Source organism: Tachypleus tridentatus, chromosome 10 (assembly GCF_004210375.1).
Source record: "Tachypleus tridentatus isolate NWPU-2018 chromosome 10, ASM421037v1, whole genome shotgun sequence".
NCBI lineage: Eukaryota > Metazoa > Arthropoda > Merostomata > Xiphosura > Limulidae > Tachypleus > Tachypleus tridentatus.
Window position 1 is genome coordinate 189,459,870 of NC_134834.1, and position 54,089 is coordinate 189,513,958.

The window sequence follows — 54,089 nt, forward strand, 5'->3', positions numbered from 1 at the left end:
ACAACTTTGAGAAACTGTGGCTTGTTATAAAAAGCTATTTTTCAACAGTAGCACTGCTCATTCCTCTTAAAGTTACTAAAATGTTTTTTACTCAAAGTTTTCCAGATGTTTGGATTAGTGCGGGAGGACTTATTAAGTGGACCTCAAATTCGCCCGATTTAACCTTCCGGGACTTTTTGGAAACTAAATCTTGCCATAACTAACCAAAAAAACTTTTAAGAACTGAGACATGTGATTCGGGAAGCTAGGTTATCCATTCATAATGTTGTGTTGGGAAATGTTTTCTCTAGTGAAAATTAAAAAAAAAAAAAAATTAAAATCTTATCTGTTGAAAAATGCAAAGAAAATACAACTTTTGTAAGTGTTCGACACTCTTATTTAAAGAATATAAACAAAACCAAAACCCAAACATACACAAAGATGATAAAGAAGGAATTGTAAAAGACGGGAGAAAATGAAGAATTTTTAAATTATTGATAAAAAACAAAGAAGGCAGCCCGGCATGACCAGGCAGTTAGAGTGCTGGACTAGCAATTTGAGCATCGCGGGTTCGAATTCCCGTAAAACAGTAGACCAAGAGTTGGCAGGTTGTGGTGATTTCTATCCTGACTTAGCTCTAGTCTTACACTTCTAAATTAGGGACGGAGAGCGCAGTTAGTCTTCTTATTGCTTTGCGCGAAATTAATAAACAAACAATGAAAAACACAAACTTTCTTTTTGCAAAATTTCTTTGATTTTCCCAAAAACACAAAACTTTGAAAAACCTTGAAGAAATTGATTTCTTAACATAATCAATTTTGCGTTTCATATAATATGTTTAGTAAAAACAAAATTACTTGTCTTAATTTTACGAATTATTATTTTCAGTCTTTCGATAATTTTGCCCTTGAGGTTTTCCTTTTCCTTTCCTTCCTTCATGAGCTCAGATTGAAGAAACTCGTGTAAATGTTTCAAAACCAGGGCGTTTAGCCAAAACTCTGTCTAAAAAGATAACGCTAGATTTATAAAAAATACATGTTTTTGAGGTAATATGTGATGATAACTTCTCTTTCGAGGGTTTACAAAATTGATAACTGAGAATATGATATTTTGAACAATAAGTTGTCCTACTAAAACTTTACAAAATAATTTAAAATGGGTAAACTTTACAAATTTAATTACAAAAGTATTGGAAATGGGAAAATTTCCATATTCCTTAACTCTAACAGTCACACGTGTATTTACAGGTAGGTTATGGACTCAATCCCCGCTGGATTACTGTGTATCACTTAAAGAGATAGTTATCTATTTATAAGAAGAGTCTTACATAGAGATAAAATAACACCATTCTAAAGTACGTAAACCTTCTTATCCGGTAATTTCATATTCTAAGAATTTTCGTGCACTGTTACATAAAGAGATATCCGTAACTTTCAATTGATACACGAGAGGATGGGTAGCTCCGCAAATACCACACGTTGTGATATTAGATTGTGGTTAAAAAATCTACTCCATGTGACGTTAAACTCAAAGTTTGTTTATCTAGTTTTTTCTTAAGGTATCATTAAATCTTATTGTGTTGAAATTGAAATTATTTAAAATAAAATTATACGTACTTAATGTACTGCCCGTTTTTAAAAAAATTCTACTTACAGTTTTATCTGGCTCGGCATGGCCAGTTTGTTAGGATTCTCGAATGTAATCTGAAGATCGCGGGTTCGAATCACCGTCCCACCAAACACGCTTGCCCTTTCAGCTGTCGAAGCGTTAAAATGTGATTGTCAAATAGTTGATAAAAGAGTAGCCCAAGAGTTGACGGTGGGTGGTGACGATTGCCTTATCTCTAGTCCTACACTGCTAAATTAGGGACGTCTAGCTCTTGTGTTGCTTTGCGCGAAATTCAAAAACAAACTCCCCTTTTTTTCATGGGGAAGGGCGAATTCAGTGTTCGTGACTCATGTGGTCCGAACTTGTGGTGCGTGGTGTGCTGTAAGACTGATGTTCAAATCCCTTCATCACGTCAGACAAGAATAATCCACGGTGAGCTGTGGATCATATTGACTAGTTGCTATCCATCTGGTCTATCATTTCGATACAAAGGACCGTTGTACGCGGATTGTGTTGTTCACCCAAATTTCTAAGAAAAATAATGGTCACTTTTACATGCATGTAATACTTACAGTGTTTTCAAAGCATACTGAAAGTTATTGTAAACTCTTATGAGTTGAAACAGCTGTAGTGAACTTAAGCCCTGAGTGTACTTGTAATAAGAGTATATGAGAGTACCTGAATCAAGAGTGAATATCAGAACCGTTTTTGAGGCATACCAGTCACAGATAGATTGGGACAAAAATATTGTAGACTCTCAGAAGCTCACTAGGGAAACTGAACTCTTGTAACACTAAAAACAGGGTTTTGATGCCCGTGGTGATGACTACACCGAAAGACCGTTGTTAACATTTATACTTAACAAAAAACAAATAATATATTATTAAAATGATATTCAAAGTAAATTAGTTTTTACTTATTTAGCTAATTTCAAGCTCATTTTCCTATTGTTATTAATATTGACTCAGTGAAAGTGCTAATAAAAAAACTGAGAGTGCAAATCTGGTGATAGGTATAATCAAAACGTTATGAACGTTTTTTATTGTTCTTTATGAATTTCATTTTTTGAGAATTTTTCCTAGTCGTCCATAATTTCGAAGTGTAAGACTAGAGGGAAGGCCAGCTAGTCATTACTACCAACCTCCGACTCTTGAGCTACTCTTTCACCAACGAATAGTGGAATTGAACGTGACGTTATAACGTCTACACGGCTGAAAGGGCGAGGATGTTTTTTGGGACGAGGATTCGAACTCGCGAACCCTCGGATTACGAGTCGAACGCCTTAACGCAGCTGGCCATGCCGATGCGAAAGGGGGGATAATATTTACCACTTATATTTTCTAAATCAGCGAACAAGTTTTGTTTATTTGTTTCTGGTATTTTTCTTAAAAAAACAGTGAACGTTTCATGTACTTACTGCTCTATGTAAACTCTTCCGTTATTAAACGATATTAATATGCTTTGCTCTGTGATATTAAGTTGCTAGCTGCCTACCTCCAGTGTATCACTCCAAAATTATGGATATATAACCCTTCTGTTGCTCTACGCTCAGTTCGACACCATCTCTAACAGCTGCTGAGGTACCGTGTGTATCTTGTATAGAAAATGGTCGACCTCATACGTTACTTTTCAGTTGTTTCTACTGTATGTTTTAAGAGATAATTGCATTCAATCGCTTAATATGTGTTTCGAGTACATGTGTGTATGTTTTAAGCAAAGCCATATCGGGCTATCTGCTTTGTCCACAGAGGGAAATCTCACCACTGATTCTAGTGTTGTAAATCTGAAGATTTACCGCTGTCCCTCAGGGGACTTGTATTTAGAACTTTGGCACAAGTTTGCTCAATTACTATCCTAATTTGGATCTTACAGACCTGAATTACTTTTGTCTGACCAAAAGGGGGAGGTAAGTAAGACCCATCCAGCGTTAACAACAATTAACGAGTATCATTCCGCAAGTAGCAGTTGTAGCATTGTTGAATCAAGTTAGGACTTTTTCAATCCTATAAAACGATACATAGATACAGATGTACGAGTTCATATTAAAAAACTGGTAGAAAGAGAAAGAGAGAAGGTACAGGGAGAAGAGAATAATAATCCAGTGAGATGAAGAATTGAAAGATAGAGTTGAAGGTTAATGTAGTTAGAATATGTTAAAAAATTCGGTTGTTAAGATATGAGAAATCAACACCTGATAGAGATGTCGGAGAACATAAAAGATAGAAATGATGAAAGAAGGACCATCCGAGTGTGTGTGTTTCTTTATAGCAGGTGGTTAAAACACCGAACTCGTAATCCGAAAGTAGCAAGTTCGAATCCCCGTCACACCAAACATGCTCGTCCTTTGAACCGTGGGGCGTCACAAATTTACAGTCAATCCCACTATTCCTTGGTAAAAAAGTAGTCCAAAAGTTGGCGGTGGGTGATTATGGCTAGCTGCTTTTCCTCTTGTTTTAGACTTCTAAGTCGCGGACTGCTAACGCAAGTCGCTCTTGTGTAGCTTTGCGCGAAATTCAAAACAAACAAACAAACAAACAAATCTGGTAAAAAAAGTAGTTTAGAGAAATGTGTTTGGAAATATAGAGATCCTCTCTTGGGAATTATAAGATTAAAAAAGAAATAGTGAATTATATTGTTAAAAATAATGTTGGAGTGAAAAACTTTGTTCGAAGTTCGAAAAACAATATTTGTTTATGTTATTTTCCAAGGTACAGTTTTAGACAGTAGAATAAAACCCCTATTATAGAGGGACTAATTATTTACCATACTTATTTTAAATGTCCAACGAGTAAAAGTCCTAATGTCTGTATTTTTAATAATATAATTATTGTTGTCGGTATGGTTGTGCGTAATGTTGCTGCGCAATATCCGGGAAATTGCGTAAACATTAACCCACGTCTATTTATACCATGTAAACGATATTGTATCAGCCAAAATACGAGCATCGAGAAGAAAGTTGGTTGTTGAGAACCTTGTTTGTTTGTATTTTGAATTTCGCGCAAAGTTACAAGAGGGCTATCTGTTCTAGCCGTCCCTAATTTAGCAGTGTAAAACTAGAGGGAAGGCAGATAGTCATCACCACACACTGCCAACTCTTGGGCTACTCTTTTGCCAACGAATAGTGGGATTGACCATTACAATATAACGCTCCAACGGCTGAAAGGGCGAGCCTGTTTGGTGAGACAGGGATGCGAACCCGCGACCCTCAGACTATGAGTCGAACGCCTTAACACGCTTGGCCATGCCAAACCTGTTGGGAAGCAACACGGTTTGTTCTTATTGGTAGTATTGAAGAGAAATCTGAAACGTGTATCTACCTAAAAATGTTTACATTTAATACTTTAAATATACAGACTTAAACGAACTGAGTATCGATAGTTTACATAAATACATATACCTACACACATTTTAACAAACTGACTGTTGATACTTCAGTTATACATACATATACTTAGGAACATTTCAACCAATTGACCATTGATAGTTTAAATAAATACACATCTATACACATCTCAACCAACTGACTATTGGTACTTACATAAATGCTCTCATCTATACACATTTCAACCAACTGGACTCCCTACTTTAGAAAAGACATCGAATTGTTGGAAAGGATACAGAGAAGGATTACTAGATTTGTGCCTGAAAAGAGGGATTGTTATACAAAGAGAGGTTGGAACATCTCAGATTGTTTTCTCTTTAAAAAAACAAGAGTGGCAGTAGATCTGATTGAGTTGTCTAAGTTTGTAAAGTGAGTTGATAGTGTTGATGTTTCATATTTTTTCATACTTAACAGTGAGAATAATTAGGACTAAATGGCACAAGTATGAATTTTGGCAGGATGAGAGCCATCTTCAGCTGAGACAGTTTTATTTTCTAATAGGGTGGTTGGTCTCTGGAATGGGTTACCTTCAGATCTGATGGAGGCAGCAAATTTTAACAAGTTTAAGAACTTCAGAAACATATAAATTACAAGAACTGGTTTCAAGCTTTCTTTTAAGTTAATTTAGTTTAGAGGATGGAAAAGCTTTGATAAAACAACAGGTCCCATGTTGTCCCTAAACGTTATATATATGTTATGCTATTATATTTTTTCAAAAGCTAGAGATAACAAATTTTTCTTAAGCAGAACAAGAACAAAGTTAAAGACGAAATAAATGTGTAAGAAATTACAATAACCTTTTAAATTTAGGAATATTGAATGAAATTGTTTTCTTTTACAAACCCCTGTATTATATTTCTTTCTCGAGAAGCAAACTAAAATCGAAGACACGTTGAATTTTTGGAATGATTTAAGTCTTAAATTTCCATGTTGAGAAAAATATTTTCATTCTAACATTAAACTTAACATAAAATATATGTTCAGATATGTGTTCATGAACACACATCAAAATACGTTAATAATTGTTGATATGTAACAACCGAACAACACGATCTGTAAAGTACCATCAAACGACAGCTCTTAGAACTAGGCTAATGACATGAGTTCTGTTACGTACAGTGATGACATCTAGTAGCTAAATCTTAATATTTTTATATACTTATGGTAGGTTTTGTTATTGTGTATTTTCTTATAGCAAAGCCACATCGGGCTATCTGCTGAGTCCCCCGAAGGAATCGAACCCCTTATTTTAGCTTTGTAAATCCGTAGACTTATTATGTGTATTACTAATGCATATCCATACGATAAAAGTTTTTATTATGTCGTTTGGATCACAAAAACAGCATTCGATGTCAACATCTGTAAAACCCCATTGTATGAAACTATTTATAATTATGCGAAAGAGACTCACTCGACGTCTTATGATAAAATTAGCTTAAAACAAATACCACTTGATGAACAGTAATGTGAAATAAAAATCTACACTTACATTAGAAGGTGACATGTAAGTAAAGTTGAATAATAAGCAAAGTTTACACTTTTAAAGTAAGTTATTTCAAGTTATCAGTAGAACACTATTTTATCTCTGTTTGATCAATTTTAATAGTATAAAATTTCCAATAAAATCACTGAAGTTAAGACATGTTTTTTTAAATTCTTTTTTGTTATTTTCGTCAAATCTAAAACTTATGATCAACATTCAGTGAATCTAAATCTTGCAATCACAGATGATTAGATATAAAACTTTTCATTAACAGTAGTTGGATTTCAAACTCATGGTTAACATTCGTTAGGCCTGAATTTCTTGATTAATATTGGTTGGATCTGAAATTTATGATCACCGGTTGTCGTATTTAAAACTCGTAATCAGTAAGACTGTAGTTTGGATTTTCTATCTTTCCCTGGTTATCGGGCCTATCTCCCTGCTGCTGTTAACATGTACAAGAATCCCTGGAAAGTATCGTAGAACATGGCGCTAGGATTTTCAGTCTGAACAGCGCCTTAGTTTTGGTTATATATTGTTGCTAAAGTTATTTCAGAACAGGTCTAAATACAACTTGGCATAATCAGTGCCCTTTTAGTCACATTTTCTTTTTATGTTTTTATTATTAGTACCCGTTGTGTACTTCTTAACCCAGAGTCCATCACTAGGTCAGCAATGAGTTTACAGTGTTATAACACAAAATTTGAGGTTTAATTCTCCATGGCAGACAGAGAACAGGTAGCATACTGTGTAGCTTTGCGCTAAAACGAAACTAATAAATGGTTATCTCGAAGCTCACATGTGTTTTTCACGTAATACGTACTTGTCCCATTTCTCACAGGCCTTATCATAGTCCTACTATACAATGCGCCACCTAGGGAAACTTAAATCTTTGTCGTGTTTCACAACGTGGACGAAATAAGCATTTAACGAATCTGAACGTACTTGGCGTGATGAAGCGAGTAAAAGAACCGTGTAAAGTTTTTCTAGCCTTATTGGTATTCGTTGGTAAGTGTCACGTGATTTAGTACTAGTTACAAGAAATTAAATAAATATTATCCAGTTTATTTAATTGAATTTTATCATGTCTAAAAAAAAATCTGTCCTTGTTTTAAAAAAGCGAACAAATTAAAATAATAATTACAAACAATAGCTGAATAACAATCAACGCTAATGCGACACAATGTCCGAGCCGTTTGCACAGAGGATTAGATAATATATTTGTCACGTCAATTCCATAGGCCTAATTATATTATTTAAAAATACACATTGTAGATGAAAATGTAACGCAGCGTGAACACTTTAAGAATTTGAATTTATGTCGTAATTGGCTTTTCTCGAGTGTTTTCCTCACGTCATTATTAAGTCACAACTGCTGAAGACTGAGATTTATTTATTGTTGTAGCGCAACATGAAGTTAAATAATTCTTTCTCGGTTAATAATGTTTCGTAAAGTAAGACTCGCTTACAAATGATGAGAGCTTTAATCACTTATGAAATAACACTTAGTTTTTAGTATAGTTAAAATCCATAATATAAGATTTCCTCGGTAATTTTTAAAATGTGGGCTTTTTTGTATGCTGGTCTCGTGCTGACGATTCCTGTCGTGAGATCTCTTAAGGATCGTAGTGGAGTTATCACAGTCCAACTGACCCTAAAACTGGAAAATACCCACCAAATTCCCAGTGTTTTTGGGATTTCTACTCGATAGATGGCATTGCCGATGATCAGGTCATGCGACCGTTTCTAAAACTATCATCAGAATTATTATATATAAATAGAATAACATTTCGTAAGTAATATAAAACTCCGTGAAAAATAAGGGAAAACTAAAGTTTACCAAATTTGGATCTTCCAATATGCGTTTGAAATTTTATCGTCCGTAAACAGACACGAGAAAAATAAAGGGCCTTCTCGCTTCAGCAAACTAACTTCTGTCAGGAGAAACATCTACCTTACCTAAAGGTAATCTGAGGGTCGCGGATTCGAATCCCTGTCACACCAAACGTGCTCGTCCTTTAAGCTGTGGGGATATTATAATGTGACTGTCAATCCCACCATTCGTTGGGAAAAGAGTAGCCCAAGAGTTGGCGGTGGGTGATGATGACTAGCTGACTTCCTCTAGTCTTACACTGCAAAATTAGGGACGGTTAGTGCAGATAGCCCTCGTGTAGCTTGGCGCGAAATTCAAAACAAACAAACCTAATATTGTTGTTAGCTCTTACTGAAAGTATAAAATGAAATATATAGACAAGAAAACTGGATAAATATTTGTTCATTTATTAGTATAGATTTCCCACTGATTAAAGATTTCTGTTTTCATTTAAAACGTTGGTGATTTAACAGAAAATAACTTAATTCACGAACGATTAAGTTTAAATTTCCATCTATATTTGTAATTTGATTAAAGTTTATGCACTTAGCTCTAAACTAGGTGATCCCACACGCCATCTTTACTTGAATCTCAGCAGCACAGCGGTATGTCTACAGATTTACACCGCTCTAAACCGGGTTTCGATGCCCGTGATGGGCGGGGCACAGCTAGCTCATTGGGTAGCTTTGTGCTTAATTCCCAAATAAACAAACTATCTTTACTTTAGGCTTATTATATCAACACTCACTACTCTTATAAGGTTTCAAGCACTATCTTCTTTTAATAGACAGGCACTAAGTGAACTATTGTACCTGAATAAATGCATTTATGACTCTTCCTTTTTCAAGAAATCAAGCGGGACGTGACGTGACACACAGGAATTTTACTGTATAAATCATTGTAAAAAATTTTATAATTGTAACGGAACAAAGCATTCAGTTTATTAACAGAACAGGCATATATATATATATATATATTTAATATTTGGTAAATTATTGGGAAATACGTAGCTTTTAAAGAAGTACTTATGACTTTAATCAGTTAATTACAACAAAAATCAAATAACAAATAAAAATAGTAAGTAATCTAACAATTTATTAGAACTCGTGTCTTCACTAGGGTTGATAGTTCTAAATATCAACAAAAGATGGCAGCAAACGGTACGATCTAATGCTTTCTCAAGCAATTCATTGGTTTGTTCTGATTTCTCGCAAAGCTACATGAGGGATATCTGCGTTAGCCATCCGTAATGTAGCAGTGTAAGACTAGAGGTATTTGGTGTCACGGGATATTTGAACCAGTGATACTCAGATTACGAGTGGATTGTGTTAACCATCTGGCCATAACGGACCCACCAGTTCATATCTCTAAGTGTAGTTAAAGAGTACTTGACTGCTGTTAAAATGATATATTTTATCGCTCAAGTACCTGGTGTGTCTAATTAAGTGTATTGTTCGAATATTTATGTATTTCTAAGTGATAAATATCTTAAATAATTTTTGTATTTTGGTATATCTACCAAAACCTTTCTTTGTGTTAAAATACTTGTTTTTTGTAATTTCCGTCAACTTGTTTACTGTTTATTTGTTTATACACGGAATTAATTTATCATGAAACAGATGTATTACTGACAATAATTTATAAAGTAAAATTTACCTGATAACAGTTAGTTAATAATATCTTACCTAATGAAATTTATTTGTTAATTTTGGTCTATCTTGAGAAACAATTATTTTAGTAACCGATAATTTACTGTCATCACGTTTAATGAGATGTTAATGAGATTATTCATTTAGTACTTTGTAATATGGAAGTTCGTTTTGAAGTAGCCTATTGGTGGGTTATTGGTAAAACATAATGGTAGTTATTAAAGTTATTGAGTTAACCCTGTTAAAAGCTGTATCATATAATTTTTATTTAATCCATAATTTATCTGAAATTGCACAAAGATTTGAAATCAATGAGGGGGATAATAAATGAAATATTTTATCTAAGAATAACGTTTCTAAGAATCCATGAATTTAATTTTTTACACTTTCCTCGCAATTTCGAAGAACATTTTTCTTTTGGAGGAATGTGAAAAACAAGCACATTACAAATAGCATGCGTGAAAAACTTACGTGTTTTGGAAAATGTCTGGCACATACAGAATGTCCCAGAAAATGTTTATACACGTTGAATGATTATAAATACAATGTTTATTAAAACATATCTAGGTTTTATTGTCCACGTTTAAGAGGACAAGTGTAGAATCTTTTGAGTTATCGCAAGTGTTCGCACTGATGACCGTTCTGATCCAGGCAATACTGATAACGCGGACAGATGGAATTGAAAACTTCACGAATTATTTCATTTGGTATTTGGGTGCATTCTCTTTCAATTCCTACTCTTAGCTCATTGATTGTTGCAGGTTTTGTGCTATAAATCTTATCTTTTGACGTATCCCCATAAAAAACTCCAGAGGTGTGAGGTCCAGTAAACGTGGGAGAAATTCAATGCTATCTCTTCACCCAATCCATTTGTTCGGGAGATTTTCGTCAAGATAGGTCCTCACATTACGATGGTAGTGGAGAGGTGCTCCATCTTGCTGGAAATAAAACTACTTATCTCCAAATTGTTCTCAATGCGTGGCACGACAGATTATTGCAGCATGTTCAGATAAACGAGACCAGTGACTGTGTTTTCAGAAAAGAATGGTACAATTAGGCCCAACGCTGATAATCCACACCACACTGTAACCCATGGTAAGTTTACATGGTGTTCAACCGTAACATGCGGGTTCTGAGGTGTCCAGTAGGTGCAGTTGTGGTGATTAACTGAGCCATTTAACTTAAAACGTGGCCTCATCGCTCCAGACAATCTTGTTTGGAAACTGTGCATCCTCTGCAGATTTTGCCAGATACCACTCACAAAAGTCAACTCTCCGGTGAGGATCATCTTTATAGAGTTCGTGGACTAATGCCGGAACAAAACATTTCCAATGAACGCGCTTCAACATGCGATGGACGCTCGATTTGGGGATTCCTGTCTCACGGGCTGTTTGCCAAACGAATTTTTTAAAGTTCGATTTGCACAACTGCTAAAAACAGTTGATTCCCACAATGGTCTTTCGATGTATTTGGTTTTGGGAGATAAGAGACTTCAATTAAATACAGTTAAAAACGAGACGTAATGACGTCTATAAATTTAATAAGGGGAAATAAAAAACACGAGTACGTTTAATTCTAGCAACTGAAAAAATATGTTTATAAAGTTGAAAGCGTACGGTGCGCCAAAAGTGAGGAAACAAGGTAGGAATAGGCATATTGTAATCAAACTTATTTCGTGTAATCTCACAAGGGGCGTGTTCCACATTCGGCCCATGCTTACTTCGTTTATTGTTTCTCTCCTATGTACAATAAACCAGGTGGACTAAACTTATGAAACTCAGTTATGTCTATCATACAATTAGTAGAGGTTCCTGTGAATCGAATTATTAGAGACAATGTATGTACTATAAAGTCTGTTTATACAACACCACAAAAATATATGACACTTGTTGGAGCCACAACTTGTATGTTGTGATTCTTTACAATTTATCTCTCCTTTTGCAAATGCATGAGAACGAAACGAGATTTCGTTCATTAGCTATTTAAGTGGATAAAATTACAATACAATAAAATCAATAAAAATTCCTAAGAAGTTTTTGTGTATTGACCTCATGGATTAGTTAGTGGAAAAATAGAAGAATGAAAGACACATTTGTAGGTACCCATAACTTGTATAATATCATTAACACAGAAGTCAGATGTTGAGCACATCTATTTTTATGTTGCACAAAAGAAATTTTATTACATCACGCCCATTCCTACCTTGTTTCCTTACTTTTTAGTGCATCCTAGCATGTGGTTTCTGTTATCGTTCTATTTGGTGCACTTATAACCAAGGTAAGTCTGTTTGTTACACAGCTAGAAACGTTAAACAACGTCAGTCAGGAAGTGAGATTGAGAAATTTGTGGTTTGTGAATTTTTTGTATCTGTTTTGCTGACTTCCTCTAATTGTTCCATGGTTTGTTTATCACCTAAGGGTGTCTCTCAGATACTTTTGAAGACTTGTTATTTGGTGGTTAAACACGTTCATGAGTAAGTAATGTGTATTGTGTATGTGTCACATTCCTACTATGCTTATAATAGTTTGTATAACACTATTTCTTCGTCCAATAAAAACTCTCAAAGTTGTAAATTAAAGAACTTTTACAGGAAAATATATTGCTATGAAATGAGTGTATTTATAGATTCAAGCCACTTTTGGGATGAGCAACACATATCAAAAACTTTATGCAATCAATATTTTTTGGGGTTGGGTGGGTGTTATAATAAATCGTGTTTCTCTGCACATTAATCTAACCGCAACTGAACTTCATTATTATCATGTTCACTCTGATCCAGTTTATTACCTTCCGATTTCTGGATCTGGAGATATAGCTGAGTGATAACTGTAATTAGGACCACGTGGAGTTAACCAATCGAATCGTACGATCTGTTCCATTGAAACGTTTCTGCGGAAATGAAATTCCGCCGTCAGTAACGGTTCCGGACAGGAAGGATCTACGGATGTACTTCTTTAGTGACGATATTTACGAATATGAGGGCTTTTATGTAGAATATAAAGTCGTCTACAATGACGGTAAGTAATCGGTAACTTTTCATCAAAAATTCCAGCAGCAACTGCAGATACGATGTAATTTATATTTTTCATTCGGCTTAATTTATTGCGACATGTACCGATTGAATACATTCAGGCCAATTTCTACAACACTCAAAGATTACACCTTGTAACAAAATTTTTACTTTTTCTTGTTCCTGGACAGAAAGTGTTATTTCCCAATTGCTTATGCTTAAAGTAAATGGAAAAGACCTATTTTTCTCTTCAATCTTTGCTTTTGTGACTTGGTAGCTATCATTATCCAGGTCACAAAAGCAAATTTTGAAGGGAATAATGGCCATTTTCTGTACTTTTACAACATAAGCAACTAAGAAATAACACATACTATCCAGAAAGAAAATTTGTGTTACATAGTATTATGAATCGCATATTGCCACAGGGTTTGGCTCCCCGCTAGTACAGCGGAAAGTCTTCTGATTTACAACGCTAAATTCAGGGATTCGATTCCCCCTCGGTAATCTCAGCAGATAGTCTGATATGGCTTTGCTATAAGAAAAGACACACCCACTGGGTCTTTGTTTTGTATACCAGCGCCTCTGTTAAGATTTCCATGATTTTTATTCATTGAGTTTTCAATCGATTTAGACCTATGAAAGAATTGACCATTTATTTCAAAGGCGTCGAATTGAAATAGGCCTAATATTAATCAATATGCGCCGATTCGTTAACAAATAAAAGCACATGTCGCAGAAACGTCGACAATGTAACCTCAGAAGTGCTTACTTATTCACAGATAGTTTTTTAATGTATTTAAACTCGCATATAAAAATAAGTTTTACGTTTATTAAGATAATATCAAAAGTATATCACATTCTTTATTTAAAAGAAATTAAAAATAGATGGACAATGTAAATCAGTATTTATAAAGTGTAATAGGATTATTTATCTGGAAACACAAGAATAGTTTTATAACGGTATTGCAGCTGACAGTCTTAAAGGTGAAATTTATGTTTTATTGATTCTCTTTATCTTCAAGTTAAGTGTCCAGAGAGAGAGTTCCAGTGTCGTAATGGTCAGTGTGTGGAAGAACACCGTGTGTGTGACACTTCGGACGACTGCGGAGATGGAACTGATAAACAACATTGCAGTGAGTTGTTTGTTTGTTTATTTTTCAATTTCGACCAAAGCTACTTCAGGGTTATCTGCGCTAGCCATCCTTAATTTAGCAGTGTAAGACCAGAGGGAAGGAAGCTAGTCATCATCACCCACTGACAACTCTTGGGCTACTCTTTTACCAACGAATAGTGGGATTGATCGTAACTATATGACGCCCCCACGGCTGAAAGGTCGAGCATGTTTAGATTGACCCTCGAAATAACCCGACTGATGATCCGAACGACCCTTTGACCATTTTCGGCCCACGCCAAGCTTGCCCAAAACATTTTACCCGCATTTGTCGCTCAGTCCACGCCCCCGCCAAAATCTGCTGTAAACGTTCTCGTTTTTCTTGTTGTTGTTTTTTGTTGTTTTTCTAAATATTCTGATTAAATAAGCCACCATGGGGTCAAAGAAGGATAATGAAAGCAGCAAACCAAAAGAAAAATTGTTAGAGCCACAATAGAGGTGAAAACAGATCTCATAGCAATGTATGAGAGTGGCGTTCGCGTGTCTGACCTTGCTGCACAGTTTGCTATGGTGAAGTCTACAGTCTGCACCAACTAAAAAATAAAGAGGCCATCAAAGGAGCTGATGTTGCAAAAGGAGTGACAGTGCTTACGAAACAAAGATCACAAACAATGGAAGAGGTAGAAAAAACTGTTGTTGATTTGAGTAAACAAAAAACAGTTAGCTGGTGATAGCATTTTTATACCATCATTTGTGAGAAAGCAAAGCAGATGCATGCTAATCTCCTGAAAAACATCCCTGGAATGAGTGCTGATAAAAGTGATGCCTTTAAGGCTAGTAGGGGGTGGTTTGAAAAATTTAGGAAGATTAATATTTCTAGAAGAAACTGGTTAGTTTACCTTCATATCCTCTCAACTAATGGTGCGTATATGTATGTGCTCTGTTTGTATTTTTTAGAGAAAATCCACATTGAGCTATCTGCCATGTCCATCACACGAAACCGAATTTCGGATTTTGGAATTCTAAGTCCGTAGAATCACCCATGTTCCATCAGAAGGCTCAAATAATATTCCCAGCAGAAGGAACTTGTCTTCATTATTTCAACTAATAATTCCAGAAGAAACGGATTATCTTATCTTAAAATAAAAAAATACCCTGCTGGACAGCGGTAAGTATAGCTATTTACAACGTTAAAATCCAAGGTTTGATTCAACGTGGTTCACACACTAAAGAGCCCACAATAATTGTATAACAGGACTTACTCTCTTTACAAACTGATGTAGTACATTTTCAGTTCTATAGTGGAAAGTATGGTGGAAACGAATGTTGTGGCTCAAAGAATATGAAAAAGCTCGAGTTCGTTAGCTTATGAGAAAAATGGACGCCATAGGTCCATTTAATCTGTATCCTACACGATACATATTATATGAAAGAAGTGCTATAAAACCCCTTTGTTTTTACCTATGACAAGTGATAAATCGAATGAGAGATTGAGCTAATGTTTATATTTTAAGACCCAGGTCACTAAAAACCTACTCCTCTAAGCGTACTGCCGTATTTTGAAATATTACGTCCAAGAGAGTGTTCATTGGTAAAATTAAACTCTAATATTCACAATCTTTTTCTTTCAGATATAAAATCCATGAAATATTAAAAATATATAGCTGAATGTAGCAGTAATGGTTTTAGAGGTCTCAGCGTTTCCATATTCTCCACAAACAAATTATACACCTTGATTTTTTCTAATCTAATTTGATTTTGACCTCTCAGGTCACTTGTCCTTCTCATTACTGTTATTTCTCCACTTTCATCATCACTTTCAATTGAAATGATTTATTTTATTCGGGTGTGAATTAAAAGATAAGCACCACATACAAACACCAGTCTCCTTTCTTTCTACCTTTACGTTCCTGACAAGATATTTTACAGATTTTACTTGTGTGTATAATTGTTCAATCAGAAGAAGAAACTTTTTTAGGTTGTATTAGAGTTACGTAGTCTGGTGCCTCCAATCAGTTTCTCAGCTCAAAAATAATTTTTCGAAATCTGGATCGTGTTTTTTGCGCCGGGGGGATTAATACCTTAAAATGTTGCCTGATAAACAATTCAGAAGCATCGATGCTACACACTTGTATAAATATAAATTCACAGTGCTTAAAATATCGCACATGTATATGAGTGCACCTTTAATCAACTAATGGCACATAATCTACACGATTTTAGGGTTGCAAAATAAGTTCCTTAGATGGATGATGGCGTTTGGTGAATGCAAAGTATCGACTTCATGGGGTCAACCTATTTACACGGTTTAAGAGTTCCAAACCCATCAGAAGGAGATAAGCTTTGGTGAATGCAAGGTTCCGACTTGATTCGATCAACAGAAGAAACTTAACTATACGATTTTAGGATTACAAAATAAACACATCAGAAGGTAGATGACCTTTGGTGAATACAAGGTTTCCGACTTGATGGGATCAACCGAAGAAACCTAACTGTATGGTTGCTTCTTCTTTAGGTCGTAATAAATTTAAAACATTCTCAATGGGACATCTTTTGCTGTATGGATAAATACAAAGAAGTACACATTCATTTCGGAAATCATCATCGGTGGATGGCGGACCCGCAAGAGGTTCTCCGGTATCCTACAGATTGGTACTTCTATAAGTGGGTGAGTTAATGATGTCTATTGTTTTATTTACACTTATAAATAAAAAAAAACAATAGTAACTTTAAGGATGGAATAAATCATACTTTTAACCAGTGAACTAACTCTTCACTAATTAAATATGGTAAATGACATATCGTTTTTAGGGTAATTTTGGTGGCGTATACATGTTAGATCTCTAGTTTTCACGGACTGTTCTTGTCACTATCTGAAGATTATTTCATTATTGAAACTGAAACTTTGACCCCTCCACAGCCTTTAATCTTTAACCAAGCAGGAGTAGACTATTGAAACCTAACTGTACTTAAATCAAATATTTCTCTTAATTGAAAAAAATGAAATTATATTAAACGATAAGTGTAAAATATTATAAATAGATATCATTGTAATTTGAAAATAAAATCACTTCCCAAAAGGAAAATAAAGGTAATATTAAATTTTGTTTATTCAACTAAAAACCAAATAATATTTCTGCAATAAAATCGTGTTGTTTTCCCATTTCTTAAACCGAACAATAAAGTTATGTTTTATTAATACGTGTAATACTAAAAGTATTTTTGAAGGAAGACACAGCATAAGTCAGACTCAATGATCCTTTGAGTTTTAATGATGTCATACAACGTGTATGCTTGCCGGAACTGGAAGAACGTGTGGAAGACGGAACTATGGGTCACGTCACAGGATGGGGAAATACGATTGTTTGTTTTTTAATTGGAAGCGAAATCATTCTTTGGTTAACATATTAATACTTTCGCAACCATGTATTTTGCTTCTATTATTTTACATTCCCATTACACTTTTCTTCTCAGTGTTCGAATTATTTTATAGAACTCTAGTGTCTGTTTCAATCAATTTGCGATCGAATCTTTTTTAGTTTGCTTGAGAGACTTTCAATTTCTGAGAGCTACTTGTACATCGAATAAATTATCTGTTGAGTAACAACCTCAGAGCAATCGAACACCTGTGAATTTCCCCTTGAACTACCGTTGGTATTTCGTGTATTAACATCCACCACGCAGTTTTCCTTTATCCTATTCTATCACCATTTCTTAACATAGTTCAGAAGAGAAAATATTCTTTCCTTGCCAGTTGATAGAAATTCTTTTCAAGAACTCACATCAGTAATAAATAAAACATTCCATCCTCCTAGTTAAGTTATGTTGTACTTTATTATTATTATTATTAATTTAGTTTGATAGAATAATTCAGGAATTGTAAATAATCAATGATATTTTGCCAGTTTAATTTATTTTTACATACAATACAAAAATTACCATATGGTTTTCAGACTTGTTCAAAGGTAATGTTATGGGGAAGGGGGTCCTTAAGGCTGACATTCAAAGTTGGACATCTCAGTTGTGTTTGGCACGGATAGTACGTAGCGCACCTTTATGTTTAATAAAAACTTTAATTTTTTTGTCGTTTTTGTTTAAGTTGTTGGATAATCTTTCCAGAAGCACGTGCCTTTTACGAATGTTTGTTTGTTTTTGAATTTCGCACAAAGCTACTCGAGGGCTATCTGTGCTAGCCGTCCCTAATTTAGCAGTGTAAGAAAGGAAGACAGTTAGTCATCATCACCCACCGCCAATTCTTGGGCTACTCTTTTACCAACGAATAGTGGATTTACCTTCACATTATAACGCCCCCACGGCTGAAAGGGCGAGCATGTTTAGTGTGACGGGGATACGAACCCACGACTCTGAGATTACGTGTCGCCCGCCTTAACACGCTTGGCCATGCCGGGCCTTTTACGAATGAAAACATAGTACAGAGTTGTCATTTTGTTTTAATCTCTGTTATTTGTTTACATTTCTGCAGTTTCGTTTCAGTTAATTCGCTTCTGTGTGCTCCCCGCTAGTACAGAGGTATGTCTCCGGATTTGCAACGATAAAAGCAGGGGTTCGATTCCCCTTGGTGGGCTCAGCAGGTAACCCTATGTGGCTTTGCTATAAGAAAACACACACACGCTTCTGCGTCAATAACAAGATTTTACTGTTAAAGAAACTAAGTAAATTTTCTCCCACTATTTTTATTTGCCAGATACCGGACACAGTACTGTTTTGAAGCAAGCAATGGTACCAATATTTAATTTTGAAGGTTGTTCCAACTACGTCACGCCGTTTTCGATAAACCCAACCAATATTTGCAGCGGAACTGACAATGGTGGAATCAATCCTTGTTTCATAAGTTTTTCTACCAACGTGAAATTCCAACAATAGAAGAGTTAAACCGTTGAAGAAGTTACGATACAGGTGGTGTCACCCCGAGAAATCACGGTTACATCGTTGATAAAAATAAATACGCTACAAGAAAAAAGTCATATTTTACGAGGGCTGTTCAAAAAATACGCGGACTGTTTGAATTGCGCGGCTACAGTTGGTTCCAGGGGAATCCCCTTGGTGTCGCTGGGTTCGCACATATCAGCTGATTACGACGCCATTTCCCGATTGCAGATATCTTCATTTGTGCATTAGCTACGCGGTTTTAAGTGAAGTGCGATTTTTCGTTTGGCGGATTTCAGAATGAATGACCTGAAGGAGCAACGACTTGCTGTGACATTTTGTGTTAAACTCAAAAAATCTGCGACTGAAACTTTTGCTATGCTTAACACGGCTTACGGCGATGTTACTATGAAGCGTACGGCATGTTTCAAGTGGCATGAACGTTTTAAGGATGGTCGACAGTCCATTGAAGATACCCGTGGTAGGCAGAGCACAGATAGCCAATTGAGTAACTTTGTGCATAATTCAAAATAACAAATAACCTTTTCCTTTCCACTGCCACAGCGATATGTTTGCGGACTTACAACGCTAGAAACCTGGTTTTGATACCCGTACTGTGTAACTATGTGTTTGAGCTACAAACAAGCAAATAATTCAGGGAAAAACAAACAACATATTAAAGATTTAAAAGTTCTTTGGTTTATCGCCAAATAGTATAAAATGAAAGTAACCAAGGGCGGTGGTAAGGGGTATTCTGCTGGGACTGTAGCTACTCCAAAAGGTACATTAGTTTTTGTTGTAGCCCTCTAACTCAAAACGATGCTCACTGTTAAATTGAAACAAAGGAATACAGTCTATGTGTCTACAAGATGTACAACTCACTCCCTCAGATTGCGGTCGAATTCGTTATAGTCCTCTTCATCGGAAAGAGGTTGGTGTCACTCCTAAAAATAAAGCCTTTCTAAATATCAACCACATGTGGTTCAACCAGCTCACAACGCTTTCCAGGATTGCTGTGCTATTTGCATATAAAACCAGTTATAATACCGGATGACCAAAACGCTTATTTTGGTTATACTGGGAAGGGGGAGCAACAAGAAATTCCCAAAGAGATAAACAAATGAGACTTATCTTACTCGAGGGCTATCTGCGCTAGCCATCCCTAATTTAGCAGTGTAAGATTAGAGGGAAGGCAGCTAGTCATCACCACCCACTGCCAACTTTTGGGCTACTATTTTATTAACGATTAGTGAGATTGACCGTCACATTATGATGCCTCTACGCTGAACGGGAAAGCATGTTTGGTGTGATGGGGATTCGAATTCGCGACTCTCAGATTACGAGTGAAGTGCTTCATGTACCTGGCCATGCCGGGCCGTGAGATTGTTAAAAGCTTAACCAAGCAGGTGTTTAAACTGGGATACAGACAAAGCCTCACCCAGATTTTATTTGTAGTCTACTTTTTTATTTTTTATTACATTTTTTGAAGACATCTTGAAAGTTTGCTTGCATGCAATTTTAGGTCTGTTTGTTTCAAAGTGAGAATCTAATTAATTAGGTAATTTGGTAATTATGGATTGCATTTTTTAAGATTAGAAATTACACATTGTTACAAAAAATGTCGGTACTTTGTTGCACATAATTTGTGTCTCATTAGAAAGAAATGGTTCTATTTTAATAAAACAATTGTCAAGCACATTTTTCAGTCGAATACAAGAATCTAAAAATCTTCAAAATATGGTTAGAAAATTCAAAAGAGAATTATACGGAAAACAAAACAATTTTGTCTGAACACTAAACAAAAATGACGTTTCAAATAATGTAAAGAAAACTTAAGAGAAATTATCCACAGGTGAAACATCGTTCAAAAGATTTCTTAAATATTTTAAAAAATGAGAGACATTTGGTGGTCGACTTCATCTGATTACCACAAAGAAGGCAACTTTGTTTTCAGGTGTGAATCAGTGATCATGGAGGTGAAACATTAACCTGAATACGTTTAAACTGCATTTAAATAACTATATACCAGATTCAATTCTTACATTTACTTGAAAAACAACATGAAATGTTAAAATATATAAACATTTTGTGTTGTGGATGATACATGATATCTGTGTTTTAAGTAAAACGTATTGATTTAAATATCAATGTATATATCTTATTATGGAGGATTTGGTGAGATAGATTGTTCTATTTCTGGAATTATTTTCTAGGGAGACAGTGGTGGACCTCTAGTGGCACCAAAAGATAATAAGTGGACTGTTTATGGGCTGGTATCGTGGGGCCCTCTAGTTTGTGGTATCAAGCAGGAGCCAACCGTCTACATGCGAGTGTCAGGATTTCGTCAATGGATGATAATAAACCATATCTTCAAACAAAAAGTCACAGAATTATACAAACCTGTTTAAAAGATTCTATACAAAACGTTTTATGATTCTTCAGGAAATACTTCAAATTCTGTTACTTTCTAGTACAAGCCAAAATAATTTAAGATTTCTGGAATTACTCAAAACTGTTTTGAATTTTCTGGAATTATTCACTTTTCCTTAAAAAATTCCGTAACTTTTCAGGTTTTTATTTCTCTAACTGTCTGAAAGTTCCTCATATTTGTTGTAACTTTCATAACCTTCCGTGAAGTCGTCGTGACTTTCAGAAATTTCCATAAAATCTTTGTAATTTTCTGAAATTTCTCAAAACTATTAGTAACTTTCGAGAACTACCTCAAACGTTTTGTAAATACTTCAAACTTATTCAAACTACTTGAAATTAGATTTAACGTCAGTGTAACGATAAATAATCCTTTTCTTACGTGACACAACAAACATTTCTTTGAGAAAATAAAAGGATTTCAGCGGTTATCTAGAAATTGTGGTTTACTTCTCATCAAAATAAGCTACCTATATAGCTCAGAACAAAAAGCTGACTCAGTAAAACTACATTTCTATATTAATAAACTGTTTTCCAGTTCAGTTTTTATTTCTCAATCTAAAACTAATCAACTTAAATGCTCATTTTCTTATTCTTAACATATAGTAAAAAGTCTATTAATATAAAATGGTAGATTAAAGTAACGACAAACAACACATTCAGGTGAACCCTTGGGAACTCTAGACAGCTCTGAACATACTAACTATTTTTACACAACAAAAACATAGTTCATGCCACAACAAGCATAATCTTGAATAATGTTTTATTCAAAATTCACTGGTTAAAATACTTAAAGCACAAAAAACTAAAAAAATACAGTATTATAGCACAACAATAATTTTTACCTAATGTGGAAATAACTTTACATATTGAGTGCTTTATTCTCAAGACACGAACAAGGATAGCAAACTTAAAGTACATACTGAGTTTGGCTCCACAGACCATACACTGTCGAGCCACTGGTAGCGTACTTTGTCAAATTCCTGTCGCCACAACATTACAACATTAAGATCTGGTCCTAATGGTGCACCTTCTCCAGATGATAAAGCATTAACAAACTCTGTCTGCTTTTCTTGAAAAATAAACATAAACCTGTGGGAGAAGACTTCCTTAAGTACCTATATTTATACACAGACAAGAAGGAAAACTGTAAAATAAAATAAATCATTTAAAGATCACTCATCAAAACAGACTGATCATCTCTTAACACATTGGCTCTTAAGCCTATTTTACCAATACTTTCCAAGATCCCTCTTGTAATTTTACAATTACTTTTTAAAGAAGAGTGTACATGTAACTGTTGTATCCCAGCCAATATGTGTGTGTTTTCTTATATCAAAGCCACATCAGGCTATCTACTGTGTTCACTGAAGGGAAATGAACCCTGATTTTAAGCATTGTAAATACAAAGATTTAAGCTGTCTAGGAATCACAGCCAATAAATGGCCCTTTAGAAAGAAGATAGAGTGTGACTCACTGGAGAGTGGTGTGGAAGCCATCTGTTAAGGATAATGGTATCCGTGTAATCTTACAGTTGAAAAAACAACAAGAATTAAAACTGTTCAAACAATGAAATGGAACAAGTGAATTTTTTGATAAGAAGATATTGCTAATACAATTGCACAATTCTAGTTAAGATAGTTCATTACACTATAAAGTATTCCAAATTATTAAAATAATGTTTGTTAAAAAAAACAAAAAACACCTACTCCACTCTCCTTTTTACAATCTCATAACTAGACACACTAATTATGTGTTATTTTTTACACACATGAAAAGTTATAATCAGTTCCATTATTAAATACTCCTGTGGAAATGTATTGTATAGGGCTTAAAATTAATGAAGAACCAGGGGTCAATGGCCCTATAAAGTGTCTGATAGACAAACTACCTGGCCTTCAGAATCAAATGAGTCATTAAAAGTTCGATTTCACACAAACTGATCTAAGTGTTTCTCAACCAAGGAGAACTTATGACAAACCATAAATGGACCTTCCCAAAATCATAAACACTCCTCAGACATGGACAATCCAGAAGCATGCCTATGAATGGCTTGTGTATTCAAAGTAAATGCACTTTCATTAATAAGAATGTCATTACTTCATTCAATTTTTAAACCATTTGTATTAGTGTAATGAAATTGATATAAAAATTTGGAATACAGAGTGATTATTGAACTTTAATAAAAATGACCACTGTATTCAATCAAAATGGTACTACTTTTGAAACTTTGTCTATATGATACCAAGCCTACATCAAGGCTCACACACTCAAGTAATTTATGTACAATTTCTTTCTTGACAACACTTTCCAAAAAGAGACAAGTAAAATTTGTAAACTTGTAAGTTGTTTGGAGAATCTATTTTATTGTATGTACATTGTTTGTAAGTGTATTCATAATAGGCCAAACACTTTTGAATTCAAAGATGGAGACTGCACTAGCCAAAAATAAAAAAAAACATAATACTACTGTTTTACCAATCATGTCACAAACAGAAACCACCAATTAATATAGTGCACAATGGGCTGATTACAATTGCATACAATCAAGTTGATAATGTCATTGTGTAGAATTCATTCTGGTTCAAACACTCAATTCAATTACTGGTAAAATGCTATAGAATATAAAATAATAACTTAAAATGAACACAAAATAATGACTTAAAAACAGGCATAATAATGCAGCTCTTATGATCATTTCTCTAATACATTTTTCACATCTATTTCATTACTTAACCTCCTCATGCATAACAAGAAAGGTCAGCCATATGCTGCTTCCATCTCCAGGAATAAATAAGGAGGAAATATCTCACACTTGTAACCTCTTTGACCTACTGTTGGCTGTATCAGCCAGCTCTGATGAGAGAAAGAGGATTCAGCAAGATGATGAAGACCAACACCAATTTAATATCTTGCCTGGAAGCTGACAGGATCCCTGATCAACTCATGGTCATGTTCCACTTGCCTTGAATAAATGACTCTGACCCCATAAAAGCTATCCATCTTTGGAATTCAGGATCATTTCAACAAGGATACTAAATGCTGGCAGGGTCCAAACTGAAAAACTGGACAAAAACCAAATGAAGAAAGAATCCAAAAAATGGATGTTGAGACATCCTCGGACTGATGTACACTAAATTTCCTTTCATTATTTACTTTGATCAGGAAAGAAAACTAACCTGAGTTTAGTTCATCACATCTAAAGCCATTTTTCAAGCATTTGTATGTTTCCAAATTTTGCTAACTTGAGGATTTTGTTTATTACATATCGAAATTCGTGAACAACTAATTAACAGACATTAGTGGTGATGTAAATTGTATAATTTTTCCATATCTCCATCAAAAGTGTGACATTGTGTTGACAGATATGTGTCAGCTAGATAATAATTAGTTATATGAAAATAAGGATAGATTACACGAACAGCAATGCATGGATTTTCTTTTGTTATTAAAGAACTAATTTAAACAGGAACAAAAAGTTACTGTAAAACCATATTCTAACATGAAACAAAAATCATTTAAGCAGTCTGAGAAAATGAAGTAATTTGACTTTATTTTTTTCAAAATAAACTAAGATATATTGATATCCTTAGTTTTGTTATGATCTGATGAAGAGCACTAGTTCGAAACTTTATCCTTCTTTTACTTAAAAAACAAAAATAACTTGGTGATTGTTCAACCTGCAATCTAATTTCATGCAAAACACCAACTACAGAGCAACACATTTTTCCATATTCACCACAAATATACCCAGAATATGAACACACACATTCCACACTTATTAACTGAATATGACCAAATTTTTCCAAGATGTTTACACACTTTAAGTTTTTGTTTTCTGGTGATCCACTGTACTAAGTTATCTAAACTGGGCTATTCATACTAGCTAATTGTTTACTTAGTTATAAAAAAATATGCAGAGCAGATTTGTTATACTATCTTGAAAATAAATCTTAACCAAAATTATTCAAAGCACTTAAGTGTAATAAATTATTTAAATACAGTAAAATACAATACTTCTAAGCTATTATTGTCCATAGTTAGAATGAAATTAAACTGAATTTCTTACAAAACCAATATAAAACAGAGTTAAAAATAATGAAAAGAAATACGTGCCTGACTTTCTCTTTAGGGTAGATATTCTGTTGAATAATCTCTCTCATTACAGCTTGATATGGGTCATGAGCTTGGGTATTCCTAGTGACAAGAATAACACAGTCGTTTCCTAGACCTGGCTGCCCCTGGAGGGCAGAGTTGATCGAAAAGCAGCTGTGAAGACAATCGAGGGAGAAGAAGAAACTTGTTGGCATCCAGCACATCCCTCATTGTTTGGGGAACCAGTTCTCCCATGCTGAGAGTGGCCACGGGGGATGTCGTAATCTCATTGAATATCAAGAAAGATTCCATTTTCTTGTTTATTCTGTAACGTCTGCAAGTCTTGTGGGTCTTTGAATTATCAAGCTTTACCAGTCCAAAGGACGCGTACGTGTTGTACTGAAAGGCCAACAGCAGGTAACGAAGGCGAGGAGGCTCCACCTGACTAAAGATTAGTGTGTTGACTTTATTGTCAGGCCATCCATTTAAAAATTCCTCCAAGGAATCATCATTCACATTTACTATTGTTTTATAGGGGAAAAGTTTATGGGTAAACCCAATGATTCGCAGAAGGCTTATTTGGTTATCCTTATAGTGAATAGGTCGACCATCAATAACCCCAATGAGATATGGAAGTGAGTTCACTCCAATCTTCTTTGTAAGGGCTGGCTCCTTCTGCATGTGAATAGTTCCTAGGCCAAGCCCTAAGAAAATTAAAAAGTCATGCAAGTTTCAAGTATCTGTACTAAAGTACACATTTTTGTCAAAATGTTTATTCAATTAATTAATAGCTAATGACATACAGTTTTAATTCTTTTTAAGTCATACTATTTGTGATAAACTTATTTTTAATGCTACAAAAATATAAAAAAATAACATTATCTGGAAGGTTTACATATTATAGAAAATTCTTTAGCACATAAATTTTAATTTCAAATCTGTTTTAGAAACCACACAGTTTTTGCACGGACTGTTTTCAACCCTTTCATTACCAGCACTACTCACCTAATACCACATATCAGTAAAGTACCTTGTACACAAAATAACCAACAGGGGATCTTCAGTGGCTGTTGTACTTAAAAATCTTTCAGGCAGGATAAGAGTAAATTAACCTATGGGGCCATTTTCCTTTTTATTACTTTCATTACTTTTTATTTACACATATATACCAGATTCAATTTCATTACCCATCACAATTTCTACCAGCTAACCCTCAAATTAAACTTATTTTAGGTAGGATTAGAGTACATTTATCTATGAAACATTGGGTATGGTCAAATATATAGAAAGGATTTGATCTCTTGAGCCCAAGATTATAATTAGATCTCAAATAAGTCAAGAGTGTTGAAACTATGAGCTAAAAGTTTGTAACTGAAAAAGACATAAACAAAAAGAGTAAAAAACTGATATTTTTATACCTTTCTAAACTTGACTTTAGATGTACACCTGAAAGGTGTTCACTGATCATAACAGGGTCAATAGATTTCACAGGTTTACTGAGAAGCCAGAGACTTGTTTTTTTTAATACTTTTCTCTATCAATGAAATCCATGTATGAATTTATTTTCACTACTTTTATCTTTTTGTCCAATCCAGAATTCAGTGTAAAGAACAGACCTGTGTTAAATCATTTATCTTTTATATTTAAAATACAGCAGTAATTAGTGGAGTTAATTCTGAAACTCGAGCAAGTTTTGTTTGAATTTTATTGTGAGACTCACATGGTATTAAGGACTGTGTGACAAAGTTGGAAAAATGTGTTCAAAAAACCAGATAAAGTAATTCTAACACTGACACAATAAACAACTTTGATTATGTTCATCAAATACCTGCAACTATATGGTTTCATAACTTGAAGCTTTCTAAAGACTTGTTTTGTGGATGCACATGATCATGTTACACTCATCACCAACTATAAAAACTGAAATATGCTTGGTAACAAATATACAAGGTATTCTTTACCTCCTACATAAAAGTGTCATGTCAGAGCTAGGATTCTGGTCCACATAGGTGCAGTTTTCATCGCTTTAACAATTCCATCAAAAAATGCATTCCTTGTTACACAGTATCACAGCACAAGCTCAAGGCAGATGCCAAATCTGTACTCTTTGTGTGGTGATATTAAGAGATGGTTCAAGACAGCCATTCCAGCATATTGTAAATATCTATTATTTGAACATCATGAATATCAGTTTCCAATTCAACAACATCTCAGACGAAGATTCATCTCATTTTTATTAACATCCTAACAACCATCTTCTCATTTACCAATGTTTGTTGCAGACATTAGTTTAATTCATCTCAGACAAAGATTCATCTCATTTTTATTAATATCCTAACAACCATCTTCTCATTTACCAATGTTTGTTGCAGACATTATTTTGATTCATCTCCGATCCTTGACTCGGCAGTTACTCTTTCGTGATTGTGATGCATGCTATCTGTCACAGAGACAAAACACAGTGGACACATATTAACTAACAGAACCGTTTGTCAACCAGAATGTACCACATTTTCAATGTATGAGAAAAACTTCATTTCTTTCTGTAAAATGTGCTCCTCTTAAAAGTAGATACGACTAGATTGTAATTCTTAAGCATTCATTCTGGTGGATACTAGAAATATTTACCAATAAAAGTTCAATAAATTTGAGGAAAGTTAACAAAGTATTAATGTATAAATTATTTCAGATACAATTTTTATAATACTTTAGTATGTTTTACAACCATTTTTAAAAGCCATCAAAAGCAAATTATACAGACTAGAATTTGAGCCTAATATTCACATATACAAGAAATATATATCAAACCAAAAATTCAAAACTACAGTATTGTAGGTGCAAGAACACACTGCTGTTCCATGCTGCTAACAAATTATTTACAAGAAATTACATATTTACAACTTTTGGCATTATTCAACATCTATCTATTTTTGGTATAGCAGGTTAAATTGTAGTTCATATTAGTTTTAATTATCAGCTCACTGCTTAAAGTATTAGCAGTTTCTCAAGGTAGTGGAACATCAGGGTCAATTTCTAATTTAAAATATTTTCAAGCATATAAATTCTAACTCAGTTGAGCAAAGAAAAATGTATTTGGTATAATTTATAATGTATAAAAAATTTTTATATGTTGTTTTTTAAACATAAAATTGATTGAAACTTTAAAATCTTATTACAACATGGAAATAAAACTTTGAAGACACTTTTCTAGCCAGTTATTCCATTTACTATTAAACCAATAAATGACACTTATTCTTTCAAAAGTAACTTCAAGAGAACAATTGTCTAGTGAAATATACTCATGATTATGTGAAATGAATATAAACTAAAGCTCTCTTATGAAAGCTTTATACCGTTTTGTATATACATACCTTTTGATTCTAGCTCTAATGCTAACTTTTGCCAGACAGGTTCAACGTGAATACAAGGTAAACTAAAATCATTGTAGAAAAGAATCAGATATGACTTTCTCACACTTCCTGGAATGATGTGGTTTTTATACATCCTAAAATAATTGTTCCAAGTTAAAGTTACATAATTATTTAAACTGACATTAATCATAGTATTTTCCTAGTATACTCTTCCTATAATAAAAGCTTATTTTTATTATTTACATTACTTCATATAAGTTACTAAAGAAGTGTAAAATTAAAAACATCCATAAAACACATTACACTTGTTATCAATAACAACATTTAGAACAATTTAATGTTCTTAATCCATGATAGGTTGTCATTGTTTAGAATTAAGCACAAAGCTACACAATGGGATTTCTGAGCTCTGCTCAGGAATGGTATCAAAACCCTATTTCTAGCACTGCATGTCCCTAGACATGCTGCTGTGCTACAAACGGACTTTTCAAATTAAGGTATTAAGAATAGAATAGTAATTGCTGTAGTGATCTTGTAAAACTCATTTATTTTTATCTGCTACCCTTATACTAAAAACAATTTGTGTATATTCGTCTCTATAACATAGGATACAGATATGTCTGGGTACCATTTACTGCAATGACAATGTTTATTTATTTATTTATTTTTTCAATTGTATTCTGCCAGTGATTTAACCCCTTGTGTACCCTGACTCTATTCAAAGTAACATTCAATATGTTTTTTAAATTTGAGTTGGAAAACATTAACAAGTAGACAGTTAGATATGATATTCAATTTGGGAACAGGAGTCCCATGTTGCACAAACCTGCTTGAGTACTTTAACAGCAGTAACAATATGATAAAAATAATAATAATTTTCCAGTTCATTCAATCTCAACTAAAGCACTGGAATCATCACTTTTCCAAATTACCTTACAGTGCTGATTTCACAACAATTCATGTTAAAATAGAGAAAATACCAGATACAGTGTAAAGTGATCCCATGAAAAACTCGAGATACACATTTAGGAAGTTGTACAGGTTATTGAAATACAACTTACAAAGTGTTTGATGGACAAAAGTATTTTTATTTTTCACCCAAAACTTAGTATTACATAAGCATAATGTGCTTCCATACTCAACTATCCACAAGTTATGTAACTTACTTTACGACACCACTTTAGTTGGGCAATTAGAACAAGGAAATCAATAGGTATTTTTCTTTATAATATATTGTAAAAGGAAGAAATTACACAGATACTGTCTTACCTTGAAGTGATTGTGTATTTGTGATAAACCAGTCCTCCATTAAAAGGAAACTGAAACTTAAATCAATACTTAATAAGTAACACTTGAAAGTTATATATTTCCTATATAGTTGCTGACGATTTTACTTCTAATGTTTCATAAGGGTCTCTAAAAGAATAAACTACTTCAATTATTACTAAAAATGAGCTAACACACAATGGTTTTAGTCCACGCATATCGTAAAAAAATTATTAAACACAACCTCTGTTACCACAAACTCCATCTACATCGAACCCTCCTATATAAGGCAATTATTCGTTAGACTGACATAACTGATATATGTTATTATCTTCTGGCAAAGGTTCTTTCTTAATTCGTGTGTGATTGAGAATTCTCTCTTAAAGCCCAAGAGTTGGCGGTGGGTGATGATGACTAGCTACCTTCTCTCTAGTCTTACACTGCTAAATTAGGGACGGCTAGCGTAGATAGTCCTCGTGTAGCTTTCGCGCGAAATTCAACAATAAACAAACTCTCTTAAATTTCAATAAAATGTTCACTACTGGTAAAAGTATTTATTACGTTCAATACAAAACGTATATATAATCAGCGTCGACTCTAACAATCTTTGAGTACTTGTATATTAGATTGTTTGCAACGCTGTTACTTATATTCACAGTTTTAGAACAATAGATTGATAAAAGCCAAATTTTTTATTTTAGGCATGCGATGTTGGTAAAAGTTGCGAATTCTTTTGTTTTTGTCATTTTACGAGATGTTACAGATTCACTTGAATCAATTGGTAGCTCAATGACTTCTTGGCATACCACAATTTTATAATTATCTTCTTCTTTTTAACCCCTTTTACCCGTAACTCAGCAATAAATCTGCTCAGTTTCTAATTTCATAGTGTGCACAACACAGATTGCCTGCCCATCGTATAACTTTGAGCTCAACCACGCGATTATAATGAAATGATTTATTATTTGATTAAGTATCTTCATTGTTTGTAACTTTTGAGGCCTTGATCCCAATAATACTGTTGCAAACTCTATTTTAAATATTTTAAGTTAAATGTTTACTAACAGAAAAAAATACGTACTATTTACTGTTTAATTTAACAATTTCGAAGTTTCTTGTAATATACAGAAACAATAATGACGTAAATACGAGATATTAAACTTTTAAGTCATTTTAATGAATATATAAACACTCTGTATTAACAGTTATCGCATCAACATTTTGCTATTCAGTTGCTCCTTAACGTGTTTACAAGTGAAATATAATTTCGGTTAAATTTAGGCCTAAATTAGTATCAGAATTTATGTTGAAAGGTACATTCATAATATAGGCCAAGAAGTGAACGAGCTGTAGCAAATGTTTATTGTAGCAATAAATTAAATCACTGTCATTTTGTAGACTGGACTTGTGTTTTTACTAAATAATCGAAAACATCCCGATCAACCATAGAACACAATTTAACACTGATGTAGTTGGAATATTTTTGTGAAAATGTATGTTGACTAAACTTTCAAAACGGATAATTCGATCATGAAGCGGTATCAAAACTTGATTATAAATTATGAAACAAAATAAGGCGAACAGAAAGAGTTCGTTCGTTTACTTTTGAATGTCACGCAAACCAACTCAAGGGCTATCTGCGTTAGCTGTTTTCCGTAATTTAGCAGTGTAAGACTAGAGGGAAGGCAGCTAGTCATCACCAACCACTGCCAATTATTTGGCTACTCTTTTACCAACGAATAGTGGAATTAATCGTCACATTATAACGTCCGTATGGCCGAAAGGGCGAGCATGTTTGGTGCAACAGGGATTCGAACTCACAACCTTAAGGTTACGAGTCGACGTCTTAAACCACCTTGCTATGCCGGGCAAACAGAGAAAGAAAAATTAAATTACCAACAAGGAAGAGTAAAAACGTAAATACTGAAAATATAAAATTAGAAAAAAAATGTTAAAACAACAAAAAAATCTAAAAAGAAGAGCACGAAATTCAAATATATACATATGACCGAAAATGAAGGCAAAGAAAATTTTAGAAAAAATTTTTTTAGACCAGGACCACGTCGATTTATTTGTTCAAACATGTCAGTTATTTTTTTGTCAAACTTTTTTCTTTTGTTTATTCCATTTTTAAGGAAAGAGGCAGTCGGTTTTTGGTATCTGAAAAGTTGTATTATTTTGAATTATTTAAATTTCATCGTTTTTTAAAGATCTTAAGTCATGTGAAATTAGATTGATGCTGCATGAAAATACACACTTATCTCGATATTAAAATTTTTTCGTAAAAATACCAAGGCTATAGACTTCGATTTTTCGACAAAAAATCAGATTTTTTGAAAATAGAAAATTGTATTGGAAGTGGGCTTTAATTTTTTAAAACAGTGAACCGTAGCAACTTTTGGCCTATCAAAACAAATGCAATCTCGCTTTTAAAAAATTGATTTTGTGAAAATAAGTCCTTTGTATTATTTGTTTTCGTCTTCAAATAAAATTATCCTTTAGCTTTGGATTTCAAAATTCCAATTTTATTGCCAAAGTTCTCATTTTTTTTAGATTTACGGATTTTAAGAGCATTTTGCCAATATATTTCACCCTTCTGTTGCAGATACGCTCAAACATTCAGGAATTTAACACTTTACCAAATTTATAAGATTATAAGGTTGTGTCTGACACTTTACCAAATTTATAAGATTATAAGGTTGTGTCTGTTTCTCAAAGTATTTTATTTTGATGTTATTGAAAAATGAACTTGATTTATGTATTCTAAATACATCTTGTGTGGGTATTAATACTTTAATCGTTAACAGTTCCACGGTACAATTGGGCAACAGGAATAATAGATTTCCATGCGAGTTAGCATGCACACACGTACTGACTGATTGGCATGCATCGTTCTTTCAATTACCTAAATTGTCAAATTATCTACTTCGAGACAGTTCAGTTCCTTTCCTATTTAACAACTTTTGCACCATAGATAATGTATGAAATTCTGCTGAAACTTCAATGTGATACATCAAACCTTCATTACTGTAGAGTTTATTCTATTCATAAAATGTTTTACACAAATATTAATGAACAGAAACAAGTTTTATTGCAAATGCACATTTTACAAAGTTTAGATGATCTGTACAAGTTTAATACCATAACTAAAATAAATTTTTTACCTTAGAAAATAAAATTTAAAATTGCTATGTTTGACTGTAGTAGTTCATTTACAGAAATAAGTTATTTCTTTGGACTTCCAAAATGCTAAATTTGTAAAATGAAAACTATATGTATTACAGAAGGCAGCCTTCTTTAAAATTAAATGTTACTTTTTTGTTATTTTAAGAACCCTGATATATATCACTGCCAATAATTACCTCCATGTTAAAAACAGACCAATAATTATTCAAGACTGGTGTTTAACAATTCTTAAAAGATATGTTGCTATTCATTCAAACCCGAAAGAAAAATGTTAGTAACAGTTCTGGTTGCCATGACATTTCCATAAACATGTCTGTATTATTACAACTTTATTTTTATATTTAAAACAGTGCAAACATATTCATTACTTTTCAGCCTTTGGTTGTTAATAATAATAATTATAATAATATGCACTTGCTTGTTGTTCCTCAAATAAAAAAAGAAAAACAAACTCTTACAAGAAACATTTTCTGGATGTAATAAGTACCCTGATCTACTCAGAAGATTAAAAAAGTTGTAAGGCTTTACTGTCTTGCAGTTTTATTTAAGCAGACACAGTTCCTTCTGCTGGAACATCATTTGACTGTAGAGTTGGATTCTTAAAACAAGAAAAAAGTATATTAAGTAAGCATTTAAAAACAAAAAAACACCAATTAAAGACAGGATAAATTATCTCATACCATTAAGTTTAGAAGCATTTTCAAAAAGTTAGTCTAGATCCAAATTTGAATTCTGGATCACACTGAAGCATTTTTCATAAGGAGTTCAGTCACTCTTGTAGTATTGGATTAACAACTTTGTAAAATATGATCATATTAAGATTGAAACTCATACTATAAAATACTCCAGATCGTTGACCATTCTGAATGTTAAGAGGATTTTTTGAGTTCAGAAAGATTAAATTTGATGGCATCCAATATAAATACATGCAATCTTAAAAAGGAGCTGTGGAATGAGGGTATGTAATCTCTGATTGCTTATTTTTAAGTTCTTCAAAACACAAGTAACAATAAAACCAAAAACTTGGTTTAAGTATTTAAGTTTTAAATAAAACAATGTTTGTTGCACAAACTGTTAACAAATACTGTTCCTCACCAATACACAAATTACCTATTATTCTGTCAAGATCAGTTTTAAAACTCACATGCCAATAAAAAACCAACCTAAGCATTCATCATATTTCTGTATCTAGTTACACTATCATAAACTTCTTATATTTATAAGGTTGGTTTGCACAAAACTTACAGAAATAAACATGATGTCACCTTTGATACAAGTTAAGATATGTTAAGAGTCCTTGGGAGCTGTTGTTTAGGGATCAACTTCAGCAATCTCATTTATATCCCCTTACCATTGCTTTTATTTTCTCCAACAAAAATATGTGAAGCAATTTAAATTTATCTCCATAAGATAACTCCAACTTCAAACCTGAACCACACAAACAGCTTTTTCTGGACTCCCTTTAACAACTCAATTCTCTTTCTTAAATAATATGCTAGCATATTATGGAGAAAACACCCTTAAGATTTATAGTCAGATTCTATACACAAAATAGATATTCTATTTGTTTTATAACTGGTTAACATATTGTCTAGAAGGCTGTAGAACTTCTTAATAGCTATGCCTAGATCTTTTTCCTCATAAATGTCAACTAGTTTCTATAGCAGTAAGAACAATTAGTGTTGTGATAACATTTATATAAGAAAGGTTATGTATACTGGTTAAAGTCAAATGTCAGGTATCAAAGTTCAAAGGGTCTGCATGTTTTTCTGGAAAGTTTTCAAATGTTAAACTACTTACAGTTCTTCCCTGTAGTCCTCTCAAAACTGCCATAATTTTGGGCCATAATCCAGAAATCAAAAAGGGCTTTTAAGCCACCTGAAAAAAAAAACTTATGCTTTTTTGTAACAAAAGATTCAATTAACATGTCCTTAGATTCCCAATATTTAGTTTGATGCATTTTGGAGATTCAAATAAGATAGACTTGAATATCAAATTCCATAAACATCAACACTTAAGGGCGTATAATGTCTTAGTCATCTGCTGCATATGATAGTGCTATAAAGTACACTCCATGAGGAGGGAATGCCACCACAAAAGGTTATGACTTGTTCAGAATGTTAGATCATCTTAAGTTGGGTGACCTGAAGTCAAATACTGTCCTTAACTTTATTCATGGCTTTTGCTATTTCATCACAGTCAGTTGTAGTTTTATAACTGGAGTGGTCAATGTATTCTCAAGATTGCTGGAATCAACTGAAAATTAGAATATCTAGACCAAAGGAAAGTCCAATCGTCTTTGTAAACACAATAGGACAACCTCTAAAAGATACAATGTTGGATGTTAAATACCAGCGAAGATTCACTTTTCTCCAGAGCCATCAAAAAGTGTTTTCATACCAGCAGAAAACAACATTATGAGTTTGAATAAACCACCAGACATCAGATGTGTCGACATCTGGGATAAAGAGTGGGAAATATAAGAGCAAACAATTGCTCAGCTGAGGCCCAAGCTGGCAGATGATGCAAGGCATCCAGATATTAGCAGACTGTCATATTTTCTCTGTTTTTAGCATAATTAAGGTAATTCATTGTTACTATACAGCAACATATGCAATGTGTGTTTTGTGCATCACAGTGTATAATACAAGAAAATATAGGACTAATTCATGGTATTTTTTTGATGGAGAAATGATACTGAATGGGAACTGACTTAAATCTTATTACATGATAAAAGGGTTAACTGTTGTTCCAAAGGCACATGTACCCATCTTCTATGACTGGTGTTGCTTACTGTTGCAAAGCAAATTGTCTTAACGATTCACCAGTGTTCCACCAAATGTGCCATTGCACAAGATGAGCTCCTAGCCGTCAACTTTGGAACACTCAAAAGTTGGTTTATTAAGGTTCCAGACAGGATCAATGGCAGATAATTCACTTGTTCTTTCTCTGCAAGATCACTGAGAAGCTTGCTATCTCAGTAGGCTACAAGTGACAGTTGGCTGGAACTGTTCCTTTGAGTTTTTGAGAAATTCTTTACAAAAGTGGTTTAGATCTTCAGATTGAAGAACTGTTGAAAACTGGCTTCTACACATCATGATCAAAACTGATCTGTGGCAGTAACAACAAATGTTGCCCTTCAGTCACTCAACTTGGTTCTATGCACACCTCCTACTGAACTAGGAGTCATATTTCTTCTTGTCCTTATTGTAGCTGTAGAAGGTATCAATTGCTCCTCTATCCACCAACCTCATCATCACTGCTGTAGGATGATTCCCAACAACTGACAGTTTCATTCAGGTCTGCTGTTTCTGCTCTGGACACTATTTTCTGTCCACAATATCCAAATTTCATGTATTTAAGTAACTCCTAAATGTTAATGTAGATAAAATTAGGTGCAAACTACTTATACGTTGGAACAATGAATGAGTGAGATAGTGTAAATCAAAATTTCAAAAATAAGGATGACTAAAACACACTAAATTCACTTTATTACTATACATAAACTTTATAAATAAAAGAAAATCTGTGAGAGTTTTCTCCTTCTGAACTCAAGCTGATTGTTCTTAATAATAAAACATTTAAACACTCTTACAGAATTTCTTTAAAGGTTCTGATAACTTCCAAAACAAAGTAAGACTATTTTTAGATTACAGTGACAGTAAACTAAAGATAATTATATGACCATAAAGCTGAAAACAATAAATGAGACTCACCTCATCACTAGTAGGTTTGCTGTCAGATGAAGCAGCAGCAGGATTTCCAATCCTGGATTCTTCCCCTCCTGACAGTTCTAAAGTCTGACCAGCATCACCACAAGCTGCTGTTTTAGTGCTTGAACCAGGTTCTGTAGTTAGTGAGGCAGCTGAAATGTTTGAAACTTCATCTCCTCCAGCAGTGTTGTCTGCACTGTCTACAGGATCTATTTTAGACTGTGGTGGCCCTCCACGAGATCCTCTGCGAGAAAGACCAGAACTACCTCTGAATCGAGGCCTATGAAATGGTTTTTTATCTTCTTTATTTCATTGGTTTTGTTTTTTTTTCTGGTTCATTTTCCTTAACAATAAAATTGCAAAATTATCCACGTATCTCAAGAAATATAAAACTAACATGAAATTAAGTACATATTTATGTATAATAAAACACCACACTTGCACAAACTACATGTTACATTTATTTTGTGATAATACTACCTTTCTTCAATCTAGGTATTTAAAATAAGTTTCTGTCTTTAGGGCAAACTGGCAAGATTTGGCAAGTTCAACTGATTTATCCTTCCTATTCTTCAGTATTATTATTTTATGTGATTGCACCCAATTAACGTAGCGGTTGGGAATATGACCTACTATCAACCTATCATTCACAGAACACTTGGTACTTGTATAATAAAAGTTGGGAATCTTGAATTAGTTCCTGGTCACTAAAATCTAAGTTTTTTTAAGTAACAAGTTACTTCCACTTGTCCTTGAATAAGCTGAGTACTTTACAAAAGCTTTGTAGATAACGTGACAAATGTTCAAACCTGGCACCATAAGTCAAGACAGCGAATCTTTGGTTGTATGGTATATAGAATGACGAAACATTGAACAGTACACAAACAAAATTCAAGTCAAAACATGTATGGGTGTGTTGGTAATTTTCTGTCGTTAAATGTTTTGGAAATATGCTTAAAATAAATTATGACACATCAATTGATAAATATTAGTATCAAACAATTCAAAACACATACCTTGATCAGCTGGGTAAGGTTTCAATCTTATAAACAAACTGTGCTCAGTAATGTTTTACTGTTTACATATTAGTTTAAAATATAAATCTTCCTACCATATGCTTTTGAGTTAAAAGTAATTTAAAATATTTATTTTTCCTATATTAGGCAGTAATTTTTAATTATTTCCATTGTTATAACTTATATTTGGTGTTAGTTTCTTGTTTTATGTTCAAGTATACGCATATCTAGGCTAAGTAATTCTAAATGTGGCTATTTTACTATTGATAGAACACTAATTTTATATCTTCTAATATAAATTACAACTAATGAATGATTTGTTTTCAATTGGTCTACATTTATGATTATCAATATAAATAACATGCTTGCATTTGTCTTTTTGGAACTTCTCTCACAAATGTTTCAATAAAATGCTACAAGTCTCATTTTTAGAAAGGCTTTTGTCTAAGAAGTTTGAATTACATATTTCCAATCACAATCACCTTACCTGTTTTTTTGCTAAGTTATGTTGTTTAATATAATGCAAAAAAGGCAAGTATTATATTAAATACAATTGGTAGGGACTTTCTCAACCTATTTAGGTCTAAAATATACAGGCACAGTTCATTTAAAACCATATACTTATTACATTGTGAACAAGCATTCAAATGTTTCTGAAAAAAATCAGATGAATTTGTCTTTATTACAACTTCGTATTTACTTTACTTTGAAATAATTTAGTTTCAGTTTATTTCCTACACTGCTATAAATACCTTCCAGCTATTTTTATTTATTAATTAGGTAAGGAATTAAACCTTCATTTTTGTGAGTTTTTGTTTTAACTCAAAACCATCTCATTCACTAAACACTCTTAACTGCTTTACAACTTACACTATTACATGTGTCACTTACTTAAGATGTAATTTTATTACATAAATAATCTATGGAAGTTTGACTGACTGCCTAAAATGTTTTCAAATAGACTAAGATTTATCTATATAACACAATCAGTGTTTTTTGCATATGTATATATAACACAATGCCTCAAGATAGTATAGCTTAAACACTGTGTATAAAAAATGATAAAGAAAATTCAAACAAAGGTCATGAAAACTATCTCGGATGTTTTGCAGGTCTCAGTTAGTAACCTTATAATATTACAACATATTTTTTCCCAATTTTATTTTTTTGGGGTACTTTATTGTTTCAGAAATTCTGTGAATTCATTATCAATCAGAAGTACAATATTAAATCTAGCTTTAATACAAAGCTTTCTAATGAACTATTACATCCTCTAAATGGAAAATGGATACAAAACTGAAAAATGTTTAGTGTGACAACATTATATTCATGAGGAAAACAACTTAAATACCTTCAAATCACCACCACTCTGACTACCTTCTGTGTCACTACGAACTTGCCGAGGTCTTCTGTTGTAAGAATTTCGTGAATAAAAACAACGAGTAAGACTGTTAGAATACTGGCCTTGTTCCTGTCCATGTTGTGGACTTCCACCTCCAGTGCTATCTTCATCAGTGTCATGTTTTTCCTTTGAAAAGAGCAAAACTTATCAAAGTCTAGCAATAATTACAGAAAGCTTATGAAATTTACAGTAATAATGGAGTGTGATTATAAGGGTTTAAAAAAAAACTTTTTGTCCTCATCACTTTGTGATTTGGTGTTTATAATACACATTTAACAAAAAGGTCTAAATTCATCACTTTTAGTTTTAAATATTTATATTGATATGTTCAAATAATGGTGGCACATACTTCTAGTTGAATTTACAGTTAGTTTATACAAACACGCTGTTGTGATATCACATCTGTAATCTATCAAGATAGTTTAACAATACACCAGTAAACTTTGTTACAACATTTTGCTTTGGATCTCTTTACACTATTTCTTAATGTTATATAAAACCTGTTTTTTTTCTTACATATATTTTATTTCTTCTCTTTTTTCACTGAACTAATATCAGCATTTGAAATTAACTTGTATGATGAATTTAATATACCCTTTGGTTTAATTATCAAATATTATAATAGTATTAAATATTATTAAAAGACAACACAACTGCTTCCACGTTTGCACTTAACAATAAAGATACAAAACAGGAAAAATTCAATATTTTGAAAACATGACAATGTAATTCTTTAGAGTCTTCACAAACAAAAGAATTAAAACAAATTATTACACAAACAAACATTTCACAGGTCTATATTTACATATCTAATGTCTGACTTTAGAATGAAAAAAAAAATATTAAAACAACTTGATTAAAAAAAGTTTAATTTGGAGTTGGTCAATGTGTCTAAAAACCACAGATCAACATAATAATCACGTATGTCTGTTATAACAACTTGTACAATTTACTAGTACAAGTACACTGACTTGTCACCTCTTCTGATAACATTATATGTCACTTAACAGTTAAGTTCATGTATCTTTGTGTTTACAATGACAATTCCCCACAGTAATAAGATTGCACTTTAAATCTGTGAGTGTTTACTATATGATAAATAGACAATCCAACAAGTAATACAAGGGTTTAATCACTGGTCATCCTTTTGGGATGTTTGAAATTTAACATTATATAGGCATATAAAGTCATTACTTTTGCTCATGGTTATAAAATCTTATTTTCCTTTCAGGAAACTTATTCATCAACCAATAAATAGTATTTACTCACAAATGTTTAAATAATAGTTATTTTTAAAACATACAAGGATAAATACTTTTTAAAAACAACTAAAAAGACTGATTACTTTGTGTTAAGGAATTCTGTTTGTGTTTCATACTTACTAAGCCTCACCATCTTATTAATTCTTCCAAGGTGTGTGTGTGTGTGTGAACAAAGGAATTTGAAAACGCACCATTTACTAACCAAACTATTTTCTTTTGCATGTTTTTACAGAAAATTATAATCATAAAAGTGGAAACCTTGAAGCTGAGGATTTTTTTGTACCATTAGTAGAAGGATTGATGAATGTTAGCAAAGATCTCATGAAATGCACTCACAAGCAACACATTTCAAGTGATTTACAACTCATAATAATAGTTAGGCACAATTCAAAGGCCAATAAAAACAATAAAATTTAAGTAAATATACATGTATACTGTTATGATATTAAAGCTACTTTAGATAAACAATTTCATATTACAATTTGGAGTCATTCTAGAAATAAAAAGGGTAATTTAGAAAGAAAAAACGTTCAAAATTTATTTAGGTTTCAGAGATATTGTACTTAACTCTTGTTGAGGCTCTGTTGATCTGACAAACTATATGAACTATTTGTACTCTTTTAAAGTCTTCACAAAATGTGGTAGTCTTAATAAACATCACAAATCTTTCAGATTAAATAAAGTGAAGCATTCTTAATAATCTAAAAAAGACTTGTTCATGAATATACTATTTGTTTTGAATAATCCATGTACAATGTGATTTTCATGTAAAAATTAAGAATACTTATCTTCATCACAAAACTCTCAAATTTCTCTTGTGTAATCTCTAAAACATCTTAAATACATTTCAAATATTTGGTTTCAGTAAAACTTACTATGTCATTTGTTAGCTTCTCTATTCTGACTCCATGCAAGGGAGTCAATATGACTGACTTTAAGCACAAAAAAAGATAAAAAAAAAGCTAAATTAGTCTTTCTTTCTAGAAAGACTCCAAATTGTAACATAAAACTATTCGTTTATCCTAAGTGGCTTTAAACCTCTAACAGTACTGTCTATACATAATTAAATATTGTTTTATTACATGTCTACTATCTGCACCACCACAAAGTTGTAAAACATTTGGGGAACTTGCAGCTCATGTTATGCTATCAAATTATGTTACCCAAAAGCAGCATGTGTGCATTCCTCATGGAAATGTTTTATTGTATTACTACGTATTTTACATAAACTAAAAACTAACGTAGTAAAATCCCCATTTTTATAGTTTAGTAACTTTTATAAGTGAAGAATAAACAAGAAATAAAACACTTACCCATGTCTTCTTGTTTTTTGTTGTTGATAACACTTAATATAATAGTGGTAGTAATGAAACAAATACTTTTATTTAATTAAATAATACACCAAAGAATACTAATGAGCAAAAAATAAGACAACTCCTATAAATATCACAATTTTTCTGGCATTCTAAATATGCAATAACAGCTGTTACAAATTCATTCAAGCTATTCATTATCTTTCCTGTGGGAACAAAGCTAAGAGAAATTAATGATTCTGCATTTGGAATATAACAAAATCATTGCTCCATATAAAAGATGAAAACCTTGACATTCCATCAGTAAATATATAACAATTACATTCAAGAGAAAACCATTAATAAATAAATCTGAAAAGAGAAGATGCAACAGGTGGGTGTGGAAAGATAACCCTGATTTTTCTATTTGATGTTTCTCTAACCAAACAAAACTGTGGTTTGTCTAAGCAATGATATTTTATGATAAGTAATTTATGTCAAATTTTGCACTTAATGAAGGGATGATGGAAAAAATATATAAGATACAAAATAGTAAAGAACTAAGAACTTAAAACTTGTACATTACGACATGGATTATTAGCCACAAGTTTATACCAATTGGTATAACCTAAATATCAGATTAAAAACATTAATTGTAAGTCACTAAAACATTATGATGTGCAGTGTGTGATGCCTGGGAGTTAAAGGAGTACTTTAGTCTAAAAATACATGATTGTTATGGCTTTGGTCCACTTTTACCAACTACTTTTTTTGTATCTAAGTTTTCTAAAAACACTAACTCGCCTCATTAAGTCATTCCTGTCGGTTTCCATGTGGAGGACCTCGAGGTCGACGAAAGTAACGTGGATAATAACGCTGCCTTCGTCTCCTGCGTTGGGGTTCATAGATTTCCTTACCTTCATTTTTCTGTTCTTGACTCCCAGTAGAACGACTGTATAATATATTTTTTTTCTATGTTTATATTGACTGAAAAAAATGAAATAATTAATTTATTAGACACAAAATTATATTTAACCCTTTTAATTACAGATCATTTACTAAATAAAAAGGATGGAGCTTGAGGTTTTTACTTCATAGAAATTTGCAGCATTTTATTTGTTGAATGTTGTATCTAACCTTCCCACTAACAACTGAAGATAGTGAAAGGCAGCAGGAGCTGGTATTGTGGGTTCACACACTAACTCTTAATCCATAACTGATTTTCCTTAGTTGCTAGTTTGCTTGGGATCTAGATTTTGTGTGATAGATAGAATATCCCCATTGAGTTTGGCTGCTATAGCTACAGACTATTTCTTACAAGTTTTAATGATAACTATAACTCATAATGAGAAAACTAATTTTGAGTTTTGAGTTTTTACATTTTTGATTTATATTAATTTTACGATTGTTTAGTTGTGATAGTCAAAAGGAAAATATCATCTACTTATTTTTTAAAAATAATTGATATACTTTGTCAAATATTAATATAATATACAACAGATTAGTCATGGTTTTTTTATGATGTAAGCAATTATATGACATATCTACTTTAAAACATTTCCTTAACATGTTAACTGCTGTAATAATCTACAGCAAATGCTAAGTTTTAGTGCAATACTGTTGTCTTCAATTTAAACAATAGCAATAATTAATCTAGAACATTAGAACTAAAATAAAATATTAATTAAAACTATGGAAAAACTGCTACGTAGTAGACTACTGAAGTCAATGCCCAATAACACAACTTCTTTACACATATTCAAATATTTTATATTGAGAGAGTGAAATGCACTACTCTAGGAGGCCTTCTTCCAAATCCCCGTCCTCTAAGAAATCATCCATAGAACCATCTCCTCCTATCAGGAGCATATTTGCTTCCTTCCACTGGTGCACCCTCCGGTCCAGTGACATTAGCAGCTTCATTCCCCTACATGAAAATAAAAAAAAATACTTTTCTTCACTTATGCATTTTGTAAACAAACAAGAGTTAACAAAAGATTCAGTTACATTCAGAAAATAGTTCCAAAGAATTAAATTTGGCTAAACATTTTAATGTATGTCTGATTCAGAAAATATTCTATTAAGACAGGGAAATACTTTATTAAAGTAACAGAATTAAAATGAATCGGTAGTAATAAAAATTCAATGTATAATAAATGATTAGAGAACTATATGCATCATTAAGTGTAGTCTCTAAAATATAAACAAACTATTAAGGGCCAGATACAAACTGACACTACCAAAACATTGTTATCTAGTATGATACAATGCTATTATGAAAGTTCAGGTCACATAATCACCTTCAAAAATGTCACTTTCTACAGTAGTTTTTTTTGTTTTAACAGTGTGTTAAGGCTTTATTTGTAACAATTGCCTCACAGTAGAAATCTGGTATTCTTTTAAATAGTTATCAAACATGCTGTTACTTGCAAGGTTTGTGTGTGTCATGGAAACCATTTAACACATGAAACACAATATTTAAAATTTAAACTAGTTTTCAAATGGTGCTTGGAAATTGTATGAAATGATTGCTTTTGTTGCTCTGGATTTATTAAATAAATTAAATAATGACATATATTAACATTTTATATTACATATACTAAATTATTTAACTGAATGAAACAAACTTTTGACTTAAATCCTGAGAGCTTGAGATGTGGGAGAACTGACAACAGACCTATTACTTATAAACAGTAAATGTTTCTACTTTACTAGATGGCTTCTATAACTAGCTAAGCTTTAATACCAAGTATCTTAAAACACAGTAGCATTACACTTTTAACACAAGCACATACTACAACACATGCTAACTTTTAATAAATATTTATAAGCTGTAAAAAATCTTTACTACAAAAAAGTTGTGACATGCTTTAAGATATGATGAGGAAAACACATCAACTAAAAATGAAACAGTTACTTTATAAATACATATTCAGAAACTACCGAAAATTCCAAAGTGCAAAACACAAAGTAGTTACAAATAACATAAAGATTAACATTACATTTGAGAAGGTAAGGAAACTTAAAATGAAATTATTTCAATTCTTGCATTCAACATGTGCTATCTATCCATGTATCATAACTTCATAAAGTACACTAAAATCTGTATCAATTGATTTTACAAAATAGATTCTTTAGCATTAAATGACAACAATAATTTAAGGTTACAGTGACAGTTATCACTTGCCTTTTCTCCCTCTACAACATCAAATTCCACAGTTTCTCCATCACCTACACTTTGTAGGATTTTTTTGGGGTTGTTCTTAACAATGGCAGTCTAAAAAAATTAAAATCCATAAAACTTTATATTTATTACAGTAAGAAAGTGATTTTCTAATGAGAAAAATTACAATACTGTTAGTAAAATGTTTCATTTTATTCTTAAAATCAATGCTCTAAACAGCCAATATGCAAAACATTTAAATCTGAACACCTGAAACAAGTTACAGTGTTACAAATTTCTTTTCAATATACATAGCTAGTAAGTTGAAATTAAAACCTTATTTCTGTTCCTGTTAAAGGAATACATCTTAACCCTCATTTGGAATAAAGCCTTACACTGTATACACAGTAGATTTTAATAAAATGCAAAAGTTACAACATTACTTTTAAGTCAAGTTTACATGCTGTAACATGAAATATGTTCCACTGCTTCAAACATTCTCTTCATAAAAAATATATATTAGAGGCATGCAATCAAAAGCCACAGGAAATTTTTAACAAGTAGCAAATTTGTCTTTCTTTATGCAAAAGTGTTGTTACAATAATAAAACTAATGTTATCCAACTAGATTGGTAATTACTTAGTACTTATTGGGTTTTAAAGTTTGTAAAGTTATAAAAATTAATAAAAGTATATATTTTGACTGCCTGAATAATACCTATATAAATAAAAAATTATCCAACAATTCTTTACACACAAACTAATGTCAGAGTTACTATGACAAAAGTTACCTTTCATCTTGCTGAATGTTGCTTACTGATGACATACACATAAAAATAATTTTGTTTTGATGAATATAAATATATCCTGCTACCCTTGGACCAGAAATAAAACAATGTAAATTGTAAAACAACAAACACAAAAGAAAAGAAAGTATTGTTAAAGTCACACTTCAATTACGTTAATGAAGCAAGGAAAGTTTAAACTAGATCCAATCATCTTAAATAATATAAAACTAATAAGGCAGTGCAACGTCCATCAAAATATATACCACGAGTAAATCCAGTTTTGAGGAAGAAAATATTTGAAAAAGACCGCTACAATTAGTGCACTTTGTTACAAGTTATAAATTTCATAATAATATACTTATAAAGTAAGTAGTGAGAGCTCCATTATAGAATTATAACATAATTATTATAATTACGAATTACAAAAACTTTGGTTTTAATTCAATCCTAGAGGAACAGTATTTATTCAATATTACTGTAGATATATTTGCAAAATATTACCCAAGCTTTCTGCACACTTCTACACAGCTTTTCAACAATATTCATCACAATTGAGACAAACAATGCACATATACTAAAAAAATCAATGCCTATACTCGATTTAATTAAAAGTTGTTGAAAAATATAAATGACATATTGATTAAAATAAAAACATTTCATACATAAATATCTGCAATGCAAATAACTTGGCAGTCTTTATCTTTGCATGTATACAAAGAACCTAAACTTAAAGTCATTAAATAGTGTTCACAATTGTGTAATTCTTTCCTAAAAATTTAAAATGTTGGAATATTTAGTTACATAATTACTAGGCAAGTCTAGAAAAGAGTCCCAAATACACAAATTTCTTTAACATATTTCTGTATTATACTTGAACACCATCACTTCACTAATACCATTAAAACAGTTCTCACAATACTGAACCTTTTAATAATAAATATGCATTAGGGTTGAATAAATTAAATATGAAGCTAATATATGAACACAAAAGCAAATATTAAATAGCTTGAAAATATCTGTAATAACTCAAACTACTTGAAGTCGTGGAATTTATCAAAAGCTTTGGACAGTTACTAAACTGTGTATGTTAAGATAATAAAACAATGCAAGTTTATCCTGCCATAATGATAGAGTTTGCATGTAATAAATTTCAGTTCATTCTCGACTGTTAGATAACATTAAATATTTTTATTTTTATTTAAAAATGAAGCTAAAGAACAATTAGAATATAAATACAAAAAACTAAGTAACAAATCAAACAAGATTAGTGATAATTTAACACTTCAATAATTTTCACAAAGTACTACATACAGTAATTAGAAAAATGATACATGTAAATTAATACCACTTATATGGCTGGATAAAAATGAATAAACATATTAAAGATTTGGAGGTTCCTTGGTTTTTTGCCAAATAGTATAAAATAAAAATAACCAAGGGTGGTGGTAAGGGGACTGCTAGGACTAAAGTTACTCCAAACGGTGCATTTGTTTTTGTTGTAGCCCTCGCACTTAAAACGATGCTCACTGTTAAATTGAAACTTAAGAATACAGTCTGTGTGTCCACAAGATGTACAACTCACTCCCTCAGATTGCAGTCGAATTCGTTATAGTCCTCTTCATCGGTGAGAGGTTGGTGTCACTCCTAAAAATAAAGCCTTTCTAAATATCAACCACATGTGGTTTAACCAGCTCACAACGCTTACCAGGATTGCTGTGTTATTTGCATATAAAACCAGTTCTAACACTCGATGACCAAAACACTTATTATGGTTATACTGGGAAGAAGGGGGAGCAACAAGAAATTCCCAAAGATAAACAAATCAGACTTGTTGGTTTGTTTTGGATTTCGCACAAAGTTAGTCGAGGGCTATCTGCGCTAGCCGTGCCTAATTTAGCAGTGTAAGATTAGAGGGAAGGCAGCTAGTCATCACCACCCACTGCCAACTTTTGGGCTACTATTTTATTAACGAATAGCAGGATTCACCGTCACATTATAATGCCCCCACGGCTGAAATGGAAATCATGTTTGGTGTGATGGGGATTCGAACTCGCGACTCTCAGATTACGAGTGAAGTGCCTTATGTACCTGGCCATGCCGGGCCGTGAGATTGTTAAGAGCTTAATCTCGCACGTGTTTAAACTGGGATACGGTCAAAGTCTCACCCAGATTTTTTTTGTAGTCTACTTTTTATTCATTTTTTATTACATTTTTCAAGACATCTTGAAAGTTTGCTAGCATGCAATTTTAAGTCTGTTTGTTTCAAAGTGAGAATCTAATTAATTAAGTAATTTGGTAATTATGGATTGCATTTTTTAAGATTAGAAATTGCACATTGTTGCAAAAGAAGTCTGTACTTTGTTGCACATAATTTGTGTCTCATTAGAAACAAATGGTTCTATTTTAATAAAACAATTGTCAAGCACATTTTTCAGTCGAATACAAGAATCTAAAAATCTTCAAAAGAAAATTATACGAGAAACAAAACAATTTTGTCTGAACACAAAACAAAAATGACGTTTCAAATAATGTAAAGAAAACTTCGAGTAATTATCCACAGGTGATACATCGTTCAAAACATTACTTAAATATTTTAAAACATGAGAGACATTTTGGTGGTCGACTTCATTTGATTACCACATTCAAGTATAATAGTTAAAATTGTTCACAAAGTATGCGTCTTATGCTTTATCAAAGCAATGCCAAATATTTACAAAAATCTGTATATATAAACAGGAATGCAACTTAGTTTGTTTTCAAGAGTGAATCAGTTATCATGGAGACAAAAAGATAATAAGTGGACTGTTTATGGGCTGGTATCGTGGAGTCCTCTAGTTTGTGGTATCAAGCAGGAGGAGCCAACCGTCTACATGCGAGTGTCAGCATTTCGTCAATGGATTGATAAAACCATATCTTCAAACTGAAAACAAAAGTCACAGAATTATACAAACCTGTTTAAAAGATTCTATTCAAAAGGTTTTATGATTCTTCAGGAAATACTTCAAATTCTGTTACTTTCTAGTACAGGCCAAAATAATTTAAGATTTCTGGAATTACTCAAAACTGTTATCAATTTTCTGGAATTTTCACTTTTCCTTAAAACATTCCGTAACTTTTCAGGTTTTTATTTCTCTAACTGTCTGAAAGTTCCTCATATTTGTTGTAACTTTCATAACCTTCCCTGAAGTCGTAGTGACTTTCAGAAATTTCCATAAACTAGTTGTAATTTTCTGAAATTTCTCAAAACTATTAGTAACTTTCTAGAACTAGCTCAAACATTTTGTAAATCCTTCGAACTTAGTCAAGAAACTTAAAATTAGATTTAACGTCAGTGTAATGATAAATAATCCTTTTCTTACGTGACACAACAAACATTTCTATGAGAAAATAAAAGGATTTCAGCGGTTATCTAGAAATTGTGGTTTACTTCTCATCCAAATAAGCTACCTGTATAGCTCAGAACTAAAAGTTGACTCAGTAAAACTACATTTCTATATTAATAAACTGTTTTCCAGTTCAGTATCTTCTCTGACCTTTAACTCCTGTGTTTAACTCTTTTTCTCTTGCTGATTCCCTAGGTTAAAGTCTCGATATTTTCCACAAATGCTTAATGTTAGTCTAAAATCTTTATGTAAAAGCAATTATATAATCATATGGAAACATGAAAGAACTTTTCAGTTTATCGTAACTGTAATAAGGAAATTAAAACATTTTATAGCTTGTAAAAGACCTTCTATCCCACAAGGGTCGTGTCCATTTATTAATTCGATTACGAGATTAGGTGACTATTTTCAGCTACTCAGTATTTTACTATGTTTTGAGAAGTGAAACTACAGTAGGAACGAATTTTATGTAAAGAGAAAATAAAGAGAAGAAAAACTTTTTATTTCTGTACTTCACAATTCTTAACTTAATAAAGAATCATTTAGTGACATACTACGATATATGAAACAATAAAATATTGTTTAGTGAGATACTGTGAAATACGAAACAATAAAATATCGTTTAATGACATGCTGTGATATACGAAACAATAAAATATCGTTTAATGACATACTGTGAAATATGAAACAATAAAATATCATTTACTGACATACTGTGATATAAGAAACAATAAAATATCGTTTAATGACATACTGTGATATACGAAACAATAAAATATCGTTTAATGACATACTGTGATATACGAAACAATAAAATATTGTTTGATGATATACTATGATATATGAAGCAAAATATCGTTTAATGATATACTGTAATAAATAAAAACAATAAAATGTCGCTCAGCGACACGTTGTGACATATAACACAGTGAAATATTGTTTAGAGATACACTGTGACATATAACTGAACAAAGCGTTTGTTTCGATGTATTGTTATTATTAAGACACTAAGAATATCTTACAATGTTTTACTGTTTATCAGATATCAAGTGTGCCACGCTTGTTCAACTCTTCTGTCAATAACATTAAAACAATTATTTACGTTTAAAGTATTACTCAGTACTAATATACTGTGTTCACGAAACACATATCATGTAAAACAAAAGAAATTCTTACATATTAGATATAGTTTCATTAAAAAACAGTTCTCAAAAGAGGTTCTGAAAGTTTTTACTTTCTTGTTATCAAACAACAAGCTGAACTTTGAGGTGTTATGTGCTATTCCAACCGTGGATACTGAAAACTGATTCTTAGCTATATAAGCTCTCAGACATATCACTAAGCAACCAAAATCAGAGAACTCTGTTTTAAGCATTACGTTTAAGACTCGTGATAATTGAAATGTAGCGTAAATTTTCTACGTTTTCTCTGTCACCAGGGCCAACCTGTCTGATACTTGTAACATGTGGCATCGTTGTCTTATAAGTTTTATATTACTGGTGTTACAAGTCGGCGACACCCTGGAGAGTAGAACATGTTCATGGGTTTCAAATTACAGGTTTTACAGTGTTGATACTTGCAATGTCCCGGTTGTCATGTAATAACTTGTAAAGCCATGCCCTTCAAAATCTCCGTCACTTCTTGACATGAATTATTAAACGTTATATATATTAGAAAATGTATATTCACTGAGGTTTGAAAGGACTCGCGAAATATGCACTTTTGGAGTTATAAAGTTAAAATTGGGAACTTGGGCGACAGTAAAGTTGTCCACAGAAAAACTGGTGTTCAGAAGCAAGTAATTGTATTCCAGTTTCCATACCTTCGAAATATTTCACGAGACAAATACGACACAAGTTGATCATTGAAAGACATAACTGTGTGTTGTGTTTACGTCTAGCAAAGTCACATCAGGCTGTCTGCTGTGTCAACCGAGGGGAAACGAGCCTCTGATTTTAGCGTGGTTAGTTCGTAGACTTACCGCTGTCTCAGAGGGCGACGAAAAACGTAAACTTTGCTGATTTGTTGTGATAAAACTATAGAAAAACAAGTATAATGGAATAATTCGTGAATATCGAAAAAATCCCCCTATCCCGGCCTCTAGTGGCACAGCGGTATGTTTACGGACTCACCACCAGAAACCGGGTTCCGATGCCCGTGGTGAGCAGAGCACAGATAATTCATTGCGTAGCTTTGTGCTTAAATACAAACAAACAAATCCTCCATTTCATCTCCGGCATGTCAGTACGCCTTTAATACATATAGTGGACACAGCGCAGATAGTCAATTGTGTAACTTCGTGCTTAACAAGAAACAAAATTAATTTATATACCACTGTAAGCTTTAGACTAATTGTATATATGTTTACCCTCCAGTGGCTCAACAGTAAACTTGATAGCTTATAACACTGGGGTTCAGCGTTAGGTGCCTGTGGTTGTATTGCATAAATAGTCCATTGTGAAGCCAAGTGGTCAACAACAAACAGATGTTATTTAACCAATAGGCTTGTACTGTACAATGTCAGATTTCTTCCTTGTAGGACCGGCATGGCCAGGTTGGTTTAGGCGTTCGACTCGTAATCCGAAGGCCGCGCAATCGAATCTTGGTCACACCAAACATACTCGCCCTTTCAGCCATGGTGCGTTATAATGTGACGGTCAATCCCACTAAAAGAGTAGCCCAAGAGTTGGCGGTGGGTGGTGATGACTAGTTGCCTTTCCTCTAGTCTTACACTACTAAATTAGGGACGGCTAGCACAGATAGCCCTCTAGTAGCTTTGCGCGGAATTTAAAATGAACCAAACAATCAAGTTAGCTTAATGATTTATTTGAGGAAAGATTAAGACTGTGTTTTATTCGCATACTTTTAAAAAACTAAAAAGATAGAACAGAGAAGCGTTATTTCTGTCTGATTGTTGTATCTGTTTGAACACACGTGTCTATAATATTTTAATAATAACGTGTTTCCCAGCTAGACAGTGGGCTATGTTCGTTCTGTTTACCTCGGATATTTACGAGCCACGGATTTACGGGTTGTGAGACCCCAAAGTTACATCTCACCACCAGACCTTGATTAAATTAAATAATAAAGAAATGAATCATTTCAATAACCTTGTTAAAGTAACCGCCTGTTGTTTGCTAAAAACCTGTCGTGTAAAACAAAACCGTAAATAAAGTTGTAGTATTCATCCTTCGACCTGTTTAGATTCTCTGCCGTTAATATTTGTGGCTACTCAAGTAACCGTGTTTTTATATGAGATGTGTAGCTGAGCTGAAAATGACATTTCATGATATGTATCTGACTCTCAGTAGAGATAACGTGTATGTAATTAAAATGTATATATAATTAACTGATTAATAACAGCCATAGGTTGTAAACACACGCGTAAACATTTGACCGAAATATTATAACTCTCCCACCGCTGAAAAGGCGAGTGTGTGTGATGGGAATTCGAACCCTCAACCCTGAGATTAGGAGTCGTGCGCCCAAACCACCTGGCCATACCGGGTCGCAGTGAGTTGAAAGAATCGAAACATCACTATATTTAATAGCTTTTAAATCAATAATTTATCCGTTAATTAATTCATTTAGAATTAAGTCGTCTTCAAAGAATGCTTAACACTAAGTCATTAGCCAATTAGCCCCCCTGAATTACAGCAGTAAGTCTACAGATTTACAACGCTAAAATCAGCGGTTCGATTCCCCGCGGTGGGCTCAGCAGATAGCCTAATGTGGCTTTACTATAAAAACACACATTAGTTAATTAAATTACACTAAATAACAAAATTTTTACTTTTTCTTGTTCCTGGGCAGAAAGTGTTATTTCCCACTTGCTTATGCTTAAAGTAAAAGGAAAAGACCCATTGTTCTCTTGAAACTTTGCTTTTGTAAACTGAATAATTAAATTTTCAAATTTACCCATTTTTCCAGAACATTTCAGGAAGAATCAGTGCTGATTAGCTGATAGAGAATTTTCTAGAACTTAGAAAAATATTAAAGTACTTTCTAGAATATTGTAGAACTTACGAGAATTTTCAAGAATCTTTTAAATTTTCTAGAACTTTGCTTAGTGATAAATATCCAGGGGCTTACCACTTACTACTCCAGTTTTGTTCTCCCTACCTAAGAGAACACATAGACCTATCTGATTTTATCAGAAATGGCATTCAGAAGCTGCAAGCATTCTCCAGACTCATTCTGTTATGTATGTGGCCAATTTATCAAGACAAGAGCAAAAAAGTACTCTGTGACAGCATCTGGTAAAACGTGTAAAGAATACAAGGCATATTTCGGCATGTTTGTCAGGGATCAAGACAAACTATGGACACCTGATTTTACCTGGGAGTAATGCAAAAAAACTCTACAAGGTAAGACGGTGAATTTTTGTTTGCTTGAATAGTAAGATTTTAGATTATACAAATTTTAGACCTTTAAAATTTAAATACATTTTATTTTTTAATTTCTAATAGTATAGAAAAATATTTTGCATGAATCTCTTACACATTAGTTGTAAAATAAAAAATAGTGTTGGCAGTTAATTACGTTGACATTCAGTAAATACAATGGAGTTGTAACAAAATGAACATCAGTGGTTTGTTTAAGGCGATATATAATTATTAAAACGAGTAAACAAACAATAACTTATAACAGATGGTATTTCAGAATTGAATGAGAATTTGTAACTCGAGTAGTGCTTTATAAAAAATAATCTAAACAACGAGGCCAGAGAACCCTGGTGTCAGCA

At 32.8% G+C, this 54,089-nt stretch overlaps 2 protein-coding genes across 8 annotated transcripts; one reads left to right on the forward strand and one right to left on the reverse strand.

Annotated features, from left to right (window-relative positions):
- Positions 1-7,355: 7,355 nt before the first annotated feature.
- On the forward strand, positions 7,356-21,837 carry LOC143227812 (putative inactive serine protease 43). The gene is made up of 3 exons (XM_076459076.1): positions 7,356-7,460; positions 14,007-16,763; positions 21,196-21,837. The coding sequence occupies exons 2-3, from the start codon at positions 16,656-16,658 to the stop codon at positions 21,388-21,390; spliced, it is 303 nt and encodes a 100-aa protein (XP_076315191.1). The 5' UTR covers positions 7,356-7,460; positions 14,007-16,655; the 3' UTR covers positions 21,391-21,837.
- A 318-nt stretch (positions 21,838-22,155) lies between these two features.
- On the reverse strand, positions 22,156-37,183 carry LOC143227807 (dnaJ homolog subfamily C member 16-like). Of its 7 annotated transcripts, none has more exons than XM_076459060.1 (4): positions 37,044-37,158; positions 28,876-29,009; positions 25,526-26,208; positions 22,156-22,501 (listed from the first exon to the last, which is right to left on the reverse strand). In XM_076459060.1, the coding sequence occupies exons 1-3, from the start codon at positions 37,046-37,048 to the stop codon at positions 25,607-25,609; spliced, it is 741 nt and encodes a 246-aa protein (XP_076315175.1). In that variant the 5' UTR covers positions 37,049-37,158; the 3' UTR covers positions 22,156-22,501; positions 25,526-25,606. The 7 variants fall into 7 exon arrangements, 5 of the variants coding, with proteins under 5 accessions (XP_076315175.1, XP_076315178.1, XP_076315177.1 ...); XM_076459063.1 differs by lacking the exon at positions 37,044-37,158 and adding an exon at positions 30,395-30,754; XM_076459062.1 differs by lacking the exon at positions 37,044-37,158 and adding an exon at positions 30,386-30,753.
- Positions 37,184-54,089: the final 16,906 nt, after the last annotated feature.

What these genes read in the sequence shown, in the direction of transcription:
- LOC143227812 (XM_076459076.1), top strand. Translation starts at nt 16,656, where the DNA reads ATGGATAAATACAAAGAAGTACACATTCATTTCGGAAATCATCATCGG. An exon ending in ATTGGTACTTCTATAAGTGG is followed by an intron (nt 16,764 to 21,195) that starts GTGAGTTAATGA and finishes ATTATTTTCTAG; the next exon opens with GGAGACAGTGGTGGACCTCT.
- LOC143227807 (XM_076459060.1), bottom strand. An exon ending in ATTAGAGCTAGAATCAAAAG is followed by an intron (nt 26,209 to 28,875) that starts GTATGTATATAC and finishes TAATTTTCTTAG; the next exon opens with GGCTTGGCCTAGGAACTATT.